We start from the raw sequence: 70,775 nt of genomic DNA on the forward strand, positions 1-70,775 counted from the left end.
AAAAAGAAGTATTTTTTCACACAACCCACAGTCTACATGTGGAATTCCTTGCCAAGGGATATTGTGAAGGCCAAGACTATAACAGCGTTCAAAAAATGAACCAGATATATTCATGGAGGATAGGCCTATCAATGGGTATTAGCCAAGATGGATAGGGATGGTGTTCCTACTCTCTGTTTGCCAGGAGCTGTGAATGGGCGACAAGGGAGAGATCACTTGATGATTACGTATTCTGTTCATTCTTTCTGAAGCACTTGACATTGGCCACTATGAGCTATAGGGACCTTTGGTCTGACCCAGTATGGCTGTTCTTACGTCCTTATGGCCCTATGCTCCTTTCATATATATTCCTGGGATTCTGCCTTACAATGTGTCCCTGAGTTCTCACTCAAAATGCCCCAGACAGGCAAACACTCTGGGATCCTGTAGTCTCTGCCACCCATGTTGTACCTTGTCACTCATCACTAACCCTTGATGCTGCTCCTTTCTATAGACTGTGAAAAGCGGGGAGGCAGTTCAGGAGCCTTCTGGGGATGCAGATCCAACACTTTGGGAGAGACAGATTCTTTGAAGCATCAGATTCCTGTAAGCCAGGGGAGGCCAACCTGTGTCTCCAGAGCCATGTGCGGCTCTTCAGAAGTTAATATGCGGCTCCTTCTATAGGTTCTGACTCCGGGGCTGGAGCTACAGAGGCCAACTTTCCAATGTGCCGGGGGTGCTCACTGCTCAACCTCTGGCTCTTCCACAAGCCCTACCTCCACTCCAACCCTTCCAGGCCACTCCCCTGAGCCTGCCGTGCCCTCGCTCCTCTGCCCTCTGCCCAGACACTCCTGCATGCCACGAAACAGCTGATCAGGCGGTGTGGGGAAGGAGGAGGAGACACTGATCTGCAGGGGAACTAGGTGGGTGGGAGGCGGTGAGAGCTGGGGGGGTGGAGTTGATGCAGGGCTGCTGACATATTACTGTGGCTCTTTGGCAACGTACACGGTAAATTCTGGCTCCTTCTCAGGCTCACATTGGCCACCCCTGCTCTAAACCATGCAGCCTCCCCCTAAAACAGGGGCCTGTTCCAGCCCTGAGTCTGGGCTACTGGGATCCCTCCCACAGGGCAGGGTGCCCACAGATTACAGCCTGAAAATAGGTTTGTGAAACTAACTCTTGTTCTCCCTGACAGGCTTCCCCTAGATCAAAAGGCACCCCAGGCAAGAAGCGTCTGCGATGCCCCCCCTCACATGTTAAACTTCTGAATATTTTATTTTTATTGCATTTGCAACTCATTTCATGATTTTGATGCAGAATTTGTATGCATGATTTTCTCTGTCATATAAGGTGATACGTTTGCTGTACATCTCTTTTTATTTATGCCAGAAATAATCAAATACAAAAGTTTATTTCCTTTAAGCATATAGATTTTTTATAATTTTAACAGTAACTGAAATGTACTAATATCTAGAAATTGAATGGCCACCAACACAGGGTGGACCAGTCTTAACTAGTGTTAAAGTGAGAAACAGCGTTAGACTGTTAACCTGAGTCCTTTAGTTCAAAGGTCACTTTCTCGACTTTGTCCTCATGAACTGAAGCGCAGCATTAGAGAGATCCAAAGACTAGCCAATGGCATTTTCAAGGGATAAAATAGCAAGTGACGTCGGTCTCTAATTGGTCATCTTAGACTGAACATATGTTTTTATGAGCCTCAGCTTCAAGGCGAGGGTGGCTCTGTCCACCTCCTTCCCCTGTGCTGCTGGGCACCAAGTCCCTGGTGGCCAGTAGGTAAAGCCAGGAATACAGAGTGGGGTGCCATGTGGCAGCAGGACTCTTGCCACCAGGGTTCAGCTGCCCAACTTCTTCCCCATGCCGCTAGGCCCCAGTAGCCTTCAGCCACCAGGTATCCCAGGAACTAAGGCAGGAATGGGGTGAGGAAGCAAGTCAAGCTGAGCAAGGCAGGCAAAAATTCATCTTGCCATCGTGGGCCACTCACAGTGCGGTCCTTTTTGTGTGCCATGGCTGACAAAAACATCCCAAACAGAGAAACAGCAGGCCAAAGAGAAACCTAGTAACTCTCAAAGTAGCTCAGCCAGGAGCGCATTAGACTGAAGATTTAAAGGTCCCTGCTTCAATCCCAGGCTTTGGCATGTTGTTTTGTCCCTTTGTGTGCAGGGGTGGGCTGTTTTCTGGAAGTGCAGCGGTGCCTTTACCCGCCGTGAGTCCCTCATTTCGGGCTCTGCAGCAGGAAAAAGAAGTGTGGGGTTGTGAACGCAGGTGGCCCACCTGAGCTTTCTTTCTTCTCTTGCTCTTTCTCGGCAAGGGGAAGAAAAAGAAGCTCTCCTTCAAGCTGGAGTCACAAGGACGACATAAAGACAACTTCCTGAGCGCCGGCTCCAGTCCTTTGCTCTCCCAGCTGACCTACCGAAGGGCTGCCGCCACTTTCTCCAGGTCTGCCCATCACTGTGTGCCAGGGTGAGAGCCAGCCAAGTGGATGGAATTTGAAGGGAGGGGCAGAGCTCTCTGACAGAGTTTCTGTAGTGTAGTGGTTATCACGTTTGCCTCACACGCAAAAGGCCCTTGGTTTGAAACCAGGCAGAAACATGATGGTTTATTTTCTAGCTCTCCAGCAAGGCGCTCCTACTTCTACCACTGGCCTGTCTCTGGGGTAACCCTGACCATGGCAGGACAGAGGGTGGTGAAGTGAGCTGAGAAATCTAGAGGGTCTAGGCCAGTCACCTTTTGGAGCCTTGTGGCTTGGCCTCCTCTGCCCTTGGACGTTGGCCTATGGAGGTTGGCTCTTCCGGCTCCCCTCCTTTGCATGACTTGCCAAAGGAGGGAGTGAGGCAGGAATAGGGCAAAAGAGGAAAGTCATGCTGAGGAAGGCAGGGCAGAAGCTAAGTGCCTCAGTGGGGTTAGCAGAGCGTCACCGTTGGTTCTACCAAAGCCAGGGGCGGGGCGGTTGGCTACTGGGAGGTAGAATCATGTGCCTGCCTCCTGGTTTCCCAGGGATGGCTACTTGCAGTCCAGGAGAAGAAGGACAGTTCTGGGTGAAAGGAAGACAAGCAAAGCGGAGTCCGAGTTTGTGTGTGCCGGTGCTCTTTTCTGGCCAAGATGGGGGTGCGGTGATGGGCTTGAGAGGCTCCCTGCCACACATGGAGCGGTGAGAACCACTCCTCCTTTGTGGCCGACCCGGGGGCGTGATTGACGCCTTTGGAGGCGGGGGTTGGGCTGGCTGTGAGCAACTGGGATACCTTCTGAGAGCCGAACCCATGGTAGTGTGGTTGGCTGCTGGGAGGTAGAATCCTGTGCCTGCCTCTTGGCATCCCAGGGATGGCTACTAGTGGCCCAGAAAAAGAAGCGGGGTTCCGGGTGGAAGGAAAAGAAGCAATGGTTAAGCCAAGTGGGATCCTTTCTCATCAAGATAGTGTGCTGTGGTGGGCCTGGGAATTGCCTGTGAGCAGGGGGTGGACATGTTCCAGTGAGAATGCTGCTCCTTTCTGGCCTTCACTGCTGTGCCAGTATACAGGGTGAATAAGCCTGGAGTTTCCTGAGCAGATGGTGTCGTTTCTTCTGGTAATCCTCAGTGGGATCAGAGGATAATGGCTTGTAGAATGTGAGTTAGAGAGCTGCCTAGCAGCGTCTTGTTCATATTCCAACTTTGTCATGATGACGACAGCACATCCTTTGTTAGCCTTTTTTATTATGTCAGAGTTGTTCCAGAGGCTGTTGATTTCTATTGTGTGTACACAGGAAGGTTTGAATGTGTAACAGGTACGTTTGGTAAAGCTTAGCTATTTTATGTTTGTAACAGGCTCTTGCCCACCTCCAGCAGAGTTTTCAATCACCTACTATGGCAACTTACCAAATGTCATGCAAACTAGTCCATTCCTCCCCATAGTCAATCTCTGACCAGAATGTTAGAATGAGGCAGAGAACTCGGAAAGTATCACAGTAGGAATACATTAAAAAGTGGGATTAATCAAAGATGGGATGCAGACAGAGCCTGTTCTCTAGCTGGTGAAGTGACAGGGACACACTCCCACTCGTGCTGGTTCTGAAATAAGAAGAGAAGCAGGTCAAAGAGAATGAGCTCATGTGGGAGCTCTAGGCAGCTGCCCTGTCAGTGCATCACACACCTGGGAGGTGTTACACAAAACACAGCACTTCCTCTCTGGAAGAGAAACCCTTCCCCCCACTGCCACCACTTCATGATACTATCCATGGGGCTGTTTGTTCTGCAGGACTTTGATCTCTCTGGGTGGTCCATGGTGAATCATAAAAGAGCCATTAGGGGAGCAGGAGTCATCAGAATAGAAATCTCTTCACTTCTTTCTCAGTGCACCTTCTTAGCCCTGGCTTTGGGTGCTTTGAAGTTGGCTCTCCAGTCTTGATTTTAGGTGGGATCTTGACCACCTTCTGGGGCTTGGCAGATTACACCTTTTGAGGGCTTTTCTCTGCCTTTTCGGTCTCCCCTGCAGTCACCGTATTCTGATGATTATTCCTAGACATGGTCATGGTGGCCTTCCTGGGAATCTTGGCAGCTTTAGCCAGCTTCTTGGTGGCTATATTCCTTCTCAGAGCCACTGTCTTCTTTTCATGCCATGTCCTTGTCCTGGCTGCTGGTTGAATGTGAAGGAGCCAAGGCGCTGGTGACTTTAGCCTGCACCAAGTTGCCTTTGCTCATCAGACTCCTGAACCCCAACTGGATGTGGTTCTTCTTCTTCTGCACAGCATAGCTTTTAGGGGGCTTATTCCTTCATCCACTTCCTTCCCTGGTCCTTCTCGCATGAACAGAGAGCAACAATACCCAAAGTCCAAAGGTGCAAACAATTCGATGTTTATTGGGGTAAACTTCCAGCAAGCATGATTCCAGGTTCCGTCCTTAGTGTCCCCCTTCCCAGCTCTGACACCACCGAGCCTTACACCTCTGTCCCTGTTCCCATTTCCCCCTTTAGCTAAATATGATTCCAATTTCCCCACCCGGGAGTTCTGCTTAGCTATACCTTAACCAATCATTTTCCTGAAATTTAACTAACGAATCCTAACATATTGTAACATGATTATGGAACCAATTATATCCCACCACCTTCATTAGTTTACACCCAGCAAAATTAATTATACAGCAGACAGAAACAATCACAGAACTAGACAGAGATGATACAGACAAACAATAGGGAAATGGGGACTACAGAGATAAAACAAAGACAGAAATGAGGATTTCACATCCCAGCTATTGATAAGTGAGTTCTTTGCAGACAGGATGCTATCAAACTAAGTTTCCTTTTACATCTTCTAGGCACTTCCCTTTCTCTGGAGGCATTATCAAGACAGGACTGTATTCCTATCAGCCCAATAGCACCTGATTTCAATGTGACTAGGTTGGAATGTGAGGAGCTGACCTTTCACTTCCCAGCTTATGGCTGCCTCTGCTGCTTAGCCAAAGGCCTTAGCCCTAAGCACAGGGGCCTCAGACTGTCACTGTAAGAGAAGGCCCTTACACCGGCAGACAGTGATTTTGATTCTTTCTTTTCTACCTCTAGAACTAGCCAAGTGATAAGAATACACCTAAATTCTAAGAGTACAGGCCTTTACAGACAGGCCTGAATATCTATATCCTAACAATAGCCCCTGGAGAACACGGATCTGCAAATGTGTATTCATATTATACCTTTGTTTAATTTATGAAAACATAAACTAGACACAGAAGACTGGAATGATTTCAGTTGATAGCCAGGTTTGCTATGTTTTTGTGCATTTGCACAGTGAAACATTGAGGGTTTACATTCATTTCAAGAATCCTCATACGGTGGAATTCATGAACATAATGGAGAATGGAAATGAAAATGTTTTCCTTTTTTTAAAAAAAAAAAAGCGCTTATAAGAGGGCACTTGAATTTGAACCACAGACCACTTGATTTGCAGTCAAACACTCTACCACTGAGCTATACCCCCATAACAACAGTGGGCTGGAGTCATGACTTTCATAGAATCATAGAATCATAGAATATCAGGGTTGGGAGGGACCTCAGGAGGTCATCTAGTCCAACCCCCTGCTCAAAGCAGGACCAATCCCCACTTTGAAGGACAGACCCTGCTTCAGCGAGCTCCTTTTCTACTCCCAGACCACAGGTGGTTTTAATAATGGGGTTTGATTCAACTTCATAAATGTGGTAAACACCACAACTTGCACACCCAATGACATAGGTTCTCCCACTGACATTGCTCCCACCTCCTGGGGAAGTGAATTAACTACACTGACAGGAAAACTCTCTCCCATGGTAAGGAAAAGTTAGCACATGTGACTCCATTTTGGTTTGGGGCCCACCATTCTCTAAAAGCAAACACGTCACGCACCAGGAGGAGTGTTCCTTAGATACTGCATTCCTGTGAAAATCCTCCTCCTTGTCTCCAGCCTGTCTTGACTCCCGGTTTCTGTTCTTTGTCTGTCCCTAACTCCCTATCTCCTGGCCTTTGATGTGAGGCCTCCCATCCTGATAATAAAAGTTACTGATGCATGGCTTTAGGACCATGCTGTGTAATTAACATACTAGTTTAGCACGAGGAATGCACCAAGCAGGGATAGGTGGTAAATAAGAAAAGGGTTTGTTTATTGGCTAAGGTTTCCTATGCACGAGGGCAACGTGCTTTGATAAAAAGTATATAACCTTTGTACAATCTGTATTCGGGGTCCCCTCCAGGCACCACGCTTGAGCGTAATAAACTTGGTGTTTTTTGGGAACCCTGCAGTTGTGGACTTTGTTTATGTGCCTCAGCCTAGATTCGAACTGTGCGTGTCCTATCAGGTGTAATTGTTAGCCGACGGCCAAGGATGTTTGGTGAGGTGCCAGCTGTGCCCGTTTATACCATCCGTGACTTTAACCACTAGGACGCACTGTCCCTTCATGGTGGGCATCCCGGGCTAGGCTGATGGATGCCCCAAGGTCCTAACCACCCGTGACTTTAACTGCTAGAGCTCAGAGCTCCTTCGCAGCGGGCAGCCAGGATTGACTGACAGGTGCCCCAAGAGTTTGCCCCGTGGAGGCGGCACAACTCAACGCTAGGCTCTTAGTACTCGCACCTAATGGCCAGGCTTTACAGCCAAAACGGCTGAGGTTCTTTCATTGTGTCGGCTGCTTTACAGTAAACCAGAGAAAACAAGTCAGGCTTATGCATAAATGGTTACCAAAATTTATTAAGCTAGATTCTTATCATGTGGTTACAAAATTGCTAGTGCCTACTTATTGAAATGTAGAGATGTTACACACACAAACAAGTTACAAAACTGAAGCCACAATCCCAAAGAAAGAAAACAAAGTATAGAGCTCTATTTCAAAATATGTGTACACTAAAGATAGGAGATCAGGTGTGGGTGCTTCTTAACCTCCTTGCATCTCTCGATTCCAGCGGTGCCAAGCCAGGAACAGTCACTCAATTCCGTGGAAAGATGAATAAGGGACAAGGTTTAGGGACCCTCTTAGCTGCAGAAGCCTTGGGAGGCTGTCACTTATCTGACCAGCAGATAGATAGTGAAAAGCACTCAAGAATCATGGTGCTGTAGGTCCCCTACTTATACCTCTGTACTCCTTTATTCTCTTTCTCCTTTCTTATGCCAAATTGAGGCTGGTCTGTCTGGGTGACGCCAGCTTTCGCAAGAGTAGTTTACACTTGCAAGGGAGAGAAACAATAAGTGTCAACTACTGGACATTTCTTTTATCAGGGTAAATATTTTCCCACCTAGGATGTTGGTATGTGTGCATCACGCTATTTAGTAGGGGCTAAGAGCCATGTCTGTCACAGGGCCTCTGTCTGCTGTGAGCTTAATCGTTGTATCTGTTCCCAGAGGCACATTGTAGCAGCACACCTGTGCTTTTCACAGCTTCAAAGGCTGTGCTGGAATATATGTTAAGTGCCCTGTTCCAGCTTCCCCTTGTGTTTCCAGCAATGCTGGTCTGAGCGGGAGGGCTGGCTGTCTGGCTACAGTAATTTGTAGCAGTTATGTGTGTGTCCTATCAGATGTAATTCGTAACACCCATCAGCACAGAGCAGTGGTTTTCAAACTGTGGGACAAGATCCCAAGGTGGGTCGTGACCCTGTTTTAATGGGGTCACCGGGGCTGGCGTTAGACTTGTTGGGGCTTGGGTCTGAAGCCAAAAGTCTGATTACCCGCCACCCAGGGCTGAAGCCCTCAAGCTTTGCTTTTGCCCTCCCCCAGTGGGGCAGGGCTTGGGCTTCAGCTTTAGCTCCCCCAAGCCCAGTGTGGAGGGGCTTGGTGTTTGGTCCCCCTTCCCGGGGTTATGTAGCAAGTTTCTTTAGCAGCAGGGGGTTGCAGTAAAATGAAGTTTGAGAAACCCTGGCACAGAGCATCTTCATTACCGAGCTGCAGCAGTGTAGACTCAATGTTTGAAATGTAGACTTGTCCTTGGCCTGAGAGGAAGACTAGACTTGGCTCCCTGGGTGCTCAGGCACTGAAGGTACAGCCATGAAGACACCACACACCAGCCTTCCCTAGTTGGCAAGAACCAAACCTCCACAGAAAGACCCCCATGGTTTCCTAGGCCAGCTCCCTAAGCACTCAGCAACAACCACTTAATACAGGGGCTTTTCTACACTATGGTTCTGTTCTCATCGAATGGTCATTTCCAATTGTTTGCTCAGACCAGCTTACCCAGCACACTCACTGCTTTGCAGTTCTGTAAGTGTGGCCATGGCTGAACAGCGAGAATTTCTGCCCGTTTCCCTTCTGGCTGGAGCATGGTTAGAGTGTGTTTGTGGTTAATGATTTTGCTGTAGATTGTTCATTCCCTGCTTTGACAATTCAGACCGTCCCTTTTCCTGTTGTATCTCCAATAGCAGGGGCGGGTTTTCTTTGGGTCACTGAGATTTTTTTAGGGAGTTGGTGGCTCCTTTCTTTCCTCAGCCTGGAGTCAACCTAGCTTTTTATTCCATCGGTCATGTTTCATGGAATAACAGCAGCAGCATGAAGAAAGAGGAGAGGGAATATCTCACTGTCAGGGCTGAAGGTGGCCACTTCCCCTCTGTCTGACACTTGCCATTGCAGGAGAGAAGGTTTCAATGCAATTGAATGCCCTCGCTCAGACTAGAGACACAGAAAGTTTTGGTGTTCATGGATCTGTGCAAAGGAAATTGTGTCTCTGGGTGAAACTGAGGAGGGAAGTGAAATGCCCACGTGGTGATGCAATGCCCTACGGCATGACTGGAGTGGACTCACCTGGGATTAACATGACATTTCTTTCTGTCAAGTAGTGAGAAATGTGACATTAATTCAGATGCGGAATTGAGACTTCTTTCACTCCTTGTAAAAACTTGAACTTGATTTCCCAGAAGGGAGAGAGGGGAAGTCTGGAGCTGCCTTCAATCCCAGTCTGAAATAGAAGGGAGAATTCTGGAATTGAAGGAATGGGAAAAAATGGAGAGGAAAGAGAGAGCAAAAACACCTCTTTTCTCTTCTTCCCCCTCCCAGCAAGAAATGTTATCAATGGGGAAACTCCTCCCCAGGACCAGCCTTAGGGAAAATGGCACCCTGGGCAAAACTTGTATTTTGGCACACTCATTGCCCCAGACCCCTGTGGCCTCCCCACTCCCCCTTTGCCCCTAGTTCCTGCACTCCCAACCCTTGCACCTCCTTCACCCCTAACCTCTGCCCCGTCCTGTGCCCGAACCCCTACACTGTGTCCCTTTGCCCTTAACTCCCATACTCCCCTCCTGTACCCCTTCACCCCTAATTGCTGTACCCCTCCTGCACCCATGTGGGGAAACAGACGTGTGTGCATTGGGAAGCTGGCATTGCTGCCTTCTTCTCTCTGGAATGCTGCTCTTCCGGGCACCCCTAGGGGCTGTGGGGGTTGAGGGGGGTGAGGAGTGACTTCAGAGCTCCCTGTACCCAGGTAACTTTCCTCCCCTGGTCTGTATAAGGGGAGGGCAGAGAGAAGCAGCTTCTGATGCTCGCCTCTGAGCACAGCCCACGTGGGGAAAGTGACCAGGATGCATGGAGCACTTCGTGTTGCTCCTCGCTCCCCCGCAAAACTCTATGGGGCCACGGAGGAACATTGTGGGAGGGGTTGAGCTGGGAAGAAGGAGGGAGAAATCTGGGACCCCCCCCAGGAAGCAGTTTCTGACACTACACTGGCAGAGTGCACAGCCTCCCCAAAGCTGTGTTGCCAAGGGGGCAGTGGCGGGTTGCCACATGGGCCAATGGGGCCCATGATTAGGGCACCTGGCCAAATTAGGCCCCCTGGAAAAGTCTCCCCTATGTCAGCCCCAGGGCTGGAGGTGCTCTCGGGGGACTGCAGCCAGGGCACAGAGCTTCTCTGTTCTCAGGGCCACGGGGGCGTTAAGGAGCGAGCAGGGTGGGGCAGTGGGGGAAGGGGTGGAACAGAAATGACGTAGTTGATGGGGCCATGGGTGGGAGGCGTGAAGAGGGTGGGGCTTCAGGCAGAAGGGGGAGCAGGGCCATGGTTCCAGTGCCAGTGTCCCTGCACTTCTTCTCCCTTTCCCTGGGCTTTGGCATCACTAGTCCCTGCTTAGCGAGTTGGGTCAGTGGTCCCCAAAATGTGGGGTATGCCTCCTAGGGAGGCACAGAGGAACGTTCATGGGGGCACTTCAGGGCCTGAGCAAGCCCCCATGGAGGGTAGGGAGGGAGCACCACTCAGCTCCACTCTGCCCCTGCTCTTCAGATTCGTGATGTGATGGAGAGACTGCCGAGACTCATCAAGCCCTCGGATCACTACCCCTTCCTGCTTTTCCATGTGGGCACCCATGATACTGCCAAGAATGACCTTGAGCGGATCACTGCAGACTACGTGGCTCTGGGAAGAAGGATAAAGGAGTTTGAGGAGCACGTGGTCTACTCGTCCATCCTCCCTATGGAAGGAAAAGGCCTGGGTAGAGACCATCGAATCGTGGAAGTCAACGAAGAGCTAAGCATGTGGTGTCGGAGAGAAGGCTTTGGATTCTTTGACCATGGGATGGTGTTCCATGAAGGAGGAGTGCTGGGCAGAGACGGGCTCAACCTAACCAAGAGAGGGAAGAGCATCTTTGCGAGCAGGCTGGCTAACCTAGTGAGGAGGGCTTTAAACTAGGTTCACCGGGGGAAGGAGACCAAAGCCCTGAGGTAAGTGGGCAAGCGGGATAGCGGGAGGAAGCACAGGCAGGAACGTCTGTGAGGGGAGGGCTCCTACCTCATATTGAGAATGAGGGGCGATCAGCAGGTTATCTCAAGTGCCAATATACAAATGCACAAAGCCTTGGAAACAAGCAGGGAGAACTGGAGGTCCTGATGATGTTAAGGAATTATGATGTGATTGGAATAACAGAGACTTGGTGGGATAACTCACATGACTGGAGTACTGTCATGGATGGTTATAAACTGTTCAGGAAGGACAGGCAGGGCAGAAAAGGTGGGGGAGTAGTACTGTATGTAAGGGAGCAGTAGGACTGCTCAGAGCTCCGGTATGAAACTGCAGAGAAACCTGAGAGTCTCTGGATTAAGTTTAAAAGTGTGAGCAACAAGGGTGATGTGGTGGTGGGAGTCTGCTATAGACCACCGGACCAGGGGGATGAGGTGGACGAGGCTTTCTTCCGGCAACTCGCAGAAGCTACTAGATCGCACGCCCTGGTTCTCATGGGCGACTTTAATCATCCTGATATCTGCTGGGAGAGCACTACAGCGGTGCATAGACAATCCAGGAAGTTTTTGGAAAGCGTAGGGGACAATTTCCTGGTGCAAGTGCTGGAGGAGCCAACTGGGGGGGAGCTTTTCTTGACCTGCTGCTTACAAACCGGGAAGAATTAGTAGGGGAAGCAAAAGTGGATGGGAATCTGGGAGGCACTGACCATGAGTTGGTCGAGTTCAGGATCCTGACACAGGGAAGAAAGGTAAGCAGCAGGATACGGACCCTGGACTTCAGGAAAACAGACTTTGACTCCCTCAGAGAACTGATGGGTAGGATCCCCTGGGGGAATAACATGAGGGGGAAAGGAGTCCAGGAGAGCTGGCTGTATTTCAAGGAATCCCTATTAAGGTTACAGGGAAAAACCATCCCGATGTGTCGAAAGAATAGTAAATATGGCAGGCGATCAGCTTGGCATAACGGTGAAATCCTAGCGGATATTAAACATAAAAAAGAAGCTTACAAGAAGTGGAAGATTGGACAGATGACCAGGGAAGAGTATAAAAAGATTGCTCGGGCATGTAGGAATGAAATCAGAAGGGCCAAATCACACCTGGAGCTGCAGCTAGCAAGAGATGTTAAGAGTAACAAGAAGGGTTTCTTCAGGTATATTGGCAACAAGAAGAAAGCCAAGGAAAGTGTGGGCCCCTTACTGAATGAGGGAGGCAACCTAGTGACAGAGGATGTGGAAAAAGCTAATGTACTCAAGGCTTTCTTTGCCTCTGTCTTCACTAACAAGGTCAGCTACCAGACTGCTGCGCTGGGCAACACAGCATGGGGAGTAGGTGCCCAGCCCTCTGTGGAGAAAGATGTGGTTAGGGACTATTTAGAAAAGCTGGACGTGCACAAGTCCATGGGGCCGGATGAGTTGCATCTGAGAGTGCTGAAGGAATTGGCGGCTGTGATTGCAGAGCCATTGGCCATTATCTTTGAAAACTTGTGGCAAACGGGGGAAGTCCCAGATGACTGGAAAAAGGCTAATGTAGTTCATATCTTTACAAAAGGGAAGAAGGGGGATAATGGGAACTACAGGCCAGTCAGCCTCACCTCAGTCCCCAGAAAAATCATGGAGCAGGTCCTCAAGGAATCTATCCTGAACCACTTACATGAGAGGAAAGTGATCAGGAACAGTCAGCATGGATTCAGCAAGGGAAGGTTATGCCTGACTAATCTAATCGCCTTCTATGATGAGATTACTGGTTCTGTGGATGAAGGGCAAGGAGTGGATGTATTGTTTCTTGACTTTAGCAAAGCTTTTGACACGGTCTCCCACAGTATTCTTGTCTGCAAGTGAAAGAAGTACGGGCTGGATGAATGCACTATAAGGTGGGTAGAAAGTTGGCTACATTGTCAGGCTCAACAGGTAGTGATCAATGGCTCCATGTCTAGTTGGCAGCCGGTATCAAGTGGAGTGCCCCAAGGGTCTGTCCTGGGGTTGGTTTTGTTCAATATCTTCATAAATGATCTGGAGGATGGTGTGGATTGCACTGTCAGCAAATTTGCAGATGATACTAAAGTAGGAGGACTGGTAGATATGGTGGCAGGTAGGGATAGGATACAGAGCGACCTAGACAAATGGGAGGATTGGGCCAAAAGAAATCTGATGAGGTTCAACAAGGATAAGTGCAGGGTCCTGCACTTAGGACAGAAGACTCCCATGCACCGCTACAGACTAGGGAACGAATGGCTAGGCAGCAGTTCTGTGGAAAAGGACCTAGGGGTGACAGTGGACGAGAAGCTGGATATGAGTCAACAGTGTGCCCTTGTTGCCAAGAAGGCCAATGGCATTTTGGGATGTATAAGTAGGGGTATAGCCAGCAGATCGAGGGAGGTGATCGTTCCCCTCTATTTGACATTGGTGAGGCCTCATCTGGAGTACTGTGTCCAGTTTTGGGCCCAACACTACAAGAAGGATGTGGATAAATTGGAGAGAGTCCAGCGAAGGGAAACAAAAACGATTAGGGGTCTGGAACACATGACTTATGAGGAGAGGCTGAGGGAACTGGGATTGTTTAGTCTGCAGAAGAGAAGAATGAGGGGGGATTTGACAGCTGCTTTCAACTACCTGAGAGGTGGTTCCAAAGAGGATGGTTCTAGACTATTCTCAGTGGTAGAAGAGGACAGGACAAGGAGTAATGGTGTCAAGTTGCAGTGGGGGAAGTTTAGGTTGGATATTAGGAAAATCTTTTTGACTAGGAGGGTGGTGAAACACTGGAATGCGCTAACTAGGGAGGTTGTAGAATCTCCTTCCATAGAAGTTTTAAGGTCAGGCTTGACAAAGCCCTGGCTGGGATGATTTAATTGGGGATTGGTCGTGCTTCGAGCAGGGGGTTGGACTAGATGACCTCCTGAGGTCCCTTCCAACCCTGATATTCTATTTCCCAACCCCACCCTCAGCCTGGGCACCTGGCTTCTGGCCCAGCCTCGTCGCCCTTACACTCGTCCGCAACCCGCTTCCCAGGAAACAAGAGCCCCACTCCCAGCCCTGGTTCCCGCCTGCAGCTTCGGAGGGGCCGCAGACACGGATAAGAGGGCACAAATTTGGGGACCACTGGTTTAGGTGAAGTCCTCAATCACTTCTATGCAGTCCAGTAAAAAGTATTCCCTCACCCACCTAGCCCCTCCATCAGGATGGACTAGGTATGTTCTGCTGCCCTTCACTCATACAGGAAGGATAATATTTCATTTCAGTGAATGCTCAAGTGATTTGTAACCTGACACCAGCCAAAACGGGTCATTCTGGCAAAGCGGCTCCATCACGCTGTGTACCTAGGCAGAGTAGGCATGTCTATGCAAACGGTCTGTTCCTGAAGTCTTTCCCCCCAGCTCCTCACTAGATGTGAGAGGGGAGCTCATTCAGACCCTGCTTACGCTTAGTATTTAAAAACTCCTTATTGGCCCTATCTCTGCTGGCTTTAGATTTCTCCTCCTGTCCTTTCCCTGAAAGCTCGGATGAGGTGGCCGAGTGGTTAAGGTGATGGACTGCTAATCCATTGTGCTCTGCACGCATGGGTTCGAATCCCATCCTCATCGAAGGCGTTCAGTCTTCTCTCTTCCTTTAAAAACAACCATATCCCCCTTTGATACAATGACAGACCAAACCATGGTGCTTCCTGCAAACAAAAACCTTCTCAGGAACTCAGATCCCCCGCTTTAAATGAAATATGGTGCTGAAAGAATTGTCTAGCTCGCTATATCTTATCTCAAAAGGTAATATCCTCATAATCTCCCCCAAACACCCTGGGACCACCCCAAATTATTAAAATGCCCCCGTCCACAGCAAGGCAACGACAGTGACCCACAGCTAGAGTGCCCAGGCCAAGCTGTTCTGAAGGAGGCAACTCAAACATTTTCTCTCTGCTTCCCTTAGCAAGGTCTGACTGGGAAAACAAAATCCCTCAAATTGAAAATTTTCTTCTGAAAAACCAATACTAGTCTTTTTGGGGACTTTGATTTGAATGAATTATTATTATTCTCTTCTGATCTCTGAATTATTTCAGTTCAGTCTTTGTCCTCCTGATGTGTTTCCAGGTGTTGAGTTGTGGGGGAGCGAGGCCAAGTCATGATGTCTCTTCCCGTCTTTCATAGTTTCTTCCAACTTCCTAGAAAGCTCCTTTGCTAGGATTTGAGTCAAGCAGTGTCTATTGTCTCTGTGCTATCTTGGAGAAGTCTGCATTATACACAGTTCCTGGGATAGACCTTGCGAGTGTGGATACCTTTAATGGGCCAGCAGCGAGCATAGCTTTTCCATTGTCGCACCTGAAAGGCTGGTGGTGGGCACTTCCCAACCTCAGAACATATTTCAATAATGCACCCAGAGGAAAACTTCATTGCTTCCCAGACAAAAAAGGATAGCACACACCATCCAACCAGGTATTAACATTCAACAGATCACAACTTTTACAATGATACTTCACAAGACACATGTTGTACAAACCATATCATCACAATATGACAGTGGTAACTATGGGGCTTCCTTCTGACACAATCGTTGTCTTCTACCTGAGAAACGGACTCATTTCTATCATTTCTATGATTCTATGATTTCAACCTCTCCAATAACATTACAAAACCAACTGCTTAGCATTTTATGGTAGAAGTTGGAGGGAATTCAAAGATCCTCCAAAGCTGTGCATTCAGGCCACCTAGTTGGATAAATTCCATGCTCCTTATCCAGAAGAGACTTGACATGGCTTGAGGGGAGGCAGGCTTAGCTGTTCAATATACAGGTGGAGGGAGAAGGGCGCAGTACATTGACAATGTAGAACGTGAGACTCATAATCGGTGGTTTTGAGTCATAAGTGGGTGCCCTACCTACTCTGGTTGTGTGCTCTGAGAGTCATCTCCTTGCTTTCCATTTAAGGTCAGGGTGGAATATTATAAGCAAGTGTTCTGGCAAAACTTTTCCCCTGGCCTGCTCACTGAACCCTTTGCTGAGAAACTTTCCATGTATTTGACTGCATGTCGGTTTCCTATATTGTTGGATGAGGCCGAAGGTGCTGGATGGGAAATGTCCATGGAAAACTCAGATATTCCTGTTCTCCGAAAAAAAGGCAGGTATTAGTTAGACACCATTGCTTCTAGTATTCCTGTGGAATCCAAGGCTAGCTGAAGAATTTCTGTCTATACTAGAAAGAATCATTCCATTGTAAATACAAATGAAATGAGATCTGCAGCTCGAGTCAGTGCCCTTTAAAAATATTTGCTAAGAAAAAAGCCATTCTCTCCCTTGTTGATAAGGACAAGGAGCCCTCTTTTGCTCCCAATTTCAAATGCGCAATGAATGGAGATTTTTGTTTAAAAACTTTCTTTGCCCTGTGGGAATCGAACCCACGACTTGGCTGTTAAAACCCCAGAGCCCACCACTTAAAGGACCAGGAAGGGCCATTTCTTTCTGACAACCAGCTTTGGCTTTCTCAGGCTCCTAATTCGCCAATCTCAGACGCTGCTCCAGTCTCCATTGCCCTGAAGGGACAAGAAGAGAGAGTGAAGGATCCCCAGTGCTCAGTGTCACAAACCGAGCCCCAAAAATGGACGACATGGTGTCACAATCTCAAATTATGCTTCCAGTTCCTCCATCAGCATGACAGGAGCAAAACAAAGAAATCACCAGTGGAGCAATTTTCCTCTGCTTTCATTGACCCCAGTACACTCCTCTCCGCTTCTTCTTCTGTTTATAATCTGGAGCCTCTGTCAGGGGAAAAAATGATTGAGCTGAAAGTATTTCTGGGATAGAAACCCAGAGAGGGGAGTTGATGCCACCCGATGGGAGGCTGATTCATTTTCACAGGTCTCATGGCTTTAGCTGCCCCTGAGTGTAGCTCTCATTTTGTCAGCGCTGCGCTCTCAGGAAGCTGACAAAGTGCTGAACCCTGCTTCTTTTGGGCCACTGGGAGCATGGGGATTGCACACCAGCTGCAAGCCCTTCTGTCCTCTCCTTGTCCTGCTCAGCTACCCCAGACTCTTTCCCACAAATGGTTTCATCAGATGCTGGAGGGACCTAAGGACCTACAGGTTTCCCTCATCTACCTCGTGAGGCAAACTGTGATTCCCTCCTCTGACATTCCTGGGGCCACATATTCATTGAGAAGCTTCTCCGCAGGAGGTCTGATGTCCTGCAAAAATGTGTGTGTGGCTTGGGGGGAACCTACTTGTCTACCCCCTCTCTGGGAGCTGAGAAGCTTTTTCTGACTCTCCCCCACTATGTGAGTCAAAGAGCATCTCCCCATGGTGGGAGAACACTAAATTCCATCCTCCGGTGCTTGTTTCTCTGACCAGCTGGTAAATCAACCCCAGCTCTTTGATGTAGAAACCAGCATCTAACCAGCCTTGTAATAGCCCCTGCTTGCTAGCTGGAGAGTGAAGGAATGAAGACAGAAGGCAAATGTCAGAAAAGGAATCTCAACTCACACTGTGACTGTGCCTTTGAAGAAGTGCTACAGACAGTCTGGCTAGCTCAGTTGGTAGAACATGAGACTCTTAGTCTCAGGGTCATGGGTTTGAGCCCCATGTTGGGTACTTGATCTTACTACCTTAAGTGTACTTTTTTGTTTATATGGTGAGACCAAAATGAAATGCACTTTCTTGCCTCTCAACAATCTTATGCAGGAAATGTCTCTTCCTCTTAGCTTAGATAGCACAGGAAGAGAGAACAAACTGACATTTCCACATATTCAAGGGACACCATCATAGGACCAAACCACATCAGCCACACCATCAGGGGCTTGTTCACTTGCACATCTACCAACATGATCATAGAATATCAGGGTTGGAAGGGACCTCAGGGAGGTCATCTAGCCCAACCGCCTGCTCAAATCAGGACCCATCCCCAATTTTGGCCCCAGATCCCTAAATGGCCCTATCAAGAAGTGAACTCACAGCCCTGGGTTTAGCAGGCCAATGCTCAAACCCTGACTTATCTCTCCCCCTGAGAGATACCATCATGTGCCAGCAATGCCCCTCTGCCATGTACATTGGACAAACCAGACAGTCTCGATGCAAAAGAGTAAATGGACACAAATCAGACATCAATTATTGTAACACTAAAAAACCAGTAGGAGAGCACTTCAATCTCCCTGGACACTCAATAACAGACTTAAAAGTGGCCATTTTTAACCAAAAAACCCTTCAAAAACAGAGTTCAATGAGAAACTGCAGAACTGGAAGCAATTTGCAAACTTTACACCATCAAGTTAGGCCTGAATAAAGACTGGGAGTGGCCAAGTCACTACAAAAAATAATTTTCCCTCTGTTGATACTCACACCTCCTTGTCAACCATCGGAAATGGGCCACATCCACCCTAACTGAATTGGACTCGTTAGCATTGACCCCCCCCCACACACACACACTCTGTAAGATAATTCCCATCTTTTCATGTGCTGTGTATTTATACCTGCCTACTGTATTTTCCACTCCATGCATCTGATGAAGTGGGTTATAGCCTACAAAATTTTATGCCCAAATAAATTTACTAGTCCTTAAGGTGCCACAAGGACTCCTTGTTGTTTTTAAAAATATTAAGGGCGCAGTAAGGAAATTAGTATCTCAGAGCTTGTGGTAACATCATTTGAAGAAGAACAAGAGGTTGATGTGAAAAAGGGCTAAGGAAATAATGTATTTCAAAAGGGAAAAGTGGTGTTGTGTGTGTTGAAAGGCTGGCTTAGAAATTTCCAATTGTTATTTTCTGATCCATCCCACCCTTCAGCAGCTAGACTTCAGGAATGGAAGAGGCTACTGATCCTTCTCTCCAGCTGCTTAATTCTGAAGACTAGTCTATGGAGCTGGGTGAATAGTTTTTGGATGAATATTTTATTTACTGAAATATTTTGGTAGACCAAAAATGATTTTTTAAAATTTTGTTTCACGAAGAAAACTGAAAAAATTAATCTTGGGTCAAGCTGGATGATTATTAATTAGTATTATTATTATATAGGTTAGGCTAGCTAGCAAGCAAGGAAATAAATGATTTGCACAGCTCTACTTGTATGAAAGGTCCACAATCGGAACATGCCTAGGCTCTGTTCTGAGGCCGTTTGAGTTTCACGTAGTATCCAAAACCCATCTGAGCATGATGAAGTACCAGTTCAGGGAACAACAAGTAAAGATATGTGTTGAAAAGCTTCATTTCCTGGCTGGAAATCAAACTCAGGTCTCGGTGGTGAAAGCACTGAAATTTAACCACTAGATTAGACCACGAGGGAGTGTGGTTTTTTATTACCTGTACTAGGCTTTCGCCGACTACTCTGACTAATTTTGGAACCTGGTCCATTCTCAATTTCCCTGAGGGGAAAAGAACAGAGGGTGAAGGATCCACTGTGCTCAGGGTCACAAACTGAGCCAAACCAAAGGCATTGACACAAACACAAATGATGCTTCAGCTTCCTCCACCAGGATCACAAGAGCAACACAAACAAACCCCAAGAAATACACTCCTTGTCTGTTCCATTTAGGCCCATCGCAACCCTCTCTGCTTCTTCTTCCTCCTACCTAGAGGCTCTTCCAGGAAAACACATGGAGCCAATCCTAACTCTATCCTAGAAGCCCAGGGAGGGGTTTTGATAGCACCTCACACGAGCTGATTGGAGGTTTCGTGTAACAGGGCCCTTAGCTTTGCCTGCTCCCTAGCCTTGCTCTCTCAAGGCTCTTAGGCAGGAAATGCCTCCTCCTGTCTCTGAGCTTTAGTGGAACAGAAAGAGAGGACAAATTGACATTGCCATCATCCTCCGAGAGTGAGAGAGAATTTTCTCCTCTTCTATTCTAGCCTAGCTAAGAGAGGGAAACATAACCCTTCAGGGGCTCAGTGTCCCCTTCAGTGATCTGTAGCTTCCCTACTTCTTCCTACATTGGTGCCAACTCTGCATTGGGCATATAAGTACTTCCGTGTCAGATCCTTCCCAGCCCTCTTTATTGTCACAGAGATTGTTTCAGGCTGCGGATGGAGTCAGCTCTCTGTCCATCAACTGGGTCACACTGTATCCATTCCTTGTATATTTCTGTAACTCCTCATTACTGCATTTGTGATGATTTATAAAAACCGGCCAGAGAGTAAAATGAGATGGCATTAAAACTTAAAAAAAAAAAAAAAAAAAAAAAAGTCCTGTCCTCAATGTATAATATTGGAAATTGTTTTGTTTTCTGTTTCTTTTATATCAATTTACTGTGCTAAAAAAATCAAGGGAACAGGAAGGAAATTTGTAGCTCAGAGCTTGTGTTAACATGGTTTGAAGATGAGCAAGTTGTTGAGCGTTAAAAAATATTATTGGAAAAATGTTATTTAGAAAGGGAAAAGTGATGTTGTATAGCCAGCAGCTGTGAAGTTATCCTTATATCGATCCATGTTAATGGCTTGGAGCTAATCCCCCACAGAAACAACGGCTGAGAATTCCGGAGAACTCGGATCCAGCAGGGCAGTGTTTGGCCTAGGAACAGAAAATACATGGGCAGATAACAGGTATTAGCTGGTTTCAGAGTAACAGCCGTGTTAGTCTGTATTCGCAAAAAGAAAAGGAGTACTTGTGTGGGGGGGTGGAGGGTGAGAAAACCTGGATTTGTGCTGGAAATGGCCTAACCTGATGACTACTTTAGATAAGCTATTACCAGCAGGACAGTGGGGTGGGAGGAGGTATTGTTTCATATTCTCTGTGTATATATAAAGTCTGCTGCAGTTTCCACGGTATGCATCTGATGAAGTGAGCTGTAGCTCACGAAAGCTCATGCTCAAATAAATTGGTTAGTCTCTAAGGTTCCACAAGTACTCCTTTTCTTTTTAGGTATTAGCTGGTTTACAGAAGAAAGTTTAAGCTCCACAATGATTACGCTGTGACTACGCTAGCGATTTCCAATTATTATGTTCTTAGTCCTCACATCACAATCCTGCTAGCCAGGAAAGGAGGGGAAATGTGATCATCAGGAAACAGATTTTTCTGACATGGAAAGGGTACACGAGGCTGTTTGTGGCTTGCTCAAAATAAACAAAAGCGAGGGGGAACACTGCCTGCTGGGAGGTAACTAGGCAGGACAAAGGGTTGGGATTCTTCTATGCTCAGATTTGATATGTAGCTAGCAATCTCCCAAATGATGGTCTATTCCGCCCCTCAACTTGTAGGCTAACGTTCTCCTTTGTACAAGTTTCATGAAAAAAAAAAAACAACGAGGAAGAAAGCATAGAAGCTATGGATGTATTTGAGAAAGGAGTTGGATGGAAAGAAGACAACAGGAGCCTCTAGAGAGAAAGCAGCACTGTTTCTGCCTGGTTTGGAACCAGGGACCTTTTGCGCGTTAGGCAAATGTGATAACCAGTACACTACAGAAACCGGCTACTGTCGCTTTTGGGGCCCTTTTTGAAGGCTCTCTCAGTAGCCACTACATCAGCTGGTGTCCCTTTGAAGAACAGGGAAGCAAACGGCACCAAGAACTTCTGTTTTAACTCAAACAATCATCACAAATGCTGCAAGGGCACCTCCAATTTGCGCATCTCACAATGACACAAAACACAGACAAATCTCACAACCAACAAAGCTCACATCCACTCTACTTTTTCATGGACGTTTCCCTGACAGCTTCCAGTGACAACCATACAAAACACTGAAATGCAGTATAATAAAGATGAGTGAGGGAAACCTGCAGGTCCTTGGGTCACTACAGTTTCTGATCGAAGTATCTGTGGGAAAGAGTTCGCCTTACTGGGGAGGACAAGGAGGTGGAAGATGGACATGCAGATGCTGTACAAACACCATGATACCGTAACCAATGCGCCAGGAAATCAGCACTTTGGCTGCTTCCCGCTTGCACACAGTTGACAAATGGGGCAGCCAAAGCTGAGAAACCTGTTACAAGGAATTGGGGGGAAAAGCAGATCTAGTTCTATAAAAGGGCATAGAGCCTGGGCTTTAAGGTACAGAGTTTTCCAGCAGCATGAAGAAGGATGGGGAGTTGGGGTGGGGGGAAGGGCCAGTTTTCCCATCACTTCACACCTTTTACATGCAAACATCATGACTTTCTGAATGAAGAGAATGGGGTGGGGAGAGGTATTTTTTCATGCATTGTGTGTATAAAAAGATCTTCTATACTTTCCACAGTATGCATCCGATGAAGTGAGCTGTAGCTCATGAAAGCTTATGCTCAAATAAAATGATTAGTCTCTAAGGTGCCAAAGTAGGGAAAGGAAATGGACACATGATGGCGCTGTAAACTAAGAAATGAAACACAATAGGCTTGTGTGTACATTGATTCTGAAAAGCAAACGAATCTGATTCCCATATCATGAAAATCCAAAAAGCCATTTCTTTCTTTGGACGGGAACACTAAGAGAAAAGAGTTCCAATAATTCCTGCCCGTTTACTTATGAATTCTTTTATGTTCTAAATAAATTTGCCACAAGATTTGTCTAAACGTGAGCTGCCTGTTATTAAAAGCTGGTTCCCCAATTCAGAGCCAACTCCTCTGCTAGAAACACCCCCAGATCCTTGCTCACCCCAGTAGAGGCAAAAAGAGAAACTCCCACTGCGTGCTGCCCTTAACTACAACCTGCTGTACCAGGGTGGGGGGGGACTGATTGTTTGCTGCTGGGGAGGGAGGCAGTATAGGCCTCTGGCGCTGAGCTCCTAGCACTTGCCCAGCCCAGGCTGTCCTCTGCGTCAGCGGCTGCTCCACACATGCTCTCCACTCAGACATGCAGGGCCCCCAGGTGGACAGAGGCTGGGACAGGGCAGCAGCCTGGGTTGGGCTGGGAAGATGCTGGAAGTTCTCGTTCCCTGAGACCTGGCCTGGCTCCCTTCTCAACAGCAAACAAATCAGTTCCACGTCCCCTCCCAGGAAAAATCAACCTGGAGCCAAAAGCAGCATGGGACAATTCCCTTTAATTCCCACCAACGCGTGAGGCAACCCAGGGAGTTTCTAGAAGAACTTTTGGAACTGATGTGGGGAAAACAGCCTTTAATAACAGGCAGCTCTAATTTAAGCTAACTGGGTTTGTTTGTGTTTTACAATTCACTATCGCACTAAATAATCCTTCAATCCTAGCGTCACCACCGGGGCCATCCTTACCCATACACAAAGTACGCAGCTGCAAATTTCCTGGCGCCCTGTGCAGCTGGGTGCTGCTTCAGCCCCTGCTCCACATCCTCTCCATAGCCCCCACCCCTGCTCTGTCGAAGCCCCACCCCACTCCACCCCTTCCCCAAATCCCCACCACTTATCTGCCCCACCCCGCCACTTCCCAACCCCTGCTCCGTCCCAGGCCCTCCCCCACTCCCCTGAGGACTGTCGGGGTTACCAATCCCCCTTCAAGTCTGGCCTCCAGAGCCTCCTGGCTGAGGCATCTCCCTGTGCTGGGCCCACTGCCCAGGGTCCCACCTCGCTCTCCCCAGCTGCTCACCACACCCGGCTCCGGACTGCTCCAGCTCCAGCTTCACTCTGCCTCAGCACAGCTGCTGCTCTGCCTCCAGCTCCCTGAGCTCCTTCTCTGGCCCCTCTGGCTCCAGTTCCTGCAGCTCTGCTCCCAGGACAGTTGTCACGGAGTCCCCGGGCGATGCTCTGGAACTGCTCCCCATGAAGCCAGTCAGGACTCTGGGGCAGTCGCCTTCCTGTGAGCAGCCTGTCTTCAGGACACACAGCTCACACAGCTTCCACCTTGAAGGGGGGAAGGACCAGGCCATCAGTTGCCAGGAAACCGGGTGTCGGCCATTCTCTGTGTCCAGAACCCTGCACACACCTGCCCTCTAGGGCTCTGCAATGATCATACACCCTTACCCCCCACCTAGAGACTTAAGAACTGCCTAGGGGAAACTGAGGCACCCCCACATTATTCAGAGGAAACATTAAGAACAGTCCACTTCATCACACCTGTTACTGCAAAAGTCCTTCTCTCTCCCAGGGCCAAGCCGCAGGCTCCTCCGCCCCTGAGAGTGCTCACCGCAGTCCTCAGGGGGACCCCATTACTGCACAGTCCTGCAACGATCATACAGCCTTACCCCCCACCTAGAGACTTAAGAATTCCATAGGGAAAACTGACGCCCCCGCCCCAATATTCAGAGGAAACATTAAGAACAGTCCCACTTCGTCACAACAGGGTCTCCTCTCTCTGGGCTGTGCCTCTGGCTTTGGGGATGCAGCTCTGCTCCCAGGACAGGGGCTGCTCTCTCTGGGCTGCTTTTCTGGTCCCTCTGGATCTGGCCCAGCTCTGCTCTGCACCTAAGCTTGGGCCCCTGCTTTCTCCTTAGCTCGGCCCTACTCTGTCTGACCCAGGCAATTCCAGCTCACATAGAGGATGGGACCTCCCTGGCCTCCTGACTCCCTGATTAGCCTGCCCTCCCTGTCACTCACGCTGACCTGGAGCATTGGCCTCTCTCCATTGTTCCTGGGGACTGTTAGTCTCAGGGTCCTGATTCCCCATCAACCCTTCCCCTTTGAGTACTGGGAGCTAGCAACTAAAACAGGCCCACTGAATGTTAGTAAGGGGGCAACAGTCCCCTTAAACTAGGGTTGAATCATAGAATCATAGAATATCAGGGTTGGAAGGGACCTCAGGAGGTCATCTAGTCCAACCCCCTGCTCAAAGCAGGACCAATCCCCAACTAAATCATCCCAGCCAGGGCTTTGTCAAGCCTGACCTTAAAAACTTCTAAGGAAGGAGATTCCACCACCTCCCTAGGTAAAGCATTCCAGTGTTTCACCACCCTCCTAGTGAAAAAGATTTTCGTAATATCCAACCTAAACCTCCCCCACTGAACTTGAGACCATTACTCCTTGTTCTGTCATCTGCTACCACTGAGAACAGTCTAGAGCCATCCTCTTTGGAACCCGCTTTCAGGTAGTTGAAGCAGCTAACAAATCCCCCCTCATTCTTCTCTTCCGCAGACTAAACAATCCCAGTTCCCTCAGCCTCTCCTCATAAGTCATGTGTTCCACTCCCCTAATCATTGGGGTTGGATTGGGCTCAAGGAGGAAAGATTTTGTGTGACAGTGTGTGGGGATGGGGAGGGTGTGATTCTCTAGTAGATAAATGATGGAACACACAGGGGTAGTTGCAGTGAAGCCCCATGTCTGAGTGTTATGACCCTGTGTGGTGCTGCCATTCACCTTCCCCTCCTATGGTCTCATCTTTCATTGAATCCAGCATTTTTCAACCGATCATCATCACAGAGGTGTCCCACATGCCTCAAATACAGTGCCCCTCTCAGAGATGCCGAGGACTGGAATGGATTTCAGCTGATGGACAGGTTTGCTAGGTTTTTATACATTTGCCTAGTAAAATGCTGAGTTTTTAAATTTATTACAAGCATCATTCCTGATCATACTGGAGAGGGGTAAGGAAATTGATTTTCGTTCAACAAAGTTTATAAACAGAAGCACTGGAATTTGAAGGAGGAACCCATTGCCAGGCAGGCAAATGTTCAATCACTGAGCAATACACTCAACAAAAAGTGACTTTGATAGCCCAGACAAGGGATGGGTTGGAACCTAGAGATTTAGTACACTTTATATATGTACAAACACCACGGCTTAAAAAATCACCACACCTGCCCTCTGTTACCAGAGGACAGCAACAAGTTTCCTTGGAGCACACACTGCTCCCAAGCTCCACGCCCTCCAATCTCTGCAGCATTGCCCCAATCCCTGAGCGGTAAAGGGCACAGGTAACTAGAACCCCTTCATCCCGATAGAATTAATGGCCAAATAATTCCATTTAGACCAGAAACGCAGAGCTCCTTTGTCAGAGCAGATGTACATAGTGATCTAGTCTGGCTGTAAAATCTATATATCAACACCAAATATGGTATTAGATGAATGCTCAGAAACGGCTGTTCCCCATCCAGATCCCAGCAAAGGGTAATCCAAGGAAAGGGGCTGTTTAGGAAGGAAAGAAGAAAGATGTCCCTGTCTCCCTGGAGGAACTGAGCTCTGTGCTTTGGACAGAGAGGAGGGGAAGGAAATGGCCACACTATGGCAGCAGAAATGAAATGAAACACAAGAAATGAAACACAAAAGGTTTCTTCTGTGCACATTGATTCTGAACAGTGAGGGAACCTGACTCCCACATCAGGAAAAGTCACAAAGCCGTTTTTTTCTATGGCAGGGAACACTAGCAGAGAAGAGTTCCAAAAATTGTTGCCGCTTTACTTTCGATTTTTTTTACGTTATAAAGAAAATTGTAACAAAATTAGTCTGAACTAATTACTAGTTGTAAAAATTGGTAAAAACACTTATCTTAAACTTGAGCTGCCCGTTATGAAAAGCTGGTTCCCCAATTCAGGTCCAACTGCTCTGCTAGAAACGCCCCCAGGTGCCTGCTCACCCCAGGAAGAGAAAAAAGAGAAACCTCCAATCGGCACTGCCCTTAGCTCCAGGCTGCTGTCCTAGGGTGGGGACGGGGACTGATTGTTTTCTGCTGAGGAGGGAGCCTCTGGTGCTATGGTCCTAGCATACGCCCAGCCCAGACTGTCCTCTGCGCCAGCTGCTGCTCCCCGCATGCTCTCGAGTCAGACATGCAGGGCCCCCAGGGAACAGAGGCTGGGACAGGGCAGCAGCCTGGCTTGGGCTGGGAAGATGCTGGGAGTTCTCATTCCCTCAGAACTGGCCTGGCTCCCTTCTCAACAGCAAACAAATCAATTCCACGTCCCCTCCCCGAATAAATCAGCCTGGAGCCAAGGGCAGCACGGGACGATTCCCTTTGCTTCCCACCGAGGCATGAGACAACCCAGGGCAAAACTAGAAGAGCTGATGGAACTGACCGTGGGGAAACCAGCCTTTAATAACAGGCAGCTCAAGCTTAAGCTAAGTGTTTTTACCAATTTTTACAACATTGAATAACCCTTCAATCATAGTGTCACCATCCATAAAATTGCTTCAGCCTTGTAGTCTACCAAGTGCAAAACTAAACACCTCTTCAAATCCAAGGGCGTGGAGATCAGTCAGTGTGTAGAGTCATCCCACATGAAAGAACCATGTTGTGGTTCAGACCGGCCCCATCATGTGCCCATTGACTTTCTCTCCTCTCCCTTAAAAGTTTCAGTATTTTGCATCAAAACTTTCTTCCCTCAGAAGAGACCTGGGAAGCAGGACTGCCAGCCAGAGAAACACCTTTAAGGGGAGGCATCCCTCTCCCTGTCAAAAAATGATCTCCCTCCTTCAGTTCAGTGAAAGCCTGAATTGTTCCTTGTCCCCGAAGAGCTGGAGGATTGAAAGCAGCAACATCAAACCCTTGTGTAGCTCGCAGGAATGAACACAAACACTCCCTTGTGTCTGAAGAGATGTTTAGTTTTTACCCTTGGTAAATGACAAGGCTAAAGGGAAAGTCGGTGGCACAAGATATAGAGTGAAACATGATACAATCATCACAGTTATGCCCATAGTGATTGCAAATTTTTTTTATATACTTATTATCATCAGTGTATTATTTTATCTGGAATCTAGACCATGACTATACCTTGACCAAGAAATTTGGACCTTGATAAAATAATCAACTACCCATGGTTAAGGCCATGGAATTGACATCCACCCGGGTGTCCCTACACAGGTACAAGTAGAACAAAAATGGCTACCTTTTAGCCATAGTTTTTAATCAGGGCATGAAATTGATAGAAACCCGTTAAATCATTTCTCAGCCCGAGTCCTTCACCCACATTCCTTAGGGCACTGGGCTGCCACGTGAATGGGTGAATTGGGTCACCACGTTTCATTTCCCTCCTCAATTTCACACAGAGACACAATTTCCTTTGCACAGATCCATGAACAGTAAAACCTCCCTGTGTCTCTTGTGTGAGCCAGGGCATTCAATTCCATTGAAACCTTCTCTCCTGCAATGGCAGTGGGGATGTAGCTACCTGCATCCCTGACAGTGCCCTAGAGAAATCCTGACCCCTGTTCTTGAAGCGATGTGCTGGAGATTTGAATAGGAAAGGGACTGTCTGACTTGTTGAAGTGGGGAATGAACAACAATCTACTGCAATGTTATTAACCACAAACACACCCCGATCATGCTCCAGCCGGAAGAGAAATGGGCAGAAATTCTCGCTGTTCCGCCATGGACACACTTGTGCTGGGGAAGCTGGTCTGAGCAAGCAATTTGAAGGGACAATTCTGTGAGAACAGAATCATAGTGTAGCTAAGCAGTTGTCCATCAAGTAGTTGTGGCCAAGTGGTTAAGGTGATGGATTTGAAATCCCTTGTGGGAGTCCCCCACACGCAGGTTCAAATCCTGTCAACTACAGAAACGTTAGCGTGTTGTCATTGCTGTTGTTTTTGTGTGTGAGCATCCACAGTGCGAACCGGAGCCAGCTCTGGCCTCGCTCTATCTACATGTGAGACTGCTATAGCACTTAGGTGTGTTTTTATCACTTAGCTAGTTACAGGGGTATAAAAACAGAGAATCAAAATCACAGTCCACCTGTGTATGGGCCTGCTCTCACTAGGATAGTCGGAGGCCTTGTTCTTAGGCTAAGGCCTTTGGCCAAGCAGCAGGGGAGCCATAAGCTGGGAAGCGTACGGTCACATTGTCACATCCCAAACCAGACACACTGAAATAAGGCTGTATTGAGCGGTTAGGAAGAAGATCCTGTCCAGAGAGTGCCCATCACCACTAGATAAAGAAACTGATCTTAAGATGGTTAAAGAAAACTTATTTTGCCAGCATCCTGTCTGGTAAGAAATCACTTATCAATGGTTGTGGTTGTGAAACCCTCATTTCTGTATGTTTTATCTTTATGCCCCCTAATTTTCTATTGTTAATCTGTCTGGTTCGCTATTTGTTTCTGTCTGCTGTATAATTAATTTTGCTAGATGTAAGTTAATTCAGGTAGTGGGATATAGTTGGTTAGAGAATTATGTTACAATATGTTAGGATTGGTTAGTTAAATTTCAATAAAATGATTGGTTAAGGTATAGCTGAGAATATTATATAAACTGGGGTCAAACAGGAAGTGGAGGGGAAATTGGAATCATGCTTGCTAAGGGGGGGGATGGGAAACAGGGACACAGGCAAGGCTCTGCGGCGTCAGAGCTGGGAAGGGGGATACAGGGTAAATGCTCTGTGGCATGAGAGCTTGGAAGAGAACACTGGGGAACAGACTCTATTGGCATATAGAGATAAGCCCAAGTGGTGTGAAGGGCTCCGAAATATGATTGCTTGGAAACTAACCCCAATAAACATCGCATTGTCTGTGCTTTGGACTTCTGGTCTTTTGCTGCTTGCCTGACAAGAACCAGGGAAGCGGGAGGGTTGAGGAAAAGCTCTTTAACATGGACCATAGTGTGTCCATAGTGTGTCATGGCATGTTGTTGGCCAAGTGATCACAGCACCTGGAGGGGTTTTGCTACTTGTCACTAGCACAGTATTGTAAGAGGCAGCCCAGATTCAACAGCCTTGCCTGCCAGATGAGTTACAGCAACCTTTACCTTGTTTCCATGTTCATCCGATGCCTCCTTTCAACACTTGTCAGCAAAAAGACCTGTTCCTTTTGCAAGCATGGGTATGGCTAGTCAAAGGCGGGTTTCTCCGTTAACAAAAAGGATTGACCAAAAGGTGACAAGAGGAGGCACGTTCAGCAAGGCAGCACTGGATGCTGGATCCTGAATTTGCTCTTTATCCAGCAGGTTTATTGGCAAGCTCTGCCACGGTGCCACTCTCTGGGACTTCTCCCGTAACTGCTCCATCTTTCATCAACAATAAAATGAAAGGTGAAAGGACAGTAATTCTCCATTTCCTGCAAGCCCTACATGGAACCCTCTAGAAGGGTCTCTGTGCATAGACATTTCTAGTGAATTGCATGGGCATGGGACACTGGTGTCATAGCAATTGCAGTCAAAGCAACCTCCTTCCCAAGACCCATAGCCTTTTCATCAACTGCAGGCTCGTGATTTGATTCTCTGCAACGCTCCTCTGCAAAGAAGCCTTTTCCTTAGGAAGCAATTACTTACATTGCCTAGGAAGACAGAGGAAAACATGAGCAGAGGAGACAAAAGCTATACAACAGGACACCACTAGGAGTTGAACCCAGGATCTCCTGTTTACAAGACAGGTGCTTTAACCTACTAAGCCATGGTGCCTTCCTCAACTATCTATTTGCAACTGTTCCCCTTGAAGGTCCAAGAAAACACCTCCAAATGCCAAAGTACAGACGTTCCCCATTTCCCACAAAACTTGCAGACCTTGAGTGGGCTGGCTCTCTGTGCACGGAAAGCCACAGCTGAGTTGACAGAGGGCTTCTAACGTGCGCTTCTCCCACATGCTGCTGTGATCCTAGAGTGGTTAGTGCTCTGGGTTTCAGTCACAGCAACTTCAATTCAACTCTGAGTCATGGTAACTTTCCATCAGCTGCAGACTTAGCATTTGCCACTTTCCAAGGCTTCGCCACAAGGAAGCTCTCTCCATCCTGAATGAGCACTTACAAGGATTGTGCTGTGAGGTCTTTTCTTTTTATGAGAAGAGATACAAAAAAACGAGCCTAGCAGACAAGCCAGGTTCAGCAAGGAAGAACTGGCAGGCCAAGCCATGATCTCCTGGTTCGTAGGAAGGTTCTTCAGCCTGCTCTTCCCAAAGATCACTATCTAGAGGTCACTTCCCACAGAGAACGATTATGGTTAGAGACCCATCCTGAAATTAGAGCAGGATATTTTCAAGCTTTATCTCATTGTAAAGTACCATAATTCGAACATGGCATCACAGAGGGGAAAGCACTCCTTCATTTCATATTTATTGCTACTGATCTCACTGACAAACTTCCTTTTCTCGGTGCTGCTTTGAGCACTTCAGGGAGTTTTTCCTCTTCTCTCTTGAGCTGTGGTTCTTGGACTGCCTCAGCTCCCCAGGTGGCCAACTTCCTTCTTTTGCTTACATCCTTCACTTCTTTGGATGAAGCTGTGTGTGCCACCAGCTTACTTCATAGCTGAGACCTCAGGTACCAGCAGCTAGTTGGAAAGGCTAAATTCCCATTGCCATCAGTGGGAGGTTATCCTGGGCCGCCAGGGCTGCAGGACCTGGCCCATGATCAGTCAAGCTGCTACAGCAGCTGCACTCTTATGTGGTGAGTCCGGCAGCCTATCACCAAACTGCTCTGCCATCGCCTGCAGGGTGGCCGCACTGGCCAAGAATCTGGCAGAAGAGAGACCCAGGAGGAGAGAAGGAAAATGTCCTCAGCAGTCACAGCCGGCAGAAGCAGCAAAGGCTGAGTATCAGACACACTTTTTCACCAGGACAATAAATGTGTACAACCTCGTGATATGTTCTCAGGTTTACTCCCCCATCCAAGGAAACCCCATGGTAAATAGTGGTGTCCCCCAGGGTGTCGGTACTGGGATCAGTAATCTTCAAAATATTCATAAATGATCTGGAAAAAGGGGGTAAACAGTGAGGTGGCAAAATTTGCAGATGATCCAAAATTACTCAGGAGAGTTAAGTACAAAGCAGACTGCAAAGAGTTACAAAAAAACCTCACAAAACTGGGTGAAAGGGCAACAAAATGGCAGAGGAAACTCAATGTTGATAAATGCAAAGTCATGGACACTGGAAACCATAATCCCAACTATACATATAAAATGATGAGGTCTAAAATAGCTGTTGCCACTCAAGAGAGGGATCTTGGAGTCACGGTGGATAGTTCTCTGAAAACATCCACTCAATGTGCAGCGGCCGTCAAAAAAGGAAAGAGAATCTTGGGAATCATTAAGAAAGGGATAGATAGTAAGACAGAAAAGATCATATTGCCTCTATATAAATCCATGGTACACCTACATCTTGAATACTGCATACAGATGTGGTCGCCCCACCTCAAAGACATATTGGATTAAAAAAGTTCGGAAAAGGACAACAAAAATGATTAGGGGTATGGAGCATCTGCCATAGGAGGAGAGATTAATAAGACTGGGACTTTTCAGCTTGGAAAAAAGACGACTAAGGGGGGATATTCTAGAGGTCTATAAAATCATGACTGGTGTGAGTAAGTAAATAAGGTAGAGTTATTTACTCCCTCTCCTAAGACAAGAACTAGGGGCCACCAAATGAAATTAATAGGCAGCATGTTTAAAACAAACAAAAAGAAGTATTTTTTTCACACAACCCACAGTCTACATGTGGAACTCCTTGCCAAAGGATATTGTGAAGGCCAAGACTATAACAGGGTTCAAAAAATGAACCAGATATATTCCTGGAGGATAGGCCTACCAATGTGTATTAGCCAAGATGGATAGGGATGGTGTTCCTACCCTCTGTTTGCCAGGAGATGTGAATAGGCGACAAGGGATAGATCACTTGATGATTACGTGTTCTGTTCATTCCTTCTGAAGCACTTGACATTGGCCACTATGGGAAGACAGGAGACTGGGCTATAGGGACCTTTGGTCTGACCCAGTATGGCCGTTCTTACGTCCTTATGGTCCTATGCTCCTTTCATATATATTCCTGGGATTCTGCCTTACAATGTGCCCCTGAGATCTCACTCAAAATGCCCCAGACAGGCAAACCCCACTCTGGGATCCTGAAGCCTCTGCCACCCATGGTGTACCTTGTCGCTCATCACTAACCCTTGAAGCTGCTCCTTTCTATAGACTGTGAAAATGGGGGAGGCAGTGCAGGAGCCTTCTGGGGATGCAGATCCAACACTTTGGGAGAGACAGATTCTTTGAGGCATCAGGTTGCTGTAAGCCAGGGGAGGCCAACCTGTGGCTCCAGAGCCACGTGCGGCTCTTCAGAAGTTAATATGCGGCTCCTTCTATAGGTGCTGATTCCGGGGCTGGAGCTATAGATGCCAACTTTCCAATGTGCCGGGGGTGCTCGCTGCTCAACTTCTGGCTCTTCCATAGGCCCTGCCTCCACTCCAACCCTTCCAGCCCACTCCCCGGAGCCTGCCGTGTCCTCGCTCCTCTCCCCTCCGCCCAGAGCCTCCTGCATGCCACGAAACAGGTGATTGCGCGGTGTGGGGAGGGAGGAGACACTGATCGGCGGGGCACTCGGTGGGCGGGAGGCGGTGAGAGCTGGGGGGGGGGGAGTTGATGCAGGGCTGCTGACATATTACTGTGGCTCTTTGGCAATGTACACTGGTAAATTCTGACTCCTTTTCAGGCTCAGGTTGGCCACCCCTGCTCTAAACCATGCAGCCTCCCCCTAAAACAGGGGCCTGTTCCAGCCTTGAGTCTGGGCTACAGTGATCACTCCAACAGGGCAGGGTGACCACAGATTACAGCCTGAAAAGAGGTATGTGAAACTAACTCCTGTTCTCCCTGACAGGCTTCCCGTAGAATCGTCTGCGGTGCCCCCCCTCACGTGTTAAACTTTTGAATATTTTATTTTTATTGCATTTGCAACTCATTTCACGATTTTGATGCAGAATTTGTATGCATGATTTTCTCTCTCATATAAGATGATAAATTTGCAGGCTAGGATCTGTACATCTGTTTTTATTCATGCCAGAAATAATCAAATACAAAAGTTTATTTCCTTTAAGCATATAGAATTTTTTAAATTTTAACAGTAACTGAAATGTACTAACATCTAGAAATTGAATGGCCACCAACACAGGGTGGACCAGTCTTAACTAGTGTTACAGTGAGAAACTTGCTCTTCCTCAGCAAGGGGAAGAAAAAGAAGCTCTCCTTCAAGCTGGAGTCACAAGGGAGACATAAAGACGACTTCCTGAGCGCCAGCTCCAGTCCTTTGGTCTCCCAACTGACCTACCGAAGGGCTGCCGCCACTTTCTCCAGGTCTGCCCATCAGTGTGTGCCAGGGTGAGTGCCAGCCAAGTGGGTGGAATTTGAAGGGAGGGGCAGAGTTCTGTGACAGAGTTTCTGTAGTGTAGTGGTTATCACGTTTGCCTCACACGCAAAAGGCCCCTGGTTCGAAACCAGGCAGAAACATGATGGCTTACTTTTTCTAGCTCTCCAGCAAGGCGCTCCTACTTCTATCACTGGCCTGTCCCTGGGGTAACCCCGACCCCCTCAGGAGAGAGGGTTGTGATGTGAGCTGAGAAATCTAGAGGGTCTAGGCCAGTCATCTTTTGGAGCCTTGTGGCTTGGCCTCCTCTGCCCTTGGGTGTTGGCCTATGGAGGCCGGCTCTTCCAACTGCCCTCCTTTGCATGACTTGCCAAAGGAGGGAGTGAGGCAGGAATAGGGCAAAAGAGGAAAGTCATGCTGAGGAAGACAGGGCAGAAGCTAAGTGCCTCAGTGGGGTTAGCAGAGCATCACCGTTCGTTCTGCCAAAGCCAGGGGCGGCGCGGTTGGCTGCTGGGAGGTAGAATCCTGTGCCTGCCTCCTGGTTTCCCAGGGATGGCTACTTGAAGTCCAGGAGAAGAAGGACGGTTCTGGGTGAAAGGAAGACAAGCAAAGCGGAGTCTGAGTTTGTGTGCGCCGGTGCTCTTTTCTGGCCAAGATGGGGGTGCGGTGATGGGCTTGAGAGGCTCCCTGCCACACATGGAGCAGCGAGAACCACTCCTCCTTTGTGGCCGACCCGGGGGCGTGATTGACGGCTTTGGAAGCAGGGGTTGGGCTGGCTGTGAGCAACTGGGATCCCTTCTGAGGGCCGAACCCATGGTAGTGTGGTTGGCTGCTGGGAGGTAGAATCCTGTGCCTGCCTCTTGGCATCCCAGGGATGGCTACTTGTAGCCCAGAAAAAGAAGCAGGGTTCCAGGTGGAAAGAAAAGAAGCAATGGTTAAGCCAAGTGGGATCCTTTCTCTTCAAGACAGTGTGCTGTGGTGGGCCTGGGAATTGCCTGTGAGCAGTGGGTGGACATGTTCCAGTGAGAACCGCTGCTCCTTTCTGGCCTTCACTGCTGTGCCAGTATACAGGGTGAATAAGCGCGGAGTTTCTTTAGCAGACGGTGTCGTTTCTTCTGGTAATCCTCAGTGGGATCAGAGGATAATGGCTTGTAGAATGTGAAGTTACAGAGCTGCCTAGCAGCCTCTTGTTCATATTCCAACTTAGTCATGATGACGACAGCACATCCTTTGTTAGCCTTTTTTATTATGATGTCAGAGTTGTTCCAGAGGCTGTTGATTTCTATTGTGTGTACACAGGAAGGTTTGAATGTTTAACAGGTACGTTTGGTAAAGTTTAGTTATTTTATGTTTGTAACAGGCTCTTGCCCACCTCCAGCAGAGTTTTCAATCACGTACTATGGCAACTTACCAAATGTCATGCAAACTAGTCCATTCCTCCCCATAGTCAATCTCTGACCAGAATGTTAGAATGAGGCAGAGAACTGGGAAAGTATCACAGTAGGAATACATTAAAAAGTGGGATTAATCAAAGATGGGATGCAGACAGAGCCTGTTCTATAGCTGGTGAAGTGACAGGGACACACTCCCACTCGTGCTGGTTCTGAAATAAGAAGAGAAGCAGGTCAAAGAGAATGAGCTCATGTGGGAGCTCTAGGCAGCTGCCCTGTCAGTGCATCACACACCTGGGAGGTGTTACACAAAACACAGCACTTCCCCTCTGGAAGAGAAACCCTTCCCCCCACTGCCACCACTTCATGATACTATCCATGGGGCTGTTTGTTCTGCAGGACTTTGATCTCTCTGGGTGGTCCATGGTGATTCATAAAAGAGCCATTCGGGGAGCAGGAGTCATCCCAATAGAAATCTCTTCACTTCTTTCTCAGTGCACCTTCTTAGCCCTGGCTTTGGGTGCTTTGAAGTTGGCTCTCCAGTCTTGATTTTAGGTGGGATCTTGACCACCTTTTGGGGCTTGGCAGATTACACCTTTTGAGGGCTTTTCTCTGCCTTTTTAGTCCTCCCTGCAGTCACCGTATTCCGATGATTATTCCTAGACATGGGCATGGTGGCCTTCCTGGGGATCTTGGCAGCTTTAGCCAGCTTCTTGGTGGCTATATTCCTGCTCAGAGCCACTGTCTTCTTCTCATGCCATGTCCTTTTCCTAGCTGCTGGTTGAATGTGAAGCAGGCAAGGTGCTGGTGACTTTAGCCTGCACCAAGTTGCCTTTGCTCATCGGAATCCTGAACCCCAACTGGATGTGCTTTATCTTCTTCTGCACAGCATAGCTGTTAGTGGATTTATTCCTTCCCCCACTTCCTTTCCTGGTCCTTCTCGCATGAACAGAGAGCAACAATACCCAAAGTCCAAAGGTGCAAACAATTCGATGTTTATTGGGGTGAACTTCCAGCAAGCATGATTCCAGTTTCCTTCCTTAGTGTCCCCCTTCCCAGCTCTGACACCACCGAGCCTTACACCTGTGTCCCTGTTCCCATTTCCCCCTTTAGCTAAATATGATTCCAATTTCCCCACCCCGGAGTTCTGCTTAGCTATACCTTAACCAAACATTTTCCTGAAATTTAACTAACCAATCCTAACATATTGTAACATGATTATGGAACCAATTGTATCCCACCACCTTAATTAGTTTACACCCAGCAAAATTAATTATACAGCAGACAGAAACAATCACAGAACTAGACAGAGATGATACAGACAAACAATAGGGAAATGGGGACTACAGTGATAGAACAAAGACAGAAATGAGGATTTCACATCCCAGCTATTGATAAGTCAGTTCTTGCCAGACAGGATGCTATCAAACTAAGTTTCCTTTTACATCTTTTAGGCACTTCCCTTTCTCTGGAGGGATAGGCATTATCAGGACAGGATTGTATTACTCTCAGCCCAATAGCACCTTATTTCAATGTGCCTAGATTGAAATGTGAGGAGGTGACCTTTCACTTCCCAGCTTATGGCTGCCTCTGCTGCTTAGCCAAAGGCCTTAGCCCTAAGCACAGGAGCCTCAGACTGTCACAGTTAAGAGAAGGCTCTTATACCGGCAGACAGTGATTTTGATTCTTTTATACCTCTAGAACTAGCCAAGTGATAAGATTACACCGAAATTCTTAGAGTACAGGCCTTTACAGACAGGCCTGAATATCTATATCCTAACAATAGCCCCTGGAGAACACGGATCTGGAAATGCGTATTCATATTATACCTTTGTTTAATTTATGAAAACATAAACTAGACACAGAAGACTGGAATGATTTCAGTTGATAGCCAGGTTTGCTATGTTTTTATGCATTTGCACAGTGAAACATTGAGGGTTTACATTCATTTCAAGAATCCTCATACAGTGGAATTCATGAACATAATGGAGAATGGAAATGAAAATGTTTTCCTTTTCTTTTTAAAAAAAAAAGTGCTTATAAGAGGGCACTTGAATTTGAACCACAGACCACTTGATTTGCAGTCAAACACTGCACTACCACTGAGCTATACCCCCATAACAACAGCGGGCTGGAAACATGATCTCCAGGACTTTTATAGAAGCATAGAATCATAGAATATCAGGGTTGGAAGGGACCTCAGGAGGTCATCTAGTCCAACCCCCTGCTCAAAGCAGGACCACTCCCCACTTTGAAGGACAGACCCTGCTTCAGCGAGCTCCTTTACTACTCCCAGACCACAGGTGCTTTTAATAATGCGGTTTGATTAAACTTCATAAATGTGGTAAACACCACAACTTGCACACCCAATGACATAGCTTCTCCCACTGACATTGCTCCCACCTCCTGGGGAAGTGAATTAACTACACTGAGAGAAAACTCTCTCCCATGGTAAGGAAAAGTTAGCACATGTGACTCCATTTTGGTTTGGGACCCACCATTGTCTAAAAGCAAGCACATCATGCACCAGGAGGAGTGTTCCTTAGATACTGCATTCCTGTGAAAATTCTCCTCCTTGTCTCCAGCATGCCTTGACTCCCAGTATCTGTTCTTTGTCTGTCCCTAACTCCCTATCTCCTGGTCTTTGATGTGAGGCCTCCCATCCTGATAATAAAAGTTACTGATGCATGGCTTTAGGACCATGCTGTGTAATTAACATACTAGTTTAGCACGAGGAATGCACCAAGCAGGGATAGGTGGGAGATAAGAAAAGGGTTTGTTTATTGGCTAAGGTTTCCGATGCATGAGGGCAACATGCTTTGCTAAAAAGTATATAACCTTTGTACAATCTGTATTCGGGGTCCCCTCCAGGCACCACGCTCGAGCGTAATAAACTTGGTGTTTTTTGGGAACTCTGCAGTTGTGGACTCAGCCTAGATTCGAACTGTGTGTGTCCTATCAGGTGTAATTCGTAACACCCATCAGCACAGAGCAGTGGTTTTCAAACTGTGGGACAAGATCCCAAGGTGGGTCGTGACCCTGTTTTAATGGGGTCACCAGGGCTGGCGTTAGACTTGTTGGGGCTTGGGTCTGAAGCCAAAAGTCTGATTACCCGCCACCCAGGGCTGAAGCCCTCAAGCTTTGCTTTTGCCCTCCCCCCAGTGGGGCAGGGCTAGGGCTTCAGCTTTAGCTCCCCCCGGCCAAATGTGGAGGGGCTTGGTGTTTGGTCCCCCTTCCCGGGGTTATGCAGTAAGTTTCTTTGGCAGCAGGGGGTTGCAGTGAAATGAAGTTTGAGAAACCCTGGCACAGAGCATCTTCATTACCGAGCTGCAGCGGTGTAGACTCAATGTTTGAAATGTAGTCTTGTCCTTGGCCTGAGAGGAAGACTAGACTTGGCTCCCTGGTGCTCAGGCACTGAAGGTACAGCCATGAAGACACCACACATCAGCCTTCCCTAGTTGGCAAGAACGAAACCTCCGCAGAAAGACCCCCATGGTTTCCTAGGCCAGCTCCCTAAGCACTCAGCCACAACCACTTATTACACGGGCTTTTCTACACTATGGTTCTGTTCTCATAGAAAGGTCATTTCCAATTGTTTGCTCAGACCAGCTTACCCAGCACACTCGCCGCTGTGCAGTTCTCTAAGTGTGGCCATGGCTGAACAGCGAGAATTTCTGTCCTTTTCCCTACTGGCTGGAGCATGGTTAGAGTGTGTTTGTGGTTAATGATTTTGCTGTAGATTGTTCATTCCCTGCTTTGACAATTCAGACAGTCCCTTTTCCTTTTGTATCTCCAATAGCAGGGGCGGGTTTTCTTTAGGTCACTGAGATTTTTTGGGGAGTTCTTTTCTTTCCTCAGCCTGGAGTAAACCTAGATTTTTATTCCATCGTCATGTTTCATGGAATAACAGCAGCAGCATGAAGAAAGAGGAGAGGGAATATCTCACTGTCAGGGCTGAAGGTGGCCACTCCCCCTCTCTCCGAAAGTTGCCATTGCAGGAGAGAAGGTTTCAATGCAATTGAATGCCCTCGCTCAGACTAGAGACACAGAAAGGTTTTGCTGTTCATGGATCTGTGCAAAGGAAATTGTGTCTCTGGGTGAAACTGAGGAGGGAAGTGAAATGCCCACGTGGTGACGCAATGCCCTACGGCATGACTGGAGTGGACTCACCTGGGATTGACATGACATTACTTTCTGTCAAGTAGTGAGAAATGTGACATTAATTCAGATGCGGAATTGAGGCTTCTTTCGTTCCTTGTAAAAACTTGAACTTGATTTCCCAGAAGGGAGAGAGGGAAAGCCTGGAGCTGCCTTTAATCCCAGTCTGAAATAGAAGGAAGAATTCTGGAAATGAAGGAATGTAAAAAAATGGAGAGGAAAGAGAGAGAGAAAACACCTTTTTTCTCTTCTTCCCCCTCCCAGCAAGAATTGTTATCAAAGGGGAAACTCCTCCCCAGGACCAGCCTTAGGGAAAATGGCACCCTGGGCAAAACTTGTACTTTTGCACACCCATTGCCCCAGGCCCCTGTGGGCTCCCCACTCCCCCTTTGCCCCTAGTTCCTGCACTCCCAACCCTTGCACCTCCTTCACCCCAACCCCTGCCCCCTCCTGTGCCCTAACCACTACACTGTGTCCCCTTTGAACTTAACTCCCATACTCCCCTCCTGCACCCCCTTCACCCCTAATTTCTGTACCCCTCCTGCACCCATGTGGGGAAACTGACCTGTGTGCATAGGGCAGCTGGCATTGCTGCCTTCTTCTCTCTGGAATGCTGCTCTTCCGGGCACCCCTAGGGGCTGCGGGGCTTGACGGGGGTGAGGAGTGACTTCAGAGCTCCCTGCATCCAGGTCACTTTCCTCCCCTGGGCTGTATAAGGGGAGGGCAGAGAGAAGCAGCTTCTGATGCTCGCCTCTGAGCACAGCCCAGGTGGGGAAAGTGACCAGGATGCATGGAACACTTCGTGTTGCTCCTCGCTCCCCCGCAACCCTCTATGGGGCTATGGAGGAACACTGTGGGAGGGGTTGAGCTGGGAAGAAGCAGGGAGAAATCTGGGAGCCCCCCCCACCCCAGGAAGCAGTTTCTGACACTCCACTGGCAGTGTGCACCTTTGCACTGCTGCATGGTGCCCCTTTGATGACCGGGTGCCCTGGGTGCCTGCCCGGGTGGCCCACCCCGAAGGCCAGCACAAACAGCAAAGGACACAGAGACACTGGTCACACACTGAGCAGTGGTAGCCTGGGTGGCATGTAATGCAGGCTCGGGGAAGCTAAGCCTTCCCAAAGTTGTGTTGCCAAGGGGGCAGTGGTGGGTTGCCACATGGGCCAGTGGGGCCCATGATTAGGGCACCTGGCCAAATTAGGCCCCCTGGAAAAGTCACCCCTATGTCGGCCCCAGGGCTGGAGGTGCTCTCATCCCCTGCTATGGCCGGGGGCCTGCAGCAGGGGCACAGAGTTTCTCTGGTCTCAGGCACACGGGGGGTTAAGGAGCGAGCAGGGTGGGGCAGTGGGGGAAGGGGTGGAACAGAAATGACGTGGTTGATGGGGCCATGGGTGGAAGGCGTGAAGAGGGTGGGGCTGCAGGCAGAAGGGGGGGCAGGGCCATGGTTCCAGTGCCGGGGTCCCTGCACTTCTTCTACCTTTCCCTGGGCTTTGGCATCACTAGTCCCTGCTTAGAGAGTTGGGTCAGTGGTCCCCAAAATGTGGGGTATGCCTCCTAGGGAGGCACACAGGAATGTTCATGGGGGCACCTCAGGGCCTGAGCCAGCCCCCATGGAGGGCAGGGAGGGAGCACCACTCAGCTCCACTCTGCCCCTGCTCTTCAGATTCGGGATGTGACGGAGAGACTGCCGAGACTCATCAAGCCCTCAGATCGCTACCCCTTCCTGCTTCTCCACGTGGGCACAAATGATACTGCCAAGGATGACCTTGAGTGGATCACTGCAGACTACGTGGAACTGGGAAGAAGGATAAAGGATTTTGAGGCGCAAGTGGTCTTCTCGTCCATCCTCCCTGTGGAAGGAAAAGGCCGGGGTAGGGATCGTCAAATTGTGGAAGTCAATGAATGTCTACGCAGGTAGTGTCGGAGAGAAGGCTTTGGATTCTTTGACCATGGGATGGTGTTCCATGAAGGAGGAGTGCTGGGCAGAGACGGGCTCCACCTTACGAGCAGAGGGAAGAGCATCTTCGCGAGCAGGGTGGCTAACCGAGTGAGGAGGGCTTTAAACTAGGTTCACCGGGAGAAGGAGACCAAAGCCCTGAGGTAAGTGGGGAAGCGGGATACCAGGAGGAAGCACGAGCAGGAGCGTGTGAGAGGGGAGGGCTCCTACCTCATACTGAGAATGAGGGGCGATCAGCAGGTTATCTCAAGTGCCTATACACAAATGCACAAAGCCTTGGAAACAAGCAGGGAGAACTGGAGGTCCTGGTGATGTCAAGGAATTATGACATGATTGGAATAACAGAGACTTGGTGGGATAACTCACATGACTGGAGTACTGTCATGGATGGATATAAGCTGTTCAGGAAGGACAGGCAGGGCAGAAAAGGTGGGGGAGTAGCACTGTATGTAAGGGAGCAGTAGGACTGCTCAGAGCTCCGGTACGAAACTGCAAAAAAACTTGAGTGTCTCTGGATTAAGTTCAGAAGTGTGAGCAACAAGGGTGATGTCATGGTGGGAGTCTGCTATAGACCACCAGACCAGGGGATGAGGTGGACGAGGCTTTCTTCCGGCAGCTCGCAGAAGCTACTAGATCACACGCCCTGGTTCTCATGGGAGACTTTAATCATCCTGATATCTGCTGGGAGAGCACTACAGCAGTGCATAGACAGTCCAGAAAGTTTTTGGAAAGCGTAGGGGACAATTTACTAGTGCAAGTGCTGGAGGAGCCAACTACAGGGGGGAGCTTTTCTTGACCTGCTGCTCACAAACTGGGAAGAATTAGTGGGGGAAACAAAAGTGGATGGGAATCTGGGACGCACTGACCATGAGTTTGTCGAGTTCAGGATCTTGACACAGGGAAGAAAGGTAAGCAGCAGAATATGGACCCTGGACTTTAGGAAAGGAGACTTCGACTCCCTCAGGGAACTGATGGGCAGGATCCCCTGGGGGAATAACATGAGGGGGAAAGGAGTACAGGAGAGCTGGCTGTATTTCACGGAATCCCTATTGAGGTTACAGGGAAAAACCATCCCGATGTGTTGAAAGAATAGTAAATATGGCAGGCGACCACCTTGGCTTAATGGTGAAATCCTTGGGGATCTTAAACATAAAAAAGAAGCTTACAAGAAGTGGACAATTGGACAGATGACCAGGGAAGAGTATAAAAATAGTGCTCGGGCATGTAGGAATGAAATCAGGAGGGCCAAATCACACCTGGAGCTGCAGCTAGCAAGAGGTGTTAAGAGTAACAAGAAGGGTTTGTTCAGATATGTTGGCAACAAGAAGAAAGCCAAGGAAAGTGTGGGCCCCTTAATGAATGAGGGAGGCAACGTAGTGACAGAGGATGTGGAAAAAGCTAATGTACTCAATGCTTTCTTTGCCTCTGTCTTCACAAACAAGGTCAGCTCCCAGACTGCTGCGCTGGGCAACATAGCATGGGGAGTAGGTGGGCAGCCCTCTGTGGAGAAAGAGGTGTTTAGGGACTATTTAGAAAAGCTGGACGTGCACAAGTCCATGGGGCCGGATGCATTGCATCCGAGAGTGCTAAAGGAATTGGCAGCTGTGATTGCAGAGCCATTGGCCATTATCTTTGAAAACTCGTGGCGAACGGGGGAAGTCCTGGATGACTGGAAAAAGGCTAATATAGTGCCAATCTTTAAAAAGGGGAAGAAGGAGGATCCTGGGAACTACAGGCCAGTCAGCCTCACCTCAGTCCCTGGAAAAATGATGGAGCAGGTCCTCAAGGAATCTATCCTGAAACACTTACACGAGAGGAAAGTGATCAGGAACAGTCAGCATGGATTCAGAAAGGGAAGGTCATGCCTGACTAATCTAATCGCTTTCTATGATGAGATTACTGGTTCTTTGGATGAAGGGAAAGCAGTGGATGTATTGTTTCTTGACTTTAGCCAATCTTTTGACACGGTCTCCCACAGTATTCTTGTCAGCAAGTGAAAGAAGTATGGGTTGGATGAATGCACTATAAGCTGGGCAGAAAGTTGGCTAGATTGTCGGTCTCAACGGGTAGTGATCAATGACTCCATGTCTAGTTGGCAGCCAGTATCAAGTGGAGGGCCCCCAAGGGTCGGTCCTGGGGCCGGTTTTATTCAATATCTTCATAAATGATCTGGAGGATGGTGTGGATTGCACTCTCAGCAAATTTGCGGATGGTACTAAACTAGGAGGAGTGGTAGATACGGTGGTAGGTACGGATAGGATACAGAAGGACCTAGACAAATTGGAGGATTGGGCCAAAAGAAATCTGATGAGGTTCAACAAGGATAAGTGCAGGGTTCTGCACTTAGGACGGAAGAATCCAATGCACCGCTACAGACTAGGGACCGAATGGCTAGGCAGCAGTTCTGCGGAAAAGGACCTAGGGGTGACAGTGGACGAGAAGCTGGATATGAGTCAGCAGTGTGCCCTTGTTGCCAAGAAGGCCAATGGCATTTTGGGATGTATACGTAGGGGCATAGCGAGCAGATCGAGGGACGTGATCGTCCCCCTCTATTCGACAGTGGTGAGGCCTCCTGTGGAGTACTGTGTCCAGTTTTGGGCCCCACACTACAAGAAGGATGTGGATAAATTGAAGAGAGTCCAGCGAAGGGCAACAAAAATGATTAGGGGTCTAGAACACATGACTTATGAGGAGAGGCTGAGGGAGCTGGGATTGTTTAGCCTGCAGAAGAGAAGAATGAGGGGGGATTTGATAGCTGCTTTCAACTACCTGAAAGGGGGTTCCAAAGAGGATGGCTCTAGACTGTTCTCAATGGTAGCAGATGACAGAACGAGGAGTAATGGCTTCAAGTTGCAGTGGGGGAGGTTTAGATTGGATATTGGGAAAAACTTTTTCACTAAGAGGGTGGTGAAACACTGGAATGCGTTGCCTAGGGAGGTGGTGGAATCTCCTTCCTTGGAAGTTTTTAAGGTCAGGCTTGACAAAGCCCTGGCTGGGATGATTTAACTGGGAATTGGTCCTGCTTCGAGCAGGGGGTTGGACTAGATGACCTTCAGGGGTCCCTTCCAACCCTGATATTCTATGATTCTATGATTCTATGATTTCAATAACGCACACACAGTAAAACTTCATCACTTCTCAGACAAAAAAGGATAGCACACGCCATCCAACCGGGTATTAATGTTCAACAGATCATAACTTTTACAATGATACCTCACAAGACACATGTTGTACAAACCATATCATCATTATATGACAGTGGTGACTATGAGGTTTCCTCCTGACACAATCGTTGTCTTCTACCTGAAGAAATGTCCTCATTTCTATCGTTTCTATGATTCTATGATTTCAACCTCTCCAGTAACATTACAAAACCAACTGCTTAGCATTTTATGGTAGAAGTTGGAGGGAATTCAAAGATCCTCCAAAGCTGTGCATTCAGGCCACCTAGTTGGGTAAATTCCATGCTCCTTATCCAGAAGAGACTTGACATGGCTTGAGGGGAGGCAGGCTTAGCTGTTCAATATACAGGTGGAGGGAGAAGGGCGCAGTACATTGACAATGTAGAACGTGAGACTCACAATTGGTGGTTTTGAGTCGTAAGTGGGTGCCCTACCTACTCTGGTTGTGTGCTCTGAGAGTCATCTCCTTGCTTTCCATTTAAGGTCAGGGTGGGATATTATAACCAAGGGTTCTGGCATAACTTTTCCCCTGGCCTGCTCACTGAACCCTTTGCTGAGAAACTTTCCATGTATTTGACTGCATGTCGGTTTCCTATATTGTTGGATGAGGCCGAAGGTGCTGGACGGGAAATGTCGATGGAAAATTCAGATAATCCTGTTCTCCGAAAAAAAGGCAGGTATTAGTTAGACACCATTGCTTCTAGTCTTCCCGTGGAATCCAAGACTAGCTGAAGAATTTCTGTCTATACTAGAAAGAATCATATCATTGTAAATACAAATGAAATGAGACCTGCAGCTCTAGTCAGTGCCTTTTAAAAATATTTGCTAAGAAAAAAGCCATTCTCTCCCTTGTTGATAAGGACAAGGAGCCCTCTTTTGCTCCCAATTTCAAATGCGGAATGAACGGAGATTTTTGTTTAAAAAACTTTCATTGCCCTGTGGGAATCGAACCCACAACTCAGCTGTTAAAACCCCAGAGCCCACCACTTAAAGGGCCACGTAGGGCCATTTCTTTCTGAAAACCAGCTTTGGCTTTCTCAGGCTCCTACTTCGCCAATCTCAGACGCTGCTCCAGTCTCCATTGCCCTGAAGGAACAAAAACAGAGAATGAAGGATCCCCTGTGCTCAGTGTCACAAACCCAGCCCCAAAAATGGACAACACGGTGTCGCAATCTCAAATTATGCTTCCAGTTCCTCCATCAGCATCACAGGAGCAAAACAAAGAAATCACCAGAGGAGCAATTTTCCTCTGCTTTCATTGACCCCAGTGCACTCCTCTCCACTTCTTCTTCTGTTTATAATCTGGAGCCTCTGTCAGGGGAAAAAATCACTGAGCAGAAAGTATTTCTGGGATAGAAACCCAGAGAGGGGAGTTGATGCCACCTGATGGGAGGCTGATTCATTTTCACAGGTCTCATGGCTTTAGCTGCCCCTTAGTGTAGCTCTCATTTTGTCAGCGCTGCGCTCTCAGGAAACTGACAAAGTGCTGAACCCTGCTTCTTTTGGGCCATGGAAGTCTGGGGATTGCACACCAGCTGCAAGCCCTTCTGTCCTCTCCTTGTCCTGCTCGGCTACCCCAGACTCTTTCCCACAAATGGTTTCATCAGATGCTGGAGGGACCTAAGGACCTACAGGTTTCCCTCCCCTACCTCGTAAGGCAAACTGTTATTCCCTTCTCTGACACTCCTGGGGCCACATATTCGTTGAGAACCTTCTCCGCAGGAGGTCTGATGTCCTGTAAAAATATGTGCGTGGCTTTGGGAGATCTACTTGTCTACCCCCTCTCTGGGAGCTGAGAAGCTTTTTCTGACTCTCCCCCACTATGTGAGTCAAAGAGCATCTCCCCATGGTGGGAGAACACTAAATTCCACCCTCCCGTGCTTGTTTCTCTGACCAGCTGGTAAATCAACCCCAGCTCTCTGATGTAGAAACCAGCATCTAACCAGCCTTGTAATAGCCCCTGCTTGCTAGCTGGAGAGTGAAGGAATGAAGACAGAAGGCAAATTTCAGAAAAGGAATCTCAACTCACACTGGGACTGTGCCTTTAGAAGAAATGCTACAGACAGCCTGGCTAGCTCAGTTGGTAGAACATGAGAGTCTTAGTCTCAGGGTCATGGGTTTGAGCCCCGTGTTGGGTGCTTGATCTTACTACCTAAAGAGTATGTTTTTGTTTACATGGTGAGCCCAAAATGAAATGCACTTTCTTGCCTCTCAACAATCTTATGCAGGAAATGTCTCTTCCTCTTAGTTTAGATAGCACAGGAAGAGAGAACAAACTCACATTTTCACATATTCAAGGGACACCATCATAGGACCCACACCATCAGGGGCTTGTTCACTTGCACATCTACTAACATGATCATAGACTACCAGGGTTGGAAGGGACCTCAGGGAGGTCATCTAGTCTAACTCCCTGCTCAAAGCAGGACCCATCCCCAATTTTGGCCCCTGATCCCTAAATGGCCCCCTCAAGAAGTGAACTCACAACCCTGGGTTTAGCAGGCCAATGCTCAAACCCTGACTTATCCCTCCCCCTGAGAGATACCATCATGTGCCAGCAATGCCCCTCTGCCATGTACATTGGAGAAACCAGAGATTCTCGATGCAAAAGAGTAAATGGACACAAATCAGACATCAAAAATTGTAACATTAAAAAACCAGGAGGAGAGCACTTCAATCTGCCTGGACCGTCAGTAATAGATTTAAAAGTGGCCATTTTTTAACAAAACAACCCTTCAAAAACAGAGTTCAATGAGAAACTGCATAACTGGAATTAATTTGCAAACTTTACACCATCAACTTAGGCCTGAATAAAGACTGGGAGTGGCCAAGTCACTACAAAAAATAATTTTCCCTCTGTTGATACTCACAACTCCTTGTCAACTGTTGGAAATGGGCCACATCCACCCTAACTGAATTGGACTCGTTAGCATTGATCCCCCTCCACACACACTCTGTAAGGTAACTCCCATCTTTTCATGTGCTGTGTATTTATACCTGCCTATGGTATTTTCCACTCCATACATCTGATGAAGTGGGTTATAGCCCACAAAATTTTATGCCCAAATAAATTTGCTAGTCTTTAAGGTGCCACAAGGACTCCTTGTTGTTTTTAAATATATTAGGGGCGCAGTAAGGAAATTAGTATCTCAGAGCTTGTGGTAACATCATTTGAAGAAGAACAAGAGGTTGATGTGAAAAAGGGCTAAGGAAATAATGGTATTTCAAAAGGGAAAAGTGGTGCTGTGTGTGTTGAAAGGCTGGCTTAGAAATTTCCAGTTGTTATTTTCTGATCCATCCCACCCTTCAGCAGCTAGACTTCAGGAATGGAAGAGGCTACTGATCCTTCTCTCCAGCTGCTTAATTCTGAAGACTAGTTTATGGAGCTGGGTGAATAGTTTTTGGATGAATATTTTATTTACTGAAATATTTTGGTGGACCAAAAATGATTTTTTAAAATTTTGTTTCACCAAGAAAACTGAAAAAAAAAAATCTTGGGTCAAGCTGGATGATTATTAATTAGTATTATTATTATATAGGTTAGGCTAGCTAGCAAGCAAGGAAATAAATGATTTGCACAGCTCTACTTGTATGAAAGGTCCACAATCGGAACATGCCTATGCTCTGTTCTGAGGCCGTTTGAGTTTCACGTAGTATCCAAAACCAATCTGAGCATGATGAAGTACCAGTTGAGGGAAGAAGAAGTGAAGATATGTGTTGAAACCTCGCTGGCACCTGACCAAAATGACCAATGAGGAGACAAGATACTTTCAAAAGCTGGAAGGAGGGAGAGAAACACAGGGTCTCTGTCTGTCTATATGCTGCTTTTGTCGGGGACAGACCAGGAATGGAGTCTTAGAACTTTTAGTAAGTAATCTAGCTAGGTATGTGTTAGATTATGATTTCTTTAAATGGCTGAGAAAAGAATTGTGCTGAATTGCCTAGAGGGGTTCTCTATGTTTTTGAATCTAATTACCCTGTAAGGTATCTACCATCCTGATTTTACAGAGAGGATTTCTTTACTTCTATTTACTCCTATTTCTATTAAAAGTCTTCTTGTCAGAAAACTGAATGCTTTTGCATTGTTCTCAGATCCAAGGGTTTGGGTCTGCCGTCACCTATGCAAATTGGTGAGGTTTTTTATCCAAAATTTCCCAGGAATGGGGGGGTGCAAGAGTTGGGAGGATTGTTCATTGTTCTTAAGATCCAAAGGTCTGGGCCTGTAGTCACCAAGGCAAATTGGTGAGGCTTTTTACCAAACCTTGTCCAGGAAGTGGGGTGCAAGGTTTTGAGAAGAATTTTGGGGGAAAGATGTTTCCAAACAGCTCTTCCCCAGTAACCAGTATTTGTTTGGTGGTGGTAGCGGCCAATCCAAGGACAAAGGGTGGAATATTTTGTACCTTGGGGAAGTTTTGACCTAAGCTGGTAAAGATAAGCGTAGGAGGTTTTCATGCAGGTCCCCACATCTGTTGGGGACCTGCATGAAAAAAAAAAAAAAAAGACCTGTCCTCAATGTATAATATTGGAAATTGTTTTGTTTTCTGTTTCTTTTATATCAATTTACTGTGCTAAAAAAATCAAGGGAACAGGAAGGAAATTTGTAGCTCAGAGCTTGTGTTTACATGGTTTGAAGATGAGCAAGCTGTTGAGTGTTAAAAAATATTATGGGAAAAACGTTATTTAGAAAGGGAAAAGTGATGTTGTATAGCCAGCAGCTGTGAAGTTATCCTTATAGTGATCCATTTTAATGGCCTGGAGCCAATCCCCCACAGAAACAACGGCTGAGAATTCCGGAGAACTCGGATCCAACAGGGCAGTGTTTGGTGTAGGAACAGAAAATACATGGGCAGATAACAGGTATTAGCTGGTTTACAGAACAAAGTTTAAGCTCTACAATGATTATGCTGTGACTAGGCTAGCGACTTCCAATTATTATGTTCTGATTCCTTACATCACAACCCTGCCTAGCCAGGAAAGGAGGGGAAATGTGGTATCAGGAAATAGATTTTTCTGACATGGAAAGGGTACACAAGGCTGTTTGCAGTTAGCTCAAAATAAACAGAAGCGAGGAGGAACACTGCTGGCTGGGAGGTAGCTATGCTGGACAAAGGGTTGGGATTCTTCTATGCTCAGATTTGATATGTAGCTGGCAATCTCCCAAATGATGGTCTATTCTGCCCCTCAACATGCAGGCTAATGTTCTCCTTTTGAACTTCAAGTTTCATGAAAGAAAAAAAAACAACGAGGAAGAAAGCATAGAAGCTATGGTTACATTTGAGAAAGGAGTTGGATGGAAAGAAGACAACAGGAGCCACAAGAGAGAAAGCATCACTGTTTCTGAACCAGGGAACTTTTGTGCATTAGGCAAATGTGATAACCACTACACTACAGAAACCAGTTACTGTCACATTTAGGGCCCTTTTTGAAGGCTCTCTCAGTAGCCACTACATCAGCTGGTGTCACTTTGAAGAACAGGGAAGCAAACGGCTCCAAGAACTTCTGTTTTAACTCAGACAATCATCACAAATGCTGCAAGGGCACCTCCAATTTGCGCATCTCACAATGACACAAAACACAAACAAATCTCACAACCAACAAAGCTCATATCCACTCTGCTTTTTCACAGACGTTTCCCTGACAGCTTCCAGTGACAACCATACAAAACACTGAAATGCAGTATAATAAAGATGAGTGAGGGAAACCTGCAGGTCCTTGGGTCACTACAGTTTCTGATCGAAGTATCTGTGGGAAAGGGTTTGGCTTACTGAGGAGGACAAGGAGGTGAAAGATGGACATGCAGATGCTGTGCAAAAACCATGATCCCATAACCAATGCGCCAGGAAATGAGCACTTTGGCTGCTTCCTGCCTGCACAGAGTTGACAAACGGGGCAGCCAAAGCTGAGAAACCTGATGCAATGAATCAGGGGGGAAAAGCAGATCTAGTTCTATAAAAGGGCGTAGAGCCTGGGCTTTAAGGTAGAGAGTTTTCCAGCAGAATGAAGAAGGATGGGGAGTTGGGGTGGCGGGAATATTGTATTTCTTGTTTGACTTGCAAGTGAAGAATGGAAAGTAAATTTTTGTTAGAAAAAGTCCTTCCCCAACTGGGAATTGAGAGTAAGAGCACAAAATTCTAACCACTGGGGAATGCATGCACACAGATTTTTGACAGCCATACTAGGCTTTCTCCAGCTACTGTGTCTCCATGTGACAAAGCTGATTGAAATGAGCCAATGGAGTGTGATTTGAACATCTCTATACAGAGACCAGAACACTGACTTGAGATATAGAGTCTTGTGCCTTAGACCACTCAACCCTGCTGACGGTACAGAAAAACCTCTTTGATCAACCCTAGCGAGACCTGGGTTTCATTTATGGCCAGTAAAGAGCAGAATATTATTGTCTAGATGTAGGAGTTAAAGAATTTAAGCTAGGAGGAAGGGCCAGTTTTCCCATCACTTCACACCTTTTACATCCAAACCTCATGACTTTCTGAATGAACCGTGCTCATTCAACCAGAAGACGTTGGGGTGGATGTAGGAGTCACTGGGAAAAATTCTCTGGACTCTGTTACGAATGAGGTCAGACCGGATGTACATAGTGATCTAGTCTGGCTGTAAAATCTAGGAATCAACACCAAATATGATGTGAATTTAATCCTCAGAAACGGCTGTTCCCCATCCATTCTGATCCCAGCAAAGGGTTATCCAAGGAAGGGGGCTGTTTAGGACAAAGAGAAGAAAGAGGTCTTCCTCTCCTCGGAGGAATTAGGCTCCAGTTTCATCATGTGCTGAGCTGGCTTCTCTTTTCCCACCTACACAGAGGGTCGCACAATGTATTTCAATGTATTCAAGCAATAGCTTCCTGTAGAGAAGGGGGTCTGAATCTCATTTCTGTCCATAGCACAGACATTTTCTTGAATGTGTTCAAAGAGGCAGCATTTCAGCTCTGAACTGAGTCAGGCTCCAAGCGTGATGAAAAGTGTGGGAGCAAGAAAAATCATAGAAAAATCTAACCTGCGAAGGAAGGAGACAGCTCCTTCTAAAGGAACTCTTTGTGTTCATTCCTGCTATGTACAGAAGTGGCTGGATACAGCAGATTCCAACCATTGGTCTTTTCAAGGGTAAGGAAAGATCCAGAATGTCCCTTAATTGAAGAAGGGAGATGATTTCTGTGAGGGATGGAGGCCTCATCTAATGGGTTTAATCTGTCACCAGAAGCTGGGAATGGGCAACAGGGGATGGATCACTTGATGAGTCCCTGTTCTGTTCATTCCCTCAGAAGTACCTAGCATTGGCCACTGTCAGAAGACAGGATACTTGTTAGCTGGAACATTGGTCTGACATAGCGTGGCTGTTCTGATGTTCATTTTCTAGTGATTGTTCATTAAGTGAATGCAGCTCTCTTTCCCTCCTCAGGAAGTACCTTTACTGTGCAAAATACCAGTGCTTTGCACAGAAAGGAGGCGAAAGGTTTCAGAGTAACAGCCGTGCAAGTAACAAGAACGTCGGGGAGGGGAGGGGGAAGGAAAAATCAAGGGGAAATAGGTTACCTTGTATAATGACTTAGCCACTCCCAGTCTCTATTCAAGCCTAAGTTAATTGTATCCAGTTTGCAAATGAATTCCAATTCAACAGTCTCTCGCTGGAGTCTGGATTTGAAGTTTTTCTGTTGTAATATCACAACTTTCATGTGTGTAATAATGTGACCAGACAGATTGAAGTGTTCTCCGACTGGTTTATGAATGTTATAATTCTTGATATCTGATTTGTGTCCATTTATTCTTTTACGTAGAGACTCCTTACAATGTGTATGATAATCAAGTTTGGCCATTTCCAGCCAAAATCCAGGTTTCCCCCCCCCCACCCCCAAAACCCACTCTCCTGCTGGTAATAGCTTATCTACCTTACAATGTGTATTCAATTCAAAGAGACTGTTGAATTGGAATTTATTTGCAAATTGGATATAATTAACTTAGGCTTGAATAGGGACTGTTAGTGGCTAAGTCATTCTGCAAGGAAACCTATTTTCCTTTGATTTTTCCTACCCCCGTCCCCCTCCAGACGTTCTTGTTAAACCCTGGATTTGTTCTGGAAATGGCCCACCTTGATTATCATACACATTGTAAGGAGAGTGGTCACTTTAGATAGGCTATTACCAGCAGGAGAGTGGGTTTGTGTGTATGTGTGGGAGGGGAGAAAACCTGGATTTGTGCTGGAAATGGCCCAACTTGATTATCATACACATTGTAAGGAGAGTGATCACTTTAGATAAGCTATTACCAGCAGGAGAGTGGGGTCGGGGGAGGAGAAAACCTGGATTTGTGCTGGAAATGGCCCAACTTGATTACTGTACACGTTGTTAGGAGATAAGCTATTACCAGCAGGAGAGTGGGTTTGTGTGTGGGAGGGGTTTTCATGCTTTGTGTGTATAAAAAGATTTTCTACACTTTCCACAATACGCATCCGATGAAGTGAGCTGTAGCTCACGAAAGCTTATGCTCAAATAAACTGGTTAGTCTCTAAGGTGCCAAAGGAGGGGAAGGAAATGGACACATGATGGCGCTGTAACCTAAGAAATGAAACACAACAGGCTTGTTTGTACATTGATTCTGAACAGCAAACGAATCTGATTCCCATATCATGAAAAGCCAAAAAGCCATTTCTTTCTATGGCCAGGAACACTAAGAAAAAAGAGTTCCAATAGTTCCTGCCCGTTTACTTATGAATTCTTTTATGTTCTAAATAAATTTGCCACAAGATTTGTCTGAACGTGAGCTGCCTGGTATTAAAAGCTGGTTCCCCAATTCAGTGCCAGCTCCTCTGCTAGAAACACCCCCAGGTCCCTGCTCACCCCAGTAGGGCAAAAAGAGAAACCCCCACTGGGTGCTGCCCTTAACTCCAGGCTGCTCTCCCAGGGTGGGGGTGGGGACCAATTGTTTGCTGCTGGGGAGGGAGGCAGTATAGGCCTCTGGCGCTGAGCTCCAAACACTTGCCCAGCCCAGGCTGTCCTCTGCGTCAGCGGCTGCTCCCCGCATGCTGTCGAGTCAGACATGCAGGGCCACCAGGGGGACAGAGGGTGGGACAGGGCAGCAGCCTGGCTTGGGCTGGGAAGATGCTGGGAGTTCTCCTTCCCTGAGAACTGGCCTGGCTCCCTTCTCAACAGCAAACAAATCAGTTCCACATCCCCTCCCAGGAAAATCAGCCTGGAGCCAAGGGCAGCACTGGACAATTCCCTTTACTTCCCATCGAGGCGTGAGGGAAGCCAGGGCGTTTCTAGAAGAACATTTGGAAATGATGTGGGGAAAACAGCCTTTAATAAGAGGCAGCTCTAATTTAAGCTAACTGGGTTTGTTTGTGTTTTACAATTCACTATCGCACTAAATAATCCTTCAATCCTAGCGTCACCACCAGGGCCATCCTTACCCATACACAAAGTACGCAGCTGCAAATTTCCTGGTGCCCTCTGCAGCTGGGTGCTGCTCCAGCCCCTGCTCCACGTCCTCTCCATAGCCCCCACCCCACTCCACCCCTTCCCCAAATCCCCACCCCTTATCTGCCCCACCCCGCCTCTTCCCAACCCCTGCTCCATCCCAGGCCCTCCCCCACTCCCTGAGGACTGTCGGGGTTACTAATCCCCCTTCAAGTCTGGCCTCCAGAGCCTCCTGGCTGAGGCGTCTCCCTGTGCTGGGCCCACTACCCATGGTCCCACCTCACTCTCCCCCGCTGCTCACCACACCCGATTCCGGACTGCTCCAGCTCCAGCTTCACTCTGCCTCAGCACAGCTGCAGCTCTGCCTCCAGCTCCCTGGTCTGCTTCTCTGGCCACTCTGGCTCTGGTTGCTGCAGCTCTGCTCCCAGGACAGGTGTCACGGAGTCCCCGGGCGATGCTCTGGAACTGCTCCCCAAGAAGCCAGTCAGGACTCTGGGGCAGTCACCTTCCTGTGAGCAGCCTGTCTTCAGGACACACAGCTTCCACCTTGCAGGGGGGAAGGGCCCAGGCCATCAGTTGCCAGGAAACAGGGTGTCGGCCATTCTCTGTGTCCAGACCCCTGCACACACCTGCCCTCTAGGGCTCTGCAATGATCATACACCCTTACCCCACCACCTAGAGACTTAAGAATTGCATAGGGGAAACTGAGGCACCCCCACACTATTCAGAGGAAACATTAAGAATAGTCCCACTTCGTCACATCTGTCCCTCCTTCAAGATTGAACTGAGCGGGGTCACTTTAGCCGGTGACCTGGGGAAGTTCAAAGCCACCAAGACCTTCTCAAAGCTCTCCACACTGCATCTTTCAACAGGAAAGTCAGTGGATCCATTCACAACAGAAAATTTCTGGCTGTTAGGAACTGAAATTTTCTTGATTAAATCACTTTCACATCCTTCAGCTGCAGTAAACTGCTTGCAAAAACTCCATGAGGATTCCTTTCCCTAGGGCGTTTCTATGCAACAATTCAGCCTTCATAGAAATTCTGCTCTTACCCTCTTCACCTAGGGCTTGCTATAGAGGAACACTTTCCTGAGCAACAACAGACTCTTTCTGGATCTCCCTTACATCCAGAATTACCTCTGGCCCATCCGGCAGATTCCTAAACCATCCCCTTTCAGACAAACTTACAGACTTCTTAGATAAAAGGTTAGAAGCATTCTCCTTCCCTGTGCCACACATAAGTTCAGGAATCTTTTCCTTCTTGCTACAGGTTTCCACACCCTCAGGAGGTAACACGATGAAATCACCTTTCTGCTCTCCTTGTGCCCTGGCTAGGATCTCACCCTGATTAGACAGAGTTGCTGCACCCTTTCCAACAACACACTAGCAACAGGCAAAATACAAGCACCAGAATTGTCTGGTCTCTGGGATTTTACATAGACACTAACTGGATGTGAGCTTTTTACGGTGCCATTCTCCTAAGTAGACACAAACTTAGGACCCTTCCCTTCTGGGCTTTAGCTGAATCCAGAACCAACTCTGAGACAACTGCACGACCCTCAACCATCACAGGCTGAAAGGCCCCTTTAAGAGCCGGAGACACATTCTCCTTTCCCAGACACCCAGCTTGGGATCTCTTTCCCCTTGTCCAAGCACACAGGGCTGGTCACAGTCAACTGCTTGGTGATGAGGGTAGCTCCCTCCATAGGCAAGTCAATACCCCTGGCAGACACAGGCATGTTTCCTTCCCTTTCACAATCCTCCACCCAGCTAACAGGTAAGGTCCAGGGACACTCATCTTCCACTCTTCTCGCCTTCCCACCCTGCTGACTAGACACAGCCAGCAGCTCACAAGGCTGCCTAGGCTCATCCAGGCTTTCCTTACCAAGCACCTTGCCACTCCCAACAGATCCCCTGCCCTGCCTGTGTCTCCCCACCCTCAGCTGGGGTCTCAGCTCCCACTGTGCTCAGCACTGCCCTTGCTGTCCCAGTAGGGGTAGGCAGCAAGCTCGCTGCTTTCCTTGCTGCTTCAGAGCCAGCGTGAGCCCCCTGAGCCCCCCTCTCCAGTTTCCAATGTGGCAATAGGGCAAGGAGCGTCTCTCTGTCCCACCCAAACCCAGGGGTCTGGTTACAGGCAGGTAGGTATCCTGAGCCTAGAAGCTCCTCCCTGCTGCCAGTCAGGTCATCTGCATTTTCACTGACCATTTCCCTCTCCACCGATTGGTTCCCTGGATTCAAAATCAAACCCTCGGCAGTTACCGGAGCAGGGCCTGGATCCTATCCCAAAGAGACACAGTCACCCCACAACGGAGACTCACAGCCGAAATCCCGGAGAACCCCAACGGCCAGCCAGCCCCACCCCTCCTGGGTCTGCACAGGGATCTGGGCCATAGGCAGGGCGAGGGGCTTCGTCCCTGGGACCCTCACCCAGCTCACACAGCCCCTCAGCATCTGTGGCTGAACCGCCCGGGGCCTGACAACAGTTCTCTCTGTCCCAGGATCTCGCCACCCCATGAATGTCTCCCCATTGACCATCACCATCTGCTCCCACTGGAGGTTCGAGGGGCCTGGCCCCAGGGAACTCCACACAGACATACAGGTTGGGGTCAGGAGTGAGAGCTTGTCCACCTCCCCACCCATCTGGCTGACGGAGTCTATGGCCTTGGAACCCAGCAAGGGAGCTAGATACTGGGGCTTTTCTGCAGGGTCCCCCTAGTTCAAATCTCCAGCCTGCTCAAAGGCAGCAAGGTGGGCATCCACATCCTCCGCCCTCCTTAACCAGGGGCAGAAATTTAGTCTCGAGGTTCCCTGCGGAACTGGCCCCCCGGGCTCTATCCCCACTCACCCCTGGGAGGTCCCCTAGGCCTCTCCGCTCCCCCACCGCCAGTTCATGCTGCTGCTGCTTCTGCAGCTTTTTCTCGGGCTCTCACTGCCTCTCACAGTCCTCTGGCTCTCTCATACTCAGCTCCAATCCCGTCCGTCTCCGATCCCCCGATGGGGAACCCGATCGTGAAGACCCCCGTCTAGTCGAGGACAGGAGTCTCGGCGATGCCTGGCTAATACTCCAGCTGCTCCCAGATCCTGCTATAGCCCAATTTGGAGTCAGGAATCTGCTCCTTAGAGGGATCATCCTTCTCCAGCTGCACGATTAACTGTGCCTTGGTGAACTTTCCAACGTGTAACCCTCTCTTTCTGCACCGGGTTACAATGTCCTTCTTAAGGAGATGGTGATAGGCCGTCACTCCGCTCTTCCCAAGTTGTTGTGGACTCACAGGCCTGTGTGCTCTCAGCTGCCCATGATTTCCAGGGAGAACCCCTTGTGTGCCAGCCCTTCTCGAGGTCACCACCTCTTTGCCAGGGTCGAGCTGCAGACTCCTCCGGTCCCAGCACTCGCTGCAATCCCCAGGGGAACTCTGTTACTGGAAAAGTCCTTCTCTGTCCCAGGGCCAAGCCGTAGGCTCCTCCACCCCTGAGACTGTTCACCACGGTCCCCAGGGGGACCCCATTACTGCACAGTCCTTCTCGCTGGTCACACACTCCCAGGTGTTAACCGCCCCCCCAAACAGCTCCTCTCTGAGCCTTCAGCACGCCTGGTCCTCGTCAATCCCCCTTCGTTTTATTGCTCCCCAGTCACTTACTGCAGGAAGTGCCATCCATGGGGGGCAGTACATCCCACCGCTACCACCGTTGTCACGGAGTCCCTGGGCGATATTCTGGAACTGCTCCCCATGAAGCCAGTCAGGACTCTGGGGAAGTCTCCTTTCTGTGAGCAGCCTGCCTTCAGGACACACAGCTCACACAGCTTCCACCTTCCTGGGTCTGACCTCGGAGCATTCAGCATCCTCTGCCCCTCCATGCGCTTCCCACAGCGAGTCCGCTCAGGTGGGGCTCCTGGGGAAGCCAGAGGGTCCTGCACCCCAACTTTGCAGTGACTCTCAGCCAGCCAGCAAAACAGAGGTCCATTAAATGACATGAACACGGTCTAAAACAGAGCTTGTAGGTGCAGAGAATGGGACCCCTCACCTGGGTTCATTTTGGGGGGCAGTGAGCCAGACAGCCACATCTGCCCTTCACTCCATGTCCCAGCCAGTCCCAAACTGAAACTCCCTCCAGCCCCTCCCCCCTGGGCTTTGTTCCTTTCCCCGGGCCAGGAGGTCACCGGATTCCTTTGTTCTCCAACCCTTTAGCTCTCACCTTGCAGGGGGGAATGTCCCAGGCCATCAGTTGCCAGGAAACAGGGTGTCGGCCATTCTCTGTGTCCAGAACCCTGCACACACCTGCCCTCTAGGGCTCTGCAATGATCATACACCCTTACCCCCCACCTAGAGACTTAAGAACTGCCTAGGGGAAACTGAGGCACCCCCACATTATTCAGAGGAAACATTAAGAACAGTTCCACTTCGTCACAACAGGGTCTCCTGTCTCTCGGCTGTGCCTCTGGCTTTGGGGCTGCAGCTCTGCTCCCAGGACAGCGGCTGCTCTCTCTGGGCTGCTTTTCTGGTCCCTCTGGATCTGGCCCAGCTCTGCTCCCCACCTAAGCTTGGGCCCCTGCTTTCTCCTTCGCTCGGCCCCACTCTGTCTGACCCAGGCAATTCCAGCTCACATGGAGGATGGGACCTCCCTGGCCTCCTGACTCCCTGATTAGCCTGCCCGCCCTGTCACTCACGCTGACCTGGAGCACTGGCCTCTCCCCATTGTTCCTGGTGACCATCAGTCTCAGGGTCCTGATTCCCCATCAACCCTTCCCCTTTGAGTACTGGGAGCTAGCAACTAAAACATGCCCACTCAATGTTAGTAAGGAGGCAACAGTCCCCTTACAGTGGGGTTGAATCATAGAATCATAGAATATCAGGGTTGGAAGGGACCTCAGGAGGTCATCTAGTCCAACCCCATGCTCAAAGCAGGACCAATCCCCAACTAAATCATCCCAGCCAGGGCTTTGTCAAGCCTGACCTTAAAAACTTCTAAGGAAGGAGATTCCACCACCTCCCTAGCTAACGCATTCCAGTGTTTCACCACCCTCCTAATGAAAAAGCTTTTCCTAATATCCAACCTAAATCTCCCCCACTGAACTTGAGACCATTACTCCTTGTTCTGTCATCTGCTACCACTGAGAACAGACTAGAGCCATCCTCTTTGGAACCCCCTTTCAGGTAGTTGAAAGCAGCTATCAAATCCCCCCTCATTCTTCCCTTCTGCAGACTAAACAACCCCACTTCCCTCAGCCTCTCCTCATAAGTCATGTGTTCCACTCCCCTAATCATTGGGGTTCGATTGGGCTCAAGGGGAAAAGATTTTGTGTGGCAGTGTGTGGGGATGGGGAGGGTATGATTCTCTAGGATATAAATGATGGAACACACAGGGGTAGTGACAGTGAAGCCCCGTGTCTGAGTGTTATGAGCCTGTGTGGTGCTGCCATTCACCTTTCCCTCCTATGGTCTCATCTTTCATTGAATCCAGCATTTTTCAACCGATCATCATCACAGAGGTGTCCCACATGCCTCAAATACAGTGTCCCTCTCAGAGATGCCGAGGACTGGAATGGATTTCAGCTGATGGACAGGTTTGCTAGGTTTTTATACATTTGCCTAGTAAAATGCTGAGTTTTTAAATTTATTACAAGCATCATTCCTGATCATACTGGAGAGGGGTAAGGAAATCGATTTTCATTCAACAAAGTTTATAAACAGAAGCACTGGGATTTGAAGGAGGAACCCATTGCCAGGCAGGCAAATGTTCAATCACTGAGCTATACACTCAACAAAGAGCGCCTTGGATAGCCCAGACAAGGGAGGGGTTGGAACCTGGAGATTTAGTACACTTTATATATATACAAACACCACGGCTTACAAAATCACCACACCTGCCCTCTGTTACCAGGGGACAGCAACAACTTTCCTTGGAGCACACACTGCTCCCCAGCTCCACGCCCTCCAATCTCTCCAGCGTTGCCCGAGCGGTACAGGGCACAGGTAACTAGAACCCCTTCATCCCGATAGAATTAATGGCCAAATAATTCCATTTAGACCAGAAACGCAGAGCTCCTTTGTCGGAGCAGATGTACATAGTGATCTAGTCTGGCTGTAAAATCTATATATCAACACCAAATATGGTGTTAGATGAATCCTCAGAAACGGCTTTTCCCCATCCAGATCCCAGCAAAGGGTAATCCAAGGAAAGGGGCTGTTTAGGAAGGAAAGAAGAAAGATTTCCCTCTCTCCCTGGAGGAACTGAGCTCTGCACTTTGGACAGAAAGGAGGGGAAGGAAATGGCCACATGATAGCAGCAGAAATGAAATGAAACACAAGAAATGAAACACAAAAGGCTTCTTCTGTGCACATTGACTCTGAACAGTGAGGGAACCTGACTCCCACATCATGAAAAGTCACAAAGCCATTTCGTTCTATGGCAGGGAACACTAGCAGAGAAGAGTTCCAATAATTGTTGCCCATTTACTTTCGATTTATTTTACATTATAGAGAAAATTGTAACAAAATTAGTCTGAACCTGAGCTGCCTGTTATTAAAAGCTGGTTCCCCAATTTAGTTCCAACTGCTCTGCTAGAAACCCCCCCAGGTGCCTGCTCACTCCAGGAAGAGAAAAAAGAGAAACCCCCACTCGGCCCTACACTTAGCTCTCGGCTGCTGTCCTGGGGTGGGGACGGGGACTGATTGTTTTCTCCTGAGCAGGGAGCCTCTGGAGCTGAGCTCCTAGCACTTGCCCAGCCCAGACTGTCCTCTGCGTCAGCTGCTGCTCCCCGCATGCTCTCGAGTCAGACATGCAGGGCCCCCAGGGGGACAGAGGCTGGGACAGGGCAGCAGCCTGGGTTGGGCTGGGAATCATAGAATCATAGAATACCAGGGTTGGAAGGGACCTCAGGAGGTCATCTAGTCCAACCCCCTGCTCAAAGCAGGACCAATCCCCAATTAAATCATCCCAGCCAGAGCTTTGTCAAGCCTGACCTTAAAAACTTCTAAGGAAGGAGATTCTACCACCTCCCTAGGTAACGCATTCCAGTGTTTCACCACCCTCCTAGTGAAAAAGTTTTTCCTAATATCCAACCTAAACCTCCCCCACTGCAACTTGAGACCATTACTCCTTGTCCTGCCATCTTCTGCCACTCAGAATAGTCTAGAACCATCCTCTTTGGAACCCCCTTTCAGGTAGTTGAAAGCAGCTATCAAATCCCCCCTCATTCTTCCCTTCTGTAGGCTAAACAATCCCAGTTCCCTCAGCCTCTCCTCATAACTTATGTGTTCCAGACCCCTAATCATATTTGCTGCCCTTCGTGGACTCTCTCCAATTTATCCACATCCTTCTTGTAGTGTGGGGCCCAAAACTGGACGCAGTACTCCAGATGAGGCCTCACCAATATCCAATAGAGGGGAACGATCACATCCCTCCATCTGCTGGCTATGCCCCTATTTATACATCCCAAAATGCCATTGGCCGTCTTGGCAACAAGGGCACACTGTTGAATCATATCCAGCTTCTCATCCACTGTCACCCCTAGCTCCTTTTCCACAGAACTGCTGCCTAGCCATTCGGTCCCTAGTCTGTAGCGGTGCATGGGAGTCTTCCGTCCTAAGTGCAGGACTCTGCACTTATCCTTGTTGAACCTCATCAGATTTCTTGTGGCCCAATCCTCCAATTTGTCTAGGTCCCTCTGTATCCTATCCCTACCTGCCACCGTATCTACCACTCCTCCTAGTTTCATATCATCCGCAAATTTGCTGAGAGTGCAATCCACACCATCCTCGAGATCATTTATGAAGATATTCAACAAAACCGGCCCCAGGACCAACCCTTGGGGTACTCCACTTGATACCAGCTTCCAACTAGACATGGAGCCATTGATCACTACCCGTTGAGCCCGACAATGTAGCCAACTTTCTACCCACCTTATAGTGCATTCATCCAGCCCATAGTTCTTTAACTTGCTGACAAGAATACTGTGGGAGACCGTGTCGAAAGCTTTGCTAAAGATGCTGGGAGTTCTCGTTCCCTGAGAACTGGCCTGGCTCCCTTCTCAACAGCAAACAAATCAATTCCACGTCCCCTTCCTGGATAAATCAGCCTGGAGCCAAGGGCAGCATGGGACGATTCCCTTTACTTCCCACCGAGGCATGAGACAACCCAGGGCAATACTAGAAGAGCTGATGGAACTGACGTGGGGAAATCAGCCTTTAATAACAGGCAGCTCAAGTTTAAGCTAAGTGTTTTTACCAATTTTTACAACATTAAATAACCCTTCAATCATAGTGTCACCATCCATAAAATTGCTTCAGCCTTGTAGTCTACCAAGTGCAAAACTAAACATCTCTTCAAATCCGATAGCGTGGAGATCAGTCAGTGTTCAGAGTCATCCCACGTGAAAGAACCATGTTGTGGTTCAGACCGGCCCCATCATGTGGCCATCACCTTTCCCTCCTCTACCTTAAAAGTTTTAGTATTTTACATCAAAACTTTCTTCCCTCAGGAGAGACCTGGGAATCAGGGCTGCCAGCCAGACAAACACCTTTAAGAGGAGGCATCCCTCTCCCTGTCAAAAAATGATCTCCCTCGTTCAGTTCAGTGACAGCCTGAATTGTTCCTTGTCCCGGAAGAGCCGGAGGATTGAAAGCAGCAACATCAAACCCTTGTGTAGCTCACAGGAATGAACACAAACACTCCCTTGTGTCTGAAGAGATGTTTAGTTTTTACCCTTGGTAAATGACAAGGCTAAAGGGAAAGGCGGTGGCACAAGATATAGAGTGAAACACGACACAATCATCACAGGTTTCAGAGTAACAGCTGAACTTTGTGTCTTTGTCCTTACCCATAACTATTTTACATTTGGGGACAATGTATACCTTGAGATCAGCGGAACTGCTATGGGTATCCGCATGGCCCCACAGTATGCCAACGTTTTTATGGCTGATTTAGAACAACGCTTCCTCAGCTCTCGTCCCCTAACGCCCCTACTCCACTTGCGCTATATTGATGACATCTTCATCATCTGGACCCATGGAAAAGAAGCTCTTGAGGAATTCCACCATGATTTCAACAATTTCCATCCCACCATCAACCTCAGCCTGGTCCAGTCCACACAGGAGATCCACTTCCTGGACACTACAGTGCTAATAAACGATGGTCATATAAACACCACCCTATACCGGAAACCTACTGACCGCTATTCCTACCTACATGCCTCCAGCTTTCACCCTGACCACACCACACGATATATCGTCTACAACCAAACTCTGCGATACAACCGCATTTGCTCCAACCCCTCAGACAGAGACAGACACCTACAAGATCTCTATCAAGCATTCTTACAACTACAATACCCACCTGCGGAAGTGAAGAAACAGATTGATAGAGCCAGAAGAGTTCCCGGAAGTCACCTACTACAGGACAGGCCTAACAAAGAAAATAACAGAATGCCAATAGCTGTCACCTTCAGCCCCCAACTAAAACCCCTCCCACGCATTATTAAGGATCTACAACCTATCCTGAAGGATGACCCAACACTCTCACAAATCTTGGGAGACAGGCCAGTCCTTGCCTACAGACAGCCCCACAAACTGAAGCAAATACTCACCAGCAACCACATACCACACAACAGAACCACTAACCCAGGAACCTATCCTTGCAACAAAGCCCGTTGCCAACTGAGCCCTCATATCTATTCAGGGGACACCATCACAGGGCCTAAGAACATCAGCCACACTATCAGAGGCTCCTTCACCTGCACATCCACCAATGTGATATATGCCATCATGTGCCAGCAATGCCCCTCTGCTATGTACATTGCTCAAACTGGACAGTCTCTACGTAAAAGAATAAATGGACACAAATCAGATGTCAAGAATTATAACATTCATAAACCAGTCGGAGAACACTTCAATCTCTCTGGTCACGCGATTACAGACATGAAAGTCGCTATTTTACAACAAAAAAACTTCAAATCCAGACTCGAGCGAGAAACTGCTGAATTGGAATTCATTTGCAAATTGGATACAATTAACTTAGGCTTGACTAGAGACTGGGAGTGGCTTAGTCATTATGCCAGGTAGCCTATTTCCCCTTGTTTTCTCCTATCCCCCCCCCGAGACATTCTTGTTAAACCCTGGATTTGCGCTGGAAATGGCCCACCTTGATTAACATACACAATGTAAGGAGAGTGGTCACTTTGGATAAGCTTTTACCATCAGGAGAGTGAGTTTTTGTGTTGGGGGGGTGAGAAAACCTGGATTTGTGTTAGAAATGGCCCAACTTGATTATCATACACATTGTAAGGAGAGTGATCACTTTAGATAAGTTATTACCAGCAGGAGAGTGGGGTGGGAGGAGGTATTTTTTTATGCTTTGTGTGTATATAAGATCTTCTAAACTTTCCACAATATGCATCCGATGAAGTGAGCTGTAGCTCACGAAAGCTTATGCTCAAATAAATTGGTTAGTCTCTAAGGTGCCACAAGTACTCCTTTTCGTTTTACAATCATCACAGTTATGCCCATAGTGATTGCAAAAGAATTCCTATACTTATTATCATCAGTGTATTATTTTCTCTGGAATCTAGACCATGACTCTACCTTGACCAAGAAATTTGGACCTTGATAAAATAATCGACTACCCCTGGTTAAGGCCATGGACTTGACACCCACCCGGGTGTCCCTACACAGGTAGCAGTACTAACAACAAAGGCTGCCTTTTAGCCATAGTTTTTAATCAGGGCAAGAAATTGATACAAACCCGTTAAATCATTTCTCAGCCCGAGTCCTTCGCCCACATTCCTTAGGGCATTGGGCCGCCACATGAATGTTTTATTTCCCTCCTCAATTTCACACAGAAACACAATTTCCTTTGCACAGATCCATGAACAGTAAAACCTCCCTGTGTCTCTTGTCTGAGCCAGGGCATTCAATTCCATTGAAACCTTCTCTCCTACAATGGCTATAGTCAGACAGAGGGGATGTAGCTACCTGCATCCCTGACAGTGCCCCACAGAAATCCTGACCCCTGCTCTTGAAGCGATGTGCTGGAGATTTGAATAGGAAAGGGACTGTCTGACTTGTCGAAGTGGGGAATGAACAACAATCTATTGCAGAGTCATTAACCACAAACATACTCCGATCATGCTCCAGCCGGAAGAGAAATGGGCAGAAATTCTCTCTGTTCCGCCATGGACACACTTGTGGTGGGGAAGCTGGTCTGAGCAAGCAATTTGAAGGGATAATTCTGTGAGAACAGAATCATAGTGTAGCTAAGCAGCTGTCCATCAAATAGTTGTGGCCGAGTGGTTAAGGTGATGGATTTAAAATCCCTTGTGGGGGTCCCCCTGACGCAGGTTCAAATCCTGTCAACTACAGAAATGTTAGTGTGTTGTCATCGCTGTTGTTTTTGTGTGTGAGCATCCACAGTGCGAACCGGAGCCAGCTCTGGCCTCGCTACATCTACATGTGAGACTGCTATAGCACTTAGGTGTGTTTTTATCACTTAGCTAGTTACAGGGGTATAAAAACGAAGACTCAAAATCACAGTCCACCTGTGTATGGGGCTGCTCTCACTAGGATAGTCGGAGACCTTGTTCTTAGGCTAAGCCCTTTGGCTAAGCAGCAGGGGCAGCCATAAGCTGGGAAGCGTACGGTCACATTGTCACATCCCAAACCAGACACACTGAAATAAGGTGATATTGAGCGGTTAGGAAGAAGATCCTGTCCAGAGAGTGCCCATCACCACTAGATAAAGGAACGGATCTTAAGATGGTTAAAGAAAACTTAGTTTGCCAGCATCCTGTCTGGCAAGAAATCACTTATCAATGGTTGTGGCTGTGAAACCCTCATTTCTGTATGTTTTATCTTTATGCCCCCCAGTTTTCTATTGTTAATCTGTCTGGTTCGCTATTTGTTTCTGTCTGCTCTATAATTAATTTTGCGAGATGTAAGTTAATTAAGGTAGTGGGATATAGTTGGTGAGAGAATTATGTTACGATATGTTAGGATTGGTTGGTTAAATTTCAGTAAAACGATTGCTTAAGGTATAGATGAGAATATTATATAAACTGGGGTCAAACAGGAAGTGGAAGGGAAATTGGAATCATGCTTGCTAAGGGAGGGGACGGGAAACAGGGACACAGGCAAGGCTCTGCGGCGTCAGAGCTGGGAAGGGGGATACAGGGTAAATGCTCTGTGGCATGAGAGCTTGGAAGGGAACACTGGGGAACAGACTCTATTGGCGTATAGATATAAACCCAACTGGTGTGAAGGGCTCCGAAATATGATTGCTTGGAAACTAACCCCAGTAAACATCGCATTGTCTGTGCTTTGGACTTCTGGCCTTTTGCTGCTTGTCTGACAAGAACCAGGGAAGTGGGAGGGTTGAGGGAAAGCTCTTTAACATGGACCATGCGTGTCCATAGTGTGTCACGGCATGTTGTTGGCCAAGTGATCACAGCACCTGGAGGGGTTTTGCTACTTGTCACTAGTACAGTATTGTAAGAGGCAGCCCAGATTCAACAGCCGTGCCTGAAGATGAGTTACAGCAACCTTTACCTTGTTTCCATGTTCATCTGATGCCTCCTTTCAACACTTGTCAACAAAAAGACCTGTTCCTTTTGCAAGCATGGGTATGGCTAGTCAAAGGCGGGTTTCTCCGTGAACAAAAAACATTGACCAAAAGGTGAGAAGAGGAGGCACGTTCAGCAAGGAAGCACTGGATGCTGGATCCTGAATTTTCTCTTTATTCAGCAGGTTTATTGGCAAGCTCTGCCACGGTGCCACTCTCTGGGACTTCTCCCGTAACTGCTCCATCTTTCATCAACAATAAAATGAAAGGTGAAAGGACAGTAATTCTCAATTTCCTGCAAGCCCTACAGAGAACCCTCTAGAAGGGTCTCTGTGCATAGACATTTCTAGTGAATTGCATGGGCATGGGACACAAGCTCTGGTGTCATAGCAATTGCAGTCAAAGCAACCTCCTTGCCAACACCAATAGCCTTTTCATCAACTCGAGGCTGGTGATTTGATTCTCTCCAACGCTCCTTTGCAAAGAAGCCTTTTCCTTAGGAAGCAACTACTTACATTGCCAAGAGAGGTCTCTTCTGTTTCCTAGGAAGACAGAGGAAAACATGAGCAGAGAAGAAAAAAGCTTTACAACAAGGCACTACTGGGAGTTGAACCCAGGATCTCCTGTTTACAAGACAGGTGCTTTAACCTACTAAGCCGTGGTGCCTTCCTCAACTATCTATTTGCAACTGTTCCCCTTGATGGTCCAAGACAACACCTTCCTATGCCAAAGTACAGACGTTCCCCATTTCCCACAAAACTTGCAGAGCTTGAGTGGGCTGGCTTTCTGTGCTTGGAAAGCCACAGCTGAGTTTACAGAGGGCTTCAAACATGCGCTTCTCCCACAAGCTGCTGTGATCCTAGAGTGGTTAGTGCTCTGGGTTTCAGTCACAGCAACTTCAACTCAACTCTGAGTCATGATACCTTTCCATCAGCTTCAGACTTAGCATTTGCCACTTTCCAAGGCTTTGCCACAAGAAAGCTCTCTCCGTCCTGAATGAGCACTTACAAGGATTGTGCTGTGAGGTCTTTTCTTTTTATGAGAAGAGATACAAAAAGAGGAGCCTAGCAGACAAGCCAGGTTCAGTAAGGAAGAACTGGCAGGCCAAGCCATGATCTCCTGGTTCGTAGGAAGGCTCTTCAGCCAGCTCTTCCCAAAGATCACTATCTAGAGGCCACTTCCCACAGAGAACGATTATGGTTACAGACCCATCCTGAAATTAGAGCAGGATATTTTCAAGCTTTATCTCATCGTAAAGTAACATAATTCGAACATGGCATCACAGAGGGGAAAGCACTCCTTCATTTCATATTTATTGCTACTGATCTCACTGACAAACTTCCTTTTCTCGGTGCTGCTTTGAGCACTTCAGGGAGTTTTTCCTCTTCTCCCTTCCAGCTGTGCTTATGGGACTGCAGCAGCTCCCCAGGTGGCCAACTTTCTTCTTTCGCTTACATCCTTCACTTCTTTGGATGAAGCTGTGTGTGCCACCAGCTTACTTCATAGCTGAGACCTCAGGTACAAGCAGCTAGTTACAAAGGCTAAATTCCCATTGCCATCAGTGGGAGGTTATCCTGGGCTGCCAGGGCAGCAGGACCTGGCCCATGATCAGTCAAGGTGCTATAGCAGCTGCGCTCTTATGTGGTGAGTCCGGCAGCCGATTACCAAACTGCTCTGCCATCGCCTGCAGGGTGGCCGCACTGGCCAAGAATCTGGCAGAAGAGAGACCCAGGAGGAGAGAAGGAAAATGTCCTCAGCAGTCACAGCCGGCAGGAGCAGCAAAGACTGAATATCAGACACACTTTTTCACCAGGATAATAAATGTGTACAACCTCCTGATATGTTCTCAGTTTACTCCCCCTGCCAAGGAAACCCTATTCTGCTCTATTACGCTGTCATGGGATGAAAGGGGAAGTCCTCTCATGGATCAATAACTGGTTAAAAGGTAGGAATAAATGGTCAGTTTTCAAAATGGAGAAAGGTAAATAGTGGTGTCCCCCAGGGGGTCGGTACTGGGATCAGTACTCTTCAACGTATTCATAAATGATCTGGAAAAAGGGAGTAAACAGTGAGGTGGCAAAATTTGCAGATGATCCAAAATTACTCAAAGTCCAAAGCAGAATGCAAAGAGTTACAAAAAAACCTCACAAAACAGCGTGAAAGGGCAACAAAATGTCAGAGGAAACTCAATGTTGATAAATGCAAAATCATGCACATTGGAAACCATAATCCCAACTACACATATAAAATGATGAGGTCTAAAATAGCTGTTGCCACTCAAGAGAGGGATCTTGGAGTCACGGTGAATAGTTCTCTGAAAACATCCGCTCAATGTGCAGCGGCCGTCAAAAAAGCAAAGAGAATCTTGGGAATCATTAAGAAAGGGATAGATAGTAAGACAGAAATGATCATATTGCCTCTATATAAATCCATGGTACACCTACATCTTGAATACTGCATGCAGATGTGGTCGCCCCACCTCAAAGACATATTGGATTAAAAAAGTTCGGAAAAGGACAACAAAAATGATTAGGGTTATGGAGCATCTGCCATAGGAGGAGAGATTAAGAAGACTGGGACTTTTCAGCTTGGAAAAAAGATGACTAAGGGGGGATATTCTAGAGGTCTATAAAATCATGACTGGTGTGAGTAAGTATATAAGGCAGTGTTATTGACTCCATCTCCTAAGACAAGAACTAGGGGCCACCAAATGAAATTAATAGGCAGCACCTTTAAAACAAACAAAAAGAAGTATTTTTTCACACAACCCACAGTCTACATGTGGAACTCCTTGCCAAAGGATATTGTGAAGGCCAAGACTATAACAGGGTTCAAAAAATGAACCAGATATATTCCTGGAGGATAGGCCTACCAATGGGTATTAGCCAAGATGGATAGGGATGGTGTTCCTACCCTCTGTTTGCCAGGATCTGTGAATGGCCGACAAGGGATAGATCACTTGATGATTACGTGTTCTGTTCATTCCTTCTGAAGCACTTGACATTGGCCACTATGGGAAGAGAGGATACTGGGCTACAGGGCCCTTTGGTCTGACCCAGTATGGCCGTTCTTACATCCTTATGGCCCTATGCTCCTTTCATATATATTCCTGTGATTCTGCCTTACAATGTGTCCCTGAGATCTCACTCAAAATGCCCCAGACAGGCAAACACTCTGGGATCCTGTAGCCTCTGCCACCCATGTCGTACCTTGTCGCTCATCACTAACCCTTGATGCTGCTCCTTTCTATAGACTGTGAAAAGGGGGGAGGCAGTGCAGGAGCCTTCTGGGGATGCAGATCCAACACTTTGGGAGAGACAGATTGTTTGAGGCATCAGATTGCTGTGAGCCAGGGGCAGGCAACCTGTGTCTCCAGAGCCACGTGCGGCTCTTCAGAAGTTAATAAGCGGCTCCTTCTATAGGTGCTGACTCCGGGGTGGAGCTACAGATGCCAACTTTCCAATGTGCCTGGGGTGCTCACTGCTCAACCTCTGGCTCTTCCACAGGCCCTGCCTCCACTCCAACCCTTCCAGCCCACTCCCCTGAGCCTGCCGTGCCCTCGCTCCTCTCCCCTCCGCCCAGAGCCTCCTCCATGCCACGAAACAGCTAATCGGGCGGTGTGGGGAGGGAGGAGACACTGATTGGCGGGTCAGTCGGTGGGTGGGAGGCAGTGAGAGCTGGGGGAGTGGAGTTGATGCAGGGCTGCTGACATATTACTGTGGCTCTTTGGCAATGTACACTGCTAAATTCTGACTCCTTCTCAGGCTCAGGTTGCCCACCCCTGCTCTAAACCATGCAGCCTCCCCCTAAAATAGGGGCTTGTTCCAGCCCTGAGTCTGGGCTACTGGGATCCCTCCCACAGGGCAGGGTGCCCACAGATTACAGCCTGAAAACAGGTATGTGAAACTAACTCCTGCTCGCCCTGACAGGCTTCCCTAGATCAAAAGGCACCCCAGGCAAGAAGCGTCTGCGATGCCCCTCCTCACATGTTAAACTTCTGAATATTTTATTTTTATTGCATTTGCAACTCATTTCATGATTTTGATGCAGAATTCATATGCATGATTTTCTCTGACATATAAGGTGATACATTTGCAGGCTAGAATCTGTACATCTGTTTTTATTTATGCCAGAAATAATCAAATACAAAAGTTTATTTCCTTTGAGCATATACAATTTTTTTAATTTTAACAGTAACTGAAATGTACTAACATCTAGAAATTGAAT

At 47.8% G+C, this 70,775-nt stretch overlaps 10 non-coding genes across 10 annotated transcripts; 6 read left to right on the plus strand and 4 right to left on the minus strand.

Annotated features, from left to right (window-relative positions):
* The first annotated feature begins 2,516 nt into the window (after positions 1-2,516).
* Positions 2,517-2,589, plus strand: TRNAV-CAC (transfer RNA valine (anticodon CAC)). The gene has a single exon. It is a non-coding gene; the product is annotated as a tRNA-Val (tRNA).
* Positions 2,590-5,868: 3,279 nt separating this feature from the next.
* Positions 5,869-5,940, minus strand: TRNAC-GCA (transfer RNA cysteine (anticodon GCA)). Its single transcript has one exon. It is a non-coding gene; the product is annotated as a tRNA-Cys (tRNA).
* An 8,689-nt stretch (positions 5,941-14,629) lies between these two features.
* TRNAS-GCU (transfer RNA serine (anticodon GCU)) lies at positions 14,630-14,711 on the plus strand. Its single transcript has one exon. It is a non-coding gene; the product is annotated as a tRNA-Ser (tRNA).
* Positions 14,712-17,623: 2,912 nt separating this feature from the next.
* TRNAK-CUU (transfer RNA lysine (anticodon CUU)) lies at positions 17,624-17,696 on the plus strand. Its single transcript has one exon. It is a non-coding gene; the product is annotated as a tRNA-Lys (tRNA).
* A 3,722-nt stretch (positions 17,697-21,418) lies between these two features.
* Positions 21,419-21,491, minus strand: TRNAV-AAC (transfer RNA valine (anticodon AAC)). The gene has a single exon. It is a non-coding gene; the product is annotated as a tRNA-Val (tRNA).
* A 6,810-nt stretch (positions 21,492-28,301) lies between these two features.
* Positions 28,302-28,387, plus strand: TRNAS-UGA (transfer RNA serine (anticodon UGA)). Its single transcript has one exon. It is a non-coding gene; the product is annotated as a tRNA-Ser (tRNA).
* A 1,761-nt stretch (positions 28,388-30,148) lies between these two features.
* On the minus strand, positions 30,149-30,222 carry TRNAT-UGU (transfer RNA threonine (anticodon UGU)). The gene has a single exon. It is a non-coding gene; the product is annotated as a tRNA-Thr (tRNA).
* Positions 30,223-33,950: 3,728 nt separating this feature from the next.
* On the plus strand, positions 33,951-34,023 carry TRNAV-CAC (transfer RNA valine (anticodon CAC)). The gene has a single exon. It is a non-coding gene; the product is annotated as a tRNA-Val (tRNA).
* Positions 34,024-65,266: 31,243 nt separating this feature from the next.
* Positions 65,267-65,352, plus strand: TRNAL-UAA (transfer RNA leucine (anticodon UAA)). Its single transcript has one exon. It is a non-coding gene; the product is annotated as a tRNA-Leu (tRNA).
* A 1,788-nt stretch (positions 65,353-67,140) lies between these two features.
* TRNAT-UGU (transfer RNA threonine (anticodon UGU)) lies at positions 67,141-67,214 on the minus strand. Its single transcript has one exon. It is a non-coding gene; the product is annotated as a tRNA-Thr (tRNA).
* Between the last annotated feature and the right edge of the window lie 3,561 nt (positions 67,215-70,775).

This window comes from Eretmochelys imbricata, chromosome 28 (assembly GCF_965152235.1).
Source record: "Eretmochelys imbricata isolate rEreImb1 chromosome 28, rEreImb1.hap1, whole genome shotgun sequence".
In the NCBI taxonomy this organism is placed as follows: Eukaryota; Metazoa; Chordata; order Testudines; family Cheloniidae; genus Eretmochelys; species Eretmochelys imbricata.